The sequence below is a fragment of the Podarcis cretensis genome (assembly GCF_951804945.1).
Source record: "Podarcis cretensis genome assembly, chromosome: 1".
NCBI classification, from domain to species: domain Eukaryota; kingdom Metazoa; phylum Chordata; class Lepidosauria; order Squamata; family Lacertidae; genus Podarcis; species Podarcis cretensis.
Window position 1 is genome coordinate 91,728,366 of NC_137170.1, and position 72,089 is coordinate 91,800,454.

Here is a 72,089-nt window from a genome sequence, read left to right on the forward strand (position 1 = left end):
ATTGGTTGAGCAACACTTGCTTAGCTTACAAAGCCAGGATTAAGGCAAAAATGGGTCAAGGTCTTTGATATGGTAGGGGTCTGGAAGGGTGTGTGACAACACACCACAAGAAAGTGTATTTATGCTTACAGGACTAAGGGCACCTATGGCATTGTAGTGATGACAAAGCAAAAGTAAGTGAAGTGGTTATGGGTATACAAAATGTCTTTTGTTCTTCTTTGTCTTAATAAAAATCATTTTAGAAAATGAATTCCAGGTACCAAGGTCAAGAATCAAAGAGAGGAAAAGATGGCAACAAGAACTAGGATGCTGACAAATTTTCACCAGTGTATTGTATTGTATTGTTTAACTGATTATTTTGTGCTTTTACCCTGTATTTTTATGTTGTGAACCACCCTGAGATCTTTGGATGAAGGGCGGCATATAATTTTAATATAGCAATAGCAACTATAACTACAACCTATCTCTATTCTCACCAAGTGAGCTTGAAAAAAAGCCAGAGGAGAGTGATCTTCATGGAGACTGCTTATTCCCTTCCCACATATACTATCCATGGAAATAATTCCCATGCTGCAATTAGGCTTTTAAAATAGCCTCCTCCTAGTTCCTCACCTCTGGCTTGATATGCTGTATATTTGTGTCTACTTCTAACACCATGCTTTGGACCATGGTTACTGAATTTAGGCTACCCACAGCTACTGATAGTTTATTAACTGGTTCTGTACAAGCCATGGCAGGGGCCTTAATGCATGCCAGGGTGTTGTTTTTGTCGTTTTTGGTCAATGGAATGGAGAAATGTTGGATGCTGAATTATAAGCTTGACTGAACTTATGGGTACAGCACAGATTTAATTAGCTGAATGCAACACAATTTCTACATTATTAAGATGTGATCTGACCCAGGCAACGTGACTAATTAATTTATCTCAGAAAGCTGGAAAATTCACCTTTACTTTCTCAAATATTAAAGATATATTTAACTCTTCTCCTCTGCGCCATCTTTAATAAGGTAAAAATAGTTCTCCTAGATTGTACCGCTCCCTGAGGCCTTCTGAATACCATTTTTTTAAAAAAAACAACAACAACAACCCACCTTCTCATTTGACAGAGTAACTAGTTTTGCGGCTATATACCAGGGAAGACACATCAGTTAGCTTGTCCTAGTCACTACAGATTTACTTGAATACACTCAACTTAATTAAGAGTTCTCTGCTCCTGTGAAGAAGAAAGGAAAATCTATCTACAATCTCTGTTGAAAATTTGGCTTTAAAGGGTTTGGGGGAAATCATCATGTACTGGGGAGGTTTCTCATTTCTAATCTGGGTATAATGTTTGTTTCAGTCTCAGCTACTGGTGTTGTTGGTATATCGTTTTTAAGCAAGTCTTTAAAATATTTTAAATTGTAAAGATTGTGTTTTATGCTGCTCACAATCCTGGACTCTCATAGAAGAAAGGCTGATGTAAAAATGAAAATAATGATAATAGCAGCAGGAGCAGCAGCAACAACAGCTGAAAGATCCGTGGCTGGAAAAGGAATCTTAGCTTGGCCAGATAGCATAAACTTTAGTTTGGTCAGTCAGAGCTTGGAGAAAACTCTTAACAAATGCATAGGCCTAAAGGCTAAGGTTGATACTTTAAAGAAGATACATGCATGTCTATCTTGGTACTTTCCCCCTTTATCTAAGACTGTTTACAAGTAATGTCACTTTTCAGTTGCCTTCAGACCAATCTACTTTGCTCTTCTCTGTGTTTTTTAAGACTTCCAGCTCCTGACCCCACTCCCACCCCACAATCAGATAAAAATAGCAACTACAAGATTGCACAGCTCTTCTAGGCCTGCTGAATATCTAAATACCGCTTTCCCTTTGGTTATTAATGAAGTAAGTTCATACGTTGCTTCCCCCATTATCCCATGTAGACGATGTGCTCAGCTGCCAAGATTGCAAGGGATAATAGGCAGTGACAGGCAAGCGTAGGCAAAAACGGCCCATTTCAGCTGTCATTTTGTTGTACTTGAAAACCAATGAACATCGTGATAATATAGCTGTCCCTTAGACACATACCACTGAAATTGAGGGTAGTGTTTAGCCAAGCACCAGTCCATGTACTGGACTCTAGTCAGGCTGAAAATTTAGCCCATCCTGGGAAAAGAAGACCTCTTGGTATTTAGACATGCATGGCATTCCCCTCATGTATAAAATGTACTATCCTTTTAGGGCAGGCTTCCTCAACCTCAGTCCTCGGGATGTTTTGAGACTACAATTCCCAGCATCCCTGACCACTGGTTCTGCTAGCTAGGGATCATGGGAGTTGTAGGTCAAAAACATCTGGAGGGCCAAGGTTGAGGAAGCCTGTTTTAGGGCTTATTTCTTTCCTTCACCACTAGTGCCATTTCAATTTTACTTGCAGATGTTTGTGATTCTTGGGCTTCACTTCCATATGTCCGTAAAAGCTGGAAGGTGGAAGAATGTGTTGACCTGGAAATCTAACCAGTGCATGCTTGGCTTAGGGGCAGGGTGAGGATTGTCAAGTCAGTTTTGCATTTTCTTATGACTTGTATTCAACCACTGATGAATCTGAAAAGAAGGTGATATAGTAGGATGGTCCATCTTTTACAGAAAAAGGAAATGGGTTAATCTACTTTATATATATATATATATATATATATATATATATATATATATATATTACTTTTAAAGCTTACAAAAAAGAAAAGGAAGAAAGAAGACAAAAGAACAAAAAAGAACAAAAAAGAGAAAAAACAATACAATACATAAACAATACAAAACACAACCTTAACACATTAAACTAAACCAAACCAAACAAAAACAATTTAAAAACATACATCATACCTTTTCCATATTCTATCTTTCATTCCCTTGTATCATCGACCTCCTCTCACCTCCCTCTTTGTATTCCACTTCCATTAATTGTTTCAGCAATTCCTTTCCATCTTTCTCTATTTTCTATCATATAAATGTCTTAACATATTTTTAATCTTATTTCCATTAAAATTAGTATACTTATTTAAGCTTAACTCCTTATAGCATTTCAGCTAAAGCCATAAAATTTCCTTCCAACATTTTTCTATCACTCATTAATTTTACAATATTTCTATATATAGACTTTAAATTTCCAATCTTCTTCCACCATCTCCTCTCCCTGGTCTCAGACTCTACCAGCCACTTCCGTCAACTCCATACAGTCCATCAACCTGGAGATATTATGTCCGAGGCTCTTAACTCTTTTCCACGTCCCTTCGCCAGTCTTCTTCATATTCTTTGATGCTGAAGAGCAGATCTCGGGGAAACTCCAATCCAACGATACTTTTATTCCTTCTTGACAGGTCAGCCAGATTTCCATAATTAAAACTAGGATCCATAAAGTATTTCTGGGCATGTTTCAAAATTCCTCCAAATCCAAAGGCCCCCAGAACTCCAATCTCCTCCTTACCCAAGTCCATATTCCAAAAGTCAGTTAATCCCTGCATAGAGGGATCTTTCCAACTTTCCTTTTCTAGTCCAGGCCAGGCTCTGATCTTCAAAATCTGACTTTTTCTAGTCTCAGTCATAAAGGGCCTCAACTTGTAATCCTCAATTTGCCTCTGTAAGGCTAAGACTCCCCCTTGTATTACTTTAGGTTCGAGAACAGCAACTTTCTCCTTCTCCTTTTCAGCAATTTGTCCTGTTGAAATAGATTCCTGTGCCAAATCCTGAATAATTTCTGTATTGGTGCTCACTTTTGGTTCCAAAATGTCAATTTTAGTAGTCATAGCATCCATCTTTTTATGAAGCTGTTCCAACAAGTGGCTTATCTTAGAAAATGCAGTCCATAAGGCTTCTCCTGTCGACATTCTTGAATATCCAAGGTCAATCTCTAGTTCTCACAGTTCTTATCAAGCAGCTGGAGATTTCCCAGCTCCACTCTTGTAACAGTTTCAAAAGCTCCCTCTAGAGGGGAACCGTCTCCACTTGTATCAATCTTTTCCAACACAGATCAAAAAGTAAAAATAGTTTCAATTTTCAGATAGTTTCCCTCCCTTTTAAATGCAGAAGCGGACAATGGAAACAATATATTTCTCTTATTTAACTGACTGTCAACATCCGTTCTCTTCGCTGTCAATGAACTCTCCTGAAACGTCAATCACTGGGAGCCCGTTCCCAGGTTCAGAGCAGTGGTAATTTAATTTTAATCACTCTCTCCTGCAGGATACACAGTCCAAAATTTCCCCCCTCTTCTCCTGCTTCCAAGGGGGGTCTAATAATTTCAATCGATGGAAGTTTAATCCTTTACATAAGGCTTTCCGAGACCTTAACTTGTAAGCTCTTTGCTTCAGTCTATTTACAAAAGGGGAAGGCGGACTTCCTGTTTTGAACCTTCCCCGTTCGATGCCAAATTAAGATATTTAAAGATCCAATTTTCCGTTTTACTCACGGGTTGTTGTTTAAAATCCAATTGTCCACAAGAAAAAGTCAGCGCTCTCCAGCAACAGCAATGTGGCTTCACTCCGTGAAAGAAGCGGTCGATTCAAAGCACCGTGCCGCTCACCCCACGTCGCTCCGGATCCCCAAAACAGGGTTTCCCCGTGAGTAGGGGAGGCGCAAAAGGTGCCAGCCGAATCCCAGGTTCACAAGCTTCTTCCGCCTGTGATTTCAATGGGTCTCCTCCTTCGCCGTGGCGGTTCAGACCCAACTTTCCACGGAAATGGGTTAATCTACTGAGTGTGCTTATTCCCGTGAGCATGTGAGTGTAATAGCAGCCAAAGTTTAGACAGAAATATCCATGTTTTCTAAGCAGGCTATAGACAGCACAGCAGTCTTCAAACCCTCTCTCAAATATTCTGTTGCACACAGACAAACTGAATGGCTCAGCAGGGACTGAAAGGTTTCTCGTCAATGGTGCATGATGTCAATACTAACAGCATGCTCTAGGACATAGTCTAATTCATAATTTACTTGCACTCTTGATTGATATTCATGATGTCCAGTGGACATCTGGAAAATTAATCTGGTCTATCGAAATTAATTGGAAATTGGAACAGGCCAGTCCTATCCATCCTTACACAGAGCTACCCGAACCATTCAACAGTTACATTTATGGTAGGGAAGCATAATGTAGCATGCAGCACATCTTATCATTGGTGACATATCCAAAACAATAACTCAAAGGTTGGGTGCAGTTCTGCAATTCACCCTGTGAAGAACTCAGCCTCAATATTCATATTACTTTCTGAATACTTCCCTTATTTCAAATTCACCCTTACTCAGGGTGTAAATCAGTGTCACCATAATAGATTTTAGAAGATAGCTATACTATTCTGCACCAGAAGGGTTTTTCTCCTGTTATTTATCACTACATGGTTTCCAATCAGCTGACCTCCTCACAAACTATATAATAAATACAAAGGAATATGGAGCCAGATGTTACACCAGAATATACATACATACTCAGATTGTAGTTAGATTTTAAACCAGATGTTTCCCAGTACCCATCAAATCATAAAGCATGGAAGAGAGAGTTAGGAAAGTGCTAGTTTTAACTTTTAAAGCCCTTTGTTGTTTGGGAATAGAGTCCCTAAAGCATGAGTGGGGAACCTTTTTGAACTACAGCTTCTATCATTCCTGAGCATTGGCTAGTGCCAATTTGATGCCATTCCAATACCAAGGAAAGGACTTCTGCAATCTTTTTGTGTTGTTTTTTAAAACGATGATGGTGGTGATGATAATGATAATGATGATGATTATATTTATACTCCACCCAGCTGGGTTGCCGGATATTTATGATATTTTAAGTTGTGAACTGCCTTTATATTTTATGTAAGTGCTGTATAACAGCAATATCAGAAATATATAAATACTTTTGTAAAAATAAATGAATGAATATCTTTAAAAACAACAACTCAGCAGGCATCTTAAGTAGGTTTTCTGATTGGTGATTAACTTTAACTGATTTTTATCTGTACTGAATTGTTTTAATCTGACTGTACCTCATTCACACACCATGCTTTTATGTGGTATATAGATAGTTGAATAAATAATAAAATAGCCAACTTGAAGAAAAGTTGTTGAGATTTATTTATTTATTTATTTATTTAGCAAAGTTGTTGAGCTGCCGACTGCAGTATTCTGGTTATGTCTGGGAAATTCCAGACTTTTGGCAACCCTACACATTGTGAGCAATCCTAGCATGTTCCATGCTACTGTTCAGGACTTGGATGTGGCAGAACCCTCTGCTGGTACCCGGGTGGGGTTGGGTGTTCACTGCTATGGAAGCCCCTTCTGTGCCTATGAAAATTGTGGTGTCTCTTTCAAGTGGTGTTCTTGCCAGTCAAAAGCAACCAACACATGACCCTGAAATGGAGTACTATGTCAGTGGGGCAAAGGAAGGTCACCAAGGGACCTGCTGGCTCCAAAGCTGGCCCATTTCAAGGCCAGAGGCCCAATAAAAGCCCAGAGCTGGTGCAGTGCACTACGTGCTCTGGCCAGTGCAAGCCCAGGGCTTTGGAGTATGTGTCTGGGTGTGGTGGTAGGCTCCAATGCTCCATTCTGGTCCATTGCTTCCCAGCCAGTGATAGAATTGCTCTCTCATGGCATCAAGTCTGAAGCCTAAGCATTGAGTTCCTTTCATGATTCGGCTTATCATTTACATTATGTTAGCTTCCTTTACACATGATTTCTTGCCTCCAGAAAGAGTGAAAGGAATTACTGCACATTGTGTAACTAAAGATTTGGAATTGCAACAATTTGAATGCTTTCAACTGGTGATTAATTGAGGGGGTGATGGGGATGCAAATAATTCACTCACACTTAAGGGTTACGATTTTTCAGCATATGTTCATAATTTGTACAGCAAATTCACTGGGATTTATAGAAACACCCAACATCTGGAAATGCTAAGCTTTCCCCCCTTTTCCTTTTTTGCACCCATCCCTTGTTCAGAACTTCAAAAGAGCAATGTGGATGTTTCAAGCCTAATAATAAACACTGACAATTCTGATTTTGATATTGACGGTTCTTTAATATTGCCGATGCCATTATTTGAGGCTGACTGAATTCATGGGACCGCTTGATTAATGGCATAGGCCAGCTGTATACAAAGTGACATATTTCAGCAATGTTTTAAAAGCTAAAAAAGAAAGCTAAAATAATTTTCAGAATTGTTCAAGCTCAGTTAAGGAGTCTTACAAAGAGAGATTCAAAGAGTGGTTTAAAAGGGGGGGGGTGCATAGCCCAAGAAAGTGCGAGAGAGAGAGAGAGAGAGAGAGAAACTTGCAGGTGGATGATGAGTTTACCCAAAGTTGTTAAATCATAATGATAAATATTTAAAATATTTTGGATAGAAGAGTGGGATGAGCATAGAGGGGTGGGACATATTAAAAATGAAACATCAGAATTGTGACCCATAGGAAAAGCTGTAGCTCAGCAGTAGAGCATATGCTTGGCATTCAAGTGTCAGATTTAGCCACCAACATCTTCAGGTTGGGCTTGAAGACCCCTACCTTAAATCATGGAGAGCTCCTGCCATTTGTGTAGTCCTAAGCTAGATGGACCAATGTCTTCAATCAACAGAAGGCAGCTTTCTATGTTCCTGATGCAGGTCTACAATGGAGGTGGTAGATACCTAGGGAAATGAATGAGGGCCGACAGCTCAAGAGCCTATAAAGCAAGTCAATGAATAGGATGGGATAGGAGAGGCAAGAGCCCACAACTAGTCAGGATCAGGATATGGGGCAGGAGATTGCAAACAGGAAAGTGTTGTTGTGTTCATGCCCTGCTTGTGAGCCTCCCCGAGAACAGACTGATAGACTGAATAGGTCTTTGGTCTGATTGAGCAGGGTGCAGCTTATATTAAATTTTGGCTGGCTTTTACAGGCCTGCTCCTTCCTCCACATAGGAGAAATTGAACATTGTATTCAATGTTGCACCGAGCTTTGCACAAGGCAACTTTGAAGGGGAGCACAAGGTTAGGACAAATTCTTTGCCCTCTCCACAGTTCTTCCTCTATCTTAGTGCAATGAAGACTTCAGGCATGTTCAGATGGGGACTCCATGATAGGGCTTGGGGGAACTGTGCCTTTTTGGTCTCCTTAATCAAAGAGCAGGACCAGTGCCAGGGATTGTTGGGAACCATCTGCAGCCCACACCCAAGCAGGGGGCCTGTTGCAGCTATCTAGGTGCCTTCTCTCTTCCTTCTTGCAGTTTGTGCCTGTTTGCTGGTCCTCTCTGATCACGCAACCTGTGGGAAGATAGGGAAGATGCCTCCACTTCTGGACAGTTCTACGGACTGTAAGTACTGTAAGTAATTAAATTGCATTTATTTGTTATTCAATTTATTTCAAGGTGACACACATGGTTCTTTCCCTCCCCAATTTATCCTCACAGGTTTGCAGGTAGATTAGGTTGAGAGACTGTGGTGCGTATTCTCTCTCCTCTCTCTCTCTTTCTCTCCAATGCAGTCTTCAAGAATGCTCAGAAGCCTTCATTACAGAGAGTGAGGAACAGCTTAGAAAATAACCCCCAGTCTCTTTGGTTGCTGTTTTACCTTCCCCTACTCAGCTTGGTAAGTTTGAGGAAATGTGAGAAAGTAGCTGAGAATGGAAATGGTCAAATTAGTGGAGTAGTGCTGAGCCATTATGAGCTAAACTGCAACTGAGAAGAAGAGCTCAGCTGATAAAGTCTCGGGGATTTCCGAACCATTTCCTATAATTATTGTCCATCATAAAGGAGGAGAGCGAAACTGCCAGTAATAGAATAACCATCACTCTGGAGTTAGGGCTTTCTCTCTCTTTTTTAAAAGTTATGATGGACCTCGTTTCAAAGGTATACACTTCTCAAGAATCAATTATCTTTTTTCACTTTTCGTTTCTTGAACATTAGAGGCAAAAAAGGCAACTGTTAAAAGAAGGGGCTGATACAAAGACTTCATGAACACTATGCAGAGCTATCTTTATAACCTCTCACTCGTTTTTTAATAACTGGTCCCCCCCCCCATTCATGCTTTAACCAGGTGTCATGTTATGCTTTTATTATTGTTGTTGTTGTTGTTGTTGTTGTTGTTATTACTTTGGCTTAACTTGGCAGTTTGGAAAGCTCCTGTCTCACTTGTACAGGTGAATCCAAATTGGTTTGTAATGTTTAACTGAGAGATCCTAACAATGATAGGGAGATATTTTTCAAACCCAATTTATTCTACCATGTTGCTGAAAGGGGGGAGAGAGAGAACGCAACAGTTGATGCTATATTGTGAAAATATTTCAGTGTCCATTAAAATGTGTCAGACTGGAAGAACAAAACTATGTGAGTTTCCTGTGGCATCTTACTGCATTACAGCTCTTCCCTGATCATAGCTTGATATATGTGGAATACTGGCTGGGCCCTTATTTCACTTTAGCTCGCCAGGTGTGCTATCAGCTCAGAGTTCATTATTCCTGTCTTGTGGACTCAGCAGGTTAGGAGCTTCTGCCCAAGCTTCCTCAGGACCAGTTTGTTTTATTCAGCTGCAGTCTGGTTGGGTTTATGCATCGAACTTGTAATGGAAGCGATTACATTGTCTCCCCATGCTTCCTTCCCTTGCCAGCAATTGCCTATCATCACCATCATTACCCATGTATATCTCACTTAATGCCCATATAGGCTTCTAAGCAGTTTACAAGAATAAAACCAACACCACCACAAACATTATCATATTTAATGAAAATACATAATGAAACAATCCCATGAATCCCTGTTGTTCCCAGGGGCTGCCAAAGAAAGCAGTGATGCAGAGCTGCTACTTTTCCTGGTTGCCCCACGTAGCACCTAGTCCTGGCCTCCTCTCCAAACACCCGGATACACTTTAAGCAAGTGGCAAGAGCAAACACTGCAGGTGTGCAAAAATGTGCCTCATTCCCTGTGCCTGCTTCGGGATATTTATTTTTTTTATGATATATAACATATATAATGTGTGTGCCTCCATGCAATTACTATTTTCTAGGAGAGATTCAATAACATGCCAGAGATTTAGGTTTCTGCAATTGGTGGATTAAAGTGTTGCTTGCTGGGTGGGAGAGGACGGACAAGGGAGTGGGGAGGTCGAAATGGCGGAAACAGACTGGCAGGAGCACCAAATCAGTTATGCTGGTGTATTTGTACCAGCTAACCTTCCCACTGTCTCATTGCTTTCCATCCTGGTAAGCAACCACAACCCACCCACTGGCAAACTAATGTTGCAGCTCTGCGCTACCTATCAAATTGCCTGCGTGTGTGTGTGCGTGCGTGCGTGTGTTTTCCACAACAGAAACAGAATCCAGTCTTCAGGGTTTTGTTTTTCCCCCCTGAAAAGCAAGATGAATGTATGCATGTGAGAAACTGCACAAAGATGAAGAGATTCAGTAATGCTGAAGAAGAATAATAATTTATTATTTATACCCCGCCCATCTGGCTGGACTTCCCCAGCCACTCTGGGCGGCTTCCAACAAAATATTAAAATACAGTAATGCATCAAACATTAAAAGCTTCCCTAAACAGGGCTGCCTTCAGATGTCTTCTAAAAGAAGAAGATAAAACAAGAATGAAGATCTTTAATAATCAACCTTATCTACTACTTTAAAAAGTGATTCTTTCTCATAACCTCTTACCCTTATTTGCAGAGGCTGAAACGATAGGAAGCAAAAGGAAGCTAACAATCACTAAATACTTATTTTATTTTTTGCTTTTGCAGATTTAGCTTTGATGCAATAAAGCAGACTTATGTGGAAAAGGGCACAGCAGGCTGTCAATTTATAGGCAAGTATATATCAGCTGTAGCCGAGAGCATTATACATTTTGCTAACCTGTTTAGATTGTTTTGTGTCTGGCATATGAGATGTGGTTCAGTTTTTGAAATTATATTTATGGTTGTATTGCAAAGATAAAGACTGCTTCCTTTACACAGTCAGACTGCTTAAAGCTTACTGAAGTCAATTGGATTTAAGCTGCCTAACTGCACAGGAAGACAGCTAAAGCTTTAAAGCCTGATCACTTCAACTGGCTGTAGTTACTTTAGCATTAATTGCAGTTAGCTGTGTGGATGTTTCAAAACAAGCATTGTGCTGCAAATTGGTGTGTTAAAACTCAGTGTGTATTAAAACAATGATTAGCACTATACTGGTATCCTAGTAAAAATCCCTTTATACTATGTTTAGGGCAGGGCCTCTGTAAGCTCTAGCTAGAGATGAGGGATATATTGGATTCAATTTGCATTACATGATTCACACTTTCTGAAAAAATACAGAAACCAAAACATGGCCGTCCTTCACACTTCTCTGAATTTTGAAATGCAGTTCTACAGCCAAGCAAAGTGTACAAAAACACATGATGGGGTGAAGTGTATATATAAGTGCATTGTTCAGTGAAAATAATATACAGAGTTTCATATTAAGGAAAAAGTGCTTGAAAAATGATATATTAGCCAAAACCACACACATGTCATCATCATCATCTGGATGACTTCCAACAAAATATTTTAAAAAGTGAGAGAAACACTTATATGGAGAAATGTACACTAAAATGCTGATAATTTTTCATGAGGATGTTTTATAAAATCATCACCATTTTCACAAAGTGATGTGCTAATGTGAAAAACAGAATAGAATTTTGGAAAACGGAGAAACAGAGAAAAATGAAAATGGATGGATTTACCCAATGAGTGCAGCAACCCCGGAGTAGTCCGCAACTGGACCTAACAGTCAGGGGTCCCTTTACCTTTATCCCTGGCACAGTATATGTCCTACCCCATAGAATGGTTTCAGAAGATTGCTTTTGACTCATCAGTATGATGAAAAATGAACAACAGTGTGAAACTGGGATGCAGGATGTATTTCACAAGTGTCCTGTGGACCTTTCTTCTCATCCAGTGCTCCAGACAGCTCTCCCCCTTCGCTGTTGACGTCTGGCCAACAAATTCCCACACTCCATTCCCACGAGCCACAATGAAAATTGCTGACATTTCTCAGACAGACACTCCAATTAAAATCAATGTACTAGATTCGCATCTTGTGTAAATAATGTGTGTCATTGAAGTCACTGATTGGCCATTCACCAAGCATGAAATCAAATCCATAAGGCTGAGCAAGAGCAGGATCTGGCCACAAGCCATGCAACTGATTGCTTCTCTGGATGCTGGAGAGCCACAAAATTAAAACTGAGTTACAGTATTAATTGATTCAGGATGGTTCTTTCCCAGTAATTATAGCCGAGGGGGCTCTGTCAATACAATTTGCTCTCAGGTGTCAGTACTTTGTCAAGTAGAATGGGTTCAGGTGCACATAGCATAATGAGCGGCTTGCATGAATAAATCAGCCTTTGTCCCCCCCAAAAGAAAGAGAAACTCCCCAGACATAGAATCTGAAGGAAAATAATCAATGAAATATTTGATTTGCTATTTTATTGTGTTATAATGGTTTGGCATTTTGCACAATCTATGGCATGTTAGTTAACTGAGTGATATGTGAGAAGTTTGCCTCCCATTAATATGTGTTGGTTTATACCAAGTGAAAGCTCCTTAAATGATACCTGGTAGGTGATAGCCATTTTACAAAACCAAAGACGATCTCTTGTGTCAGAGTCTTCACCCCAGTGGCTTTAAAATCATTCCACTTACCTCAGTAAGGCCACATACAAATAAACGGCTTGGCTGGGTCATTTCTCTGTTCATTACAATATCAGTAACCATTCTGATTTTTTTCACACTATCCATCATTCATCAGTTAATGCTATGATCTGCCCTGTGATTTTCAGATGAAGGGCAGTATACAAATCAATCAATCAATAATCAATCAATCAATCAGTAAGTCAATAATCAGGTTGAGTGGGAAGCTAGGAGAAACCAATTATTTCAGTCATGGAAATAACCAGTGCTATTTTTCTGGGGATACGCAGGGGTACGCATGCCCCTAAACATTTTGTGAATCTAAGTTTGGCCTCATTGAGGGGCAGTAATTCAATATGAGGAGGAAAATGAGAGTACCCCTCAATATTTTTTTTTAGAAAAAAAAGCACTGCAATTAACATCGAATCACTAAAACCACATTTTCCTTCTGGTACAGCTGCTCTGCTTTTGGCAATTGTGTGTCAAGCAGATATGAATATGGCAACTTAAAAAAAAGAAGAAGAGATGCAGGGAAATTAGAGCCATACCGAAGCCATCCCAAATAGGTGGTTTGAGTAATGGCAAGAGTAATAGATGGGCTTCCCCAGTGTACCAACATAGTCCTAACCCTGTCGCCATCCTGCCCTAACCAGGACCTTTTGAGGTGAGCTGCAGTGATGTCATTGTTGGTGGAGGCAACTCAGATGTTGTTGGACTCTAACTCTCATCAGCCCCAGTTGGCATAGCTAATAGTCAAAGGATGATGCGAGTTGTAGTAAAAAGACATCTGGAAGGCCAAAGGTTAGCCACTTATTTTCTACACACACTATTTATCTATCTTTTGCTGAGGCAAATTTCTGTCCACACCTGAAACCATTATTTGTTGTAATGTACTATGTGGGAGGCAGGATAGGGAATGAAGGGGGGGGGCACATGCAATGAGTGATTTCAGCCATAATTGCCAGTTCCATTTTGCAGACTATAATTCACACACCTGTTAATTTGCTGAGACTGGTCGTTCTATTTCCAGTCTCCATCTTGCCCTTCTTCAATTCCCCTTGCATCTCTTATGTCCTCCCCTTAACTTTTAAATTATGTTGATGCTACTGGTTTGTATTTTGACTTCACGTTTCACTGAAAGGGGCATGGATTTCTGCTCTCCGCAGTTAGCTAAGGTATTTTGCAGCTTGGTATCTAGGAATGAAACCACACTTAAAAGAATCTTGTGGTGGAATCCTTTCATTTAAAGAAAACAAGCCCATGCCAGTTGTTCAATTCACATATTGAAAGCTCAAGCGGAAAGGGGTGCTTCCTTGCTCTCTTTTTCCTGTAGCAAAGAGTGCAAAAAGCTTCATTCTGCAACACACATGTACACCCCACTCCTGCTGAAACTTGGCTAATTGCTGTGGAAATTTATCCAAGAGTTACAGAGCCAAACAGGTGCTTTGCTCAATTTAAATGTGTGTAATCTACTATGGCTCTCATGTGGTGATCACACTGTCAACAAATGATGTTCTTTTAAGACAGGAACTGTGTTCTAATGTGACTTTTTATATGGAAAACCTAGCTACTGTATTCCACATGCAATTTATATTCCACACACAACAGTCACATTTGCCTTAGCTGTGAGAGCAGGATGTTGGAATAGATGGCCAACTGGCCTGATCCAACAGGGTTTTTTTTTAGAATCTTATTTTGCCAGGCTCTCTGATCACAGTGCTTTATGCACATTGAGGTAATATATCTCCTTGTTGGGTTCTGTTCTCTGCTTCTTCTGCTACTGGTGTTTGCTTGGGCAATGCTGAACCTCTGAGTCCTTCTGCCTCTGTACCACAGGCCAACACACCCACTCCTGTCAAATCAGCTCTGCAGTTAATTTTTGTGACTTTTGGTGCCAGTTGAGAGAACACATGCCTGAAGCTGACCCCTGCCCAATGCAATTCATTCATCATTCCTTAGCTCCAGCACCTACCCTTCTGAAATTTTGCAGGTTGCTTTTATAGGGGCGCCTGTATGATGTCTGCAGTTTTTATATTTTTAGTTGTTGTTCACAAAATCCTGGAAATGGAAGAGGAGCAAATTTCTTTTAGTTTCTTCTCTCCCAGTTCAGGTTTAAGGTTTCCAAGCAAAGAAATCCTGCATCTAACCTTCTGAGGTTTCGCAGATATCTTATCTAGGGGCACCTCTATCTGCAATGTATGTGATATTTTCATACATGTTGTCTAGAAAACAATATGGGAAATTAAGTGAAGCCTTTTTTTTTTTTTTTTTAGCACTCCATCCACAAGAAAAAACCACACCATGTAAGATCTCCCTTTGCAGGAAAACCACTGTAGCTATCCTTCTGACCCTTAGGTGTATTCCACTGATCAGAAGGGGGGGGGGGACTACACTCAGTTCAGCCCCCAATAATCAACAAGTTAGCACAGTACCTTTACAAAAACACTTAAAGATGTGCATTGCTATCAAAAAACAAACACTTGGGACTGAGCTGCTTTGAGGAATGTGAAAAATATTAAAAGTACCTACATTGGCTCCCAGTACATTTCTGAGTGCAATTCAAAGTGTTGGTGCTGACCTTTAAAGCCCTAAACGGCCTCAGCCCAGTACACCTGAAGGAGTGTCTCCATCCCCATCGTTCAGCCCGGTCACTGAGGTCCAGCTCCGAGGGCCTTCTGGTGATTCCCTCACTCCGATAAGTGAGGTTATAGGGAACTAGGCAGAGGGCCTTCTCGGTAGTGGTGCCTGCCCTGTGGAACGCCCTCCCATCAGATGTCAAGCAAATAAACAACTATCTGACTTTTAGAAGACATCTGAAGGCAGCCCTGTTTAGGGAAGTTTTTAATGTTTGAAGTTTTATTCTGTTTTCTGTTGGGAGCCGCCAAGAGTGGCTGGGGAAACCCAGCCAGATGGGTGGGGGAAGAAGAAGAAGAAGAAGAAGAAGAAGAAGAAGAAGAAGAAGGAGAAGAAGAAAAAGATAATTTCCCTCAGATGTAGGCTATGAGAACATACTGCAGTTTCTATTTTTGTTTCTACACCTTTCTATTTATATGACACAAATTTACCCAAGTTATACACTATCAGGTCTATCTTTATAGGTGCCCATCAGAAACGCCCCCAGTCCTATATTTTGTAATTGGTATAAACTAAGTCAGACTTTTTCCTGATGCATCAAACTGGAGTCCAGACAAAATACTGTGCTTAGTGCACCCTCCCTCATCTGAAGTAGTATGCATATTATATCCAAATTGCCTCTTTTTTGGGGGGTGCTGTTGCTGAAGGAAACTAAGGTGCTTCAAATTTAAACTCTTCCTTCAGCCTTCAGTGAATTATATTGCTGAAGAAATGTTTAAAAATTCCCTCTTTTTTTTACATAATCATGCTATATTGGGCTCCGCTGCACCTTTGCATTCTCAAATGAATTCAGGACACTAGGCATGAGATCTAAGCCACAGTTTACCAAGCACTGTTTTCTTGTAACTCATTGTATTTTAGCTAAGATGCATCCATCGAAAAGACAGAATTAACAGACCAACTTGACTCCCACTGAGGAAACATCTACTTTCTTTATACTCTAAATTCCTCCACCTCTTAGAATTCAAGTAAAGGTGGTTGTTCTGATTTTATCACATCTCTGTACTCCCTGTCTTTGGCATTGACCTTCTAAAGAACAGATGTTTTTGTTTTTATAATTAAGATAATGATCACCTAATAATTAAGAAACCGTTAAGATAATATTAGCTCATCAAGGGTGTAGCAGGCTTTCTATTTCAGTAATGGGTATGGAATAAACTATTTTCCTGGGGGTGGGAACTGAAAAGTAGTTCAGTTTTCAATCCTGTGCACACATTAAACTCAGTGGAGTTTGCTTTCAAATTATAATAATAATAAGGATTAGGCCACTCCAATTTTGCCACGCCCAGTTTTGAATCAAGTTAAGGAGAGGTTATCCTTCACTGATCCTCCTACCTCTCTCCTTTCCAGAACACCCTGGGCTCTGCAATTCCTTGAAGATTTTCTAATTCCTGCCAAAATACTACCACCTTCAGGCAAAAATGGCACCCACATTAATCAGATCCTGAGGAGGAAACCGTTTTGAGCTATATTTCATCTGCATAATATTCTTAAATGCTCTCCTTTTTTAGTTAAAAAAGAGACTGCTTTTTACTTCTCTCAAAAAATGCCATACTATTGTTCAATTTTAACTTAACATTCAAATGTATTTTCCACTGAAGCACAAAAGAACACAGTGGTACAAGCTTAGTTTTCATTAATTCTGGGTTTTTTCATAATAGAAAGTAAGCCTTTGTAATCATGCTTCTTTGAAATTATTTCTTCAAAGGGTGCATGAGATCTAATAAACTCTTTTTTTTCAGACCTTGTAGGAGGCCTTATACATTGTACTTTTGTTGCCATTGTGTGTTTTACAGACAATAAAAGAGACCATTGAATATTAATTTCTTTAACAGCTGGACCCTGCACTTTGACTGTGAAACAGGTCCCCTTGTGATATTCATCTGTGTCCTCCTTCTTCATCTTTTGAAACCACTTGAAAAAACTTGTTATTCTTTCAATACTTGCTGAAGACCTACTAGCGGTTACTCTTGGTGTATAATTCTCATTGTGACTATTATTTTCTTTGTTCATCTTGTTATTCGTGGTCCTCGCTCCGACAGGTTCTGAAATTTCAAGCATCTTTCTATAAGGTGGCATAAATGATTGGTTAGGAAGGATAGGAATTTCCTGGCTTGTGGTATCCCTTTCAAATGACACCTTATTGCATTTTATGGTAGAAGAGAATGTCAAATTTCGATTATTGCAATGTGTTGTATGTGAGACTTGAAGGTAGTTTAGCAACTATAGTTAATACTGTATGGCAGCTACAGTGCTAACAGGCCCAGACATATGAAACACATCTGGGTTTTTAAAAAGCTACACTCTCCCCAGTCCACTTCTGAACCCAATAAATATACTGGTGCTAACTGTTGCAGTTTAGGACTAGGTTACCTGGTAGGACTATTTTCTCCTACATGAGTCTGTCTCCAGAACTTAGGCCAGTTTAAGTTTTAATTTGTCATGCCCCCTCTTTAGAACTATTTTCTGAGGGAAGCCTACCTGGAGCCATACAGTTAAAGACTTTCAATATTTGCTGAGGCTTTTTAGTTTCTGTGTTTTTAACTGGTATTTGTAGCAAAGATGCCAGTGAAGTGCTCAGAATCAAACTTTTCAATTTGCAAAAGACCACCTCAAAGGAAATACAAGCTTTTCAGTCTCTCAGTTTATTCTCTGGCTCATTCAAACCCAACAGTACAAGAAGTGCCGGCTTATCTTCACCTCCAGGAGGGTCTTATCACCAAAGCACCAGTAGGTGTTCTCTCTCTCTCTCTCTCTCTCTCTCTCTCTCTCTCACACACACACACACACACACACACATTAAAAAAAACAGACGTTCCAGATTTTTGTGTTCAAAGTGAACTCAGAAGTGAGCTGAGATGAATTTCTCTAGAAGGTTCTCATCTGAAAACTGAACATTCCACAGGTCATCGTGCCATTTTGTTTGTAATTTAAAATACATTTTTATATTTTAAAAATGGTTTAACCATTGCATATGACTAAGCCATGCTCAGAGCAGATCCACTGAAAGCAATAGAGTCAACAAATCCATTTATTTCAGTAGGTCTACTCAGAGAATGACTTAGCTGAATACAATCCATACAGGGAATTCTCTATGCAGAAACCAGTATCATTTTTAATAGCCTCATCTTGTTTCTACTGATAGGCAGTTGACTACCCAAGTTTGCTATTAGTGAGAATGATAGCCTTTCATGGAGACATTTAGATAATGCATTCTGAACTTTGTAAGGAATGTGCAGGTTAATATATCAATTTCATTCAAATTAGCAAGTCTACTAGTTACATATACCCATTGAGTAAATTAGTGTTGGGACTGTGCAGGTGTTAATAGCATTTGTTTTATTCTCAGCTGTAAACTAAGTTTTCAATATTTCAAAGAGTCTCTGCCTATAGAGATTGCTAGTAAGAGGATTTTAAAACTTGAGTGGCCTATCCAGTTGTTCTGACTGATCCCAAGATATTTATAGGTAGAATTACTATGAAGTGTATATGACATATTAGTGGTTACCAGGTGCTGCTGATTTGCAGGATCTTTACTTTTGTCTTTAATTATATGAAGACTTTTGCATTTTTCAAGTGAAATGACATTTTTATATGTTCTCTGAATTTTTTGTGGCTGTTATGAGGCTGATGAGTCTACTTGGAGATTCAGCGAATAATTTTATGTTATCCATATAAAAAGGGCTCTTTCCTGCCTTTTCTAATCAGTCGGTACTCAGAGCCAGATACTTTTAACAGAGCTAAGTGTGGCGCAAGAGCCAGACAGAACTATACTGGGAGTTCGCCTGAGAAATGCCCATTTAAATCTGAATACTAGGAGAAGGGAGATAACTGTTAGAAGGTGCCTGCTTTGCATGCAGAACATCCCAGGTTCCATCCCTGGCATGTCTAGGTAGGGATAGGAATGTCTCCTGCCTTAAACCCTGGAGGTCTACAGCCAATCAGAAAAGACAGAAAAGACTCCAAGTCCACCATTCCCTGCCCATCAGCCTTGCTGGCTGGGGCTGATGGGAACTGGAGTCCAACCACAACTGGAGAACACCACCTTGGCTACCCCTGGACCATTGATCTGACGCAGTATTAGGTAGCTTCCTAGGTTCCTATTATCTATCTCCATGTTGTCCACTTCTATATTAATTAACCTGCAGCACTATAACAGTAGGATTCAATTTATACATCTTAGTGCTTGAAGCAGCCAGATGTGTAACACAGCACCAAAGGCCTAGCAGCAATCAATGTAAACTGCAGACAGATTATATGTTTGGGAGTGGATTCTTGATCATTGTTTATACCATGAAACAATTAATCCACATTATGCACCACCCTCTGGTGGTAAAGGAAAGGATCTCCCCCCCACTCTTCCTATTTAGTTGGGTTCTCACAAGGTCATATCTAACTAGTTATTTTAAATAAATTAAAAAGACAGCTTTCATTTACCGGTGACGATGTTGTTATTGTTAAGTTTTCCCCCTGTTGCCTGTGGATTGTCTCACTTCGTGCGTTATGTGAAATGATATGCTAAGTTTTCTGAACAGTACATGTTCTGTATATTCTTTTAAAAATACAAATATGCAAGGTAATGCTTGGTTTAGTTCTTGCTGATAGTAAAATGTTGAGTGTTTTACATCCAATTTATTTATTTATTGACTGGCTCATCTTAAGGTCATGTGCATTCTTGTTGACATTTGTGCTGGTGTGAGAAAGGTGGTAAAAAATCCCTGAGCTCAGCTCTGAGGCCTTCATGTGAAATTTCATTTTCTGTCTCTCCACCATTTTAAGTTAATTTCACACATTTATACATCTAGTGCAAATATCTGTACAGAGGAGGCCTTCATGCATGTAGCTGTATACCCAAATGTGCCCATGAAACCTCAAAATATGCATGGCTGGATATCCAGGTCACACTGAACTTGGGTGAACAAAGATGTATGTGTTAAGGATACCCACCTCATAGATGTCTGTGGACCAACGCTAGTCGGGTGGATTTTCCAAGCATTTGATGTGAGAGTGGAGCTACACAGTGCATCCTCATTCCCCCACATACATGTTGATTTTGCATGTGAAAAATGCTTGCAATATACAGAGAACCAATGCACATGCGTAGTATTCTAAAGGTTTTTAGGAGCCAATCATATGCAGGGCCAAAGTTTTCCTTCTTTAGGATGAATCTAGGGAATCACCCTTTTATCATTAAGATGCCTCTAGGCCAGTGTTTCCCAACCTTTGGTCTCCAGCTGTTTTTGGACTACAATTCCCATCATCCCTGACCACTGGTCTTGCTAGCTAGGGATGATAGGAGTTGTAGTCCAAAAACAGCTGGAGACCAAAGGTTGGTAAACACTGCTCTAGGCATTCATCAGTGGCTGATCTAATCTTCACATTGCTCTACAGGTGTGACTGACAAAGAGCAAATCTACACCATACATTTTAATCCTATTCTGAGGCATCTAATCATAAGCCTGCATTTTTATCAAGCTTATATTTTGATCAGGGCCTGTATCTTAAAATGAGCTTAAAGATCTTCAAATGTTTCATGCCAGGCAGAAGAGCAGCTGCCTAAGAACCTTGGCAAAATGTTTTTCCTCCTAGACAAGGGGGCCCCCTGATTTATAGCAGAAAACAATTCTCAAAGTCGTAAAAAGGGAATTACAGGCTGACAGCCAAGGTTACACTGACCCTACATATTTCAGAAGATAAAAAAAGAGATAAAACATAATTAAGAGTGGGTAAATAGTAAAATAAAACCATGTGCCTCCCATTAAACTTGAGCCATATTTTCCTAAGGTTGAAAGGTCAAGAGCAATGGAAAAGCATCTAGCTGGCAGAAAGGAAGAGAGTATTTTGGGAAGTCTTTTTCTAAAGTTGTTTCTTTCTTAAACTGAGATCCTTTTAAGATTTCTTTTCTTTTTAAAAAGGTTATTTATGTTATGTATTAAATATATTGGCTTAAATGTAATTATGCAAAGGAATTAGAAGCTAAGAAATGTTAAATCCTTATGCTAGATTCTTATTTCATATAGTTGGAAGAGATCACAGGGGCCATCAGCCACCAGCCCAGCCCCCCTTGCCAAGCAGGAAACATCATTAGAGCATTTGTCAAGCTTTTGTTTAGAGACCTCCAAAGGAAGGAGATCTTTCAATGATGATCCTTGACATCTGTTTAAGATAAAAATTTAAGATTAACCATCTGTTTTGGAGGGCAATAGGGCGAGGTGAGCTGGTAATTAAGGTTCCTTGTTGAGACACATGTAAGATATATTACTACTTATTTGTCATTTATAGATAGAAGAATATATAGCTTTTTGTTTCCCATAAAAGGGCATGAGGAAATGGGTGTATCTTTTGTGATTGGTTCTAGCAAACAGCCAATAGGAATTTCAACCAGGCTGATTGGACAGAGGCAGCCACAGGAGGAGCAAGGGGGCTGGATTAAGGAAATATAAGTGCTGGCCAGAATGGCAGGAGGCCAGGCCAGAGCTTGGTAACCATATACCACTGTGCCTCATATTTATTTGTCTGACAAATAAATTATTATTTTAATTTCTCTATTGCTGCGTTGAATATTTCATTCCAGCTAAGCGTTAACCACAAGCAGGGTGCTACAATTCAACACACATTTAAAGCACCTAGCTTCCCCCCAAAGAATCCTGGGAACTGTAATGTGTGAAAGGTAGCTGTGTGAGGGTGAAAGGACAGTTCCTAGGGTTCTTTAGGGGTAGACATGTGCTTTAAATGCGTGCTGAATGGGATTAAAATGCATTGCCCAATTGGTACTTAAGGGAATTTTCCACACACACACCCCAGGCCAATAGCAAGTGTGGTGGATTTTCATTAGTATTACACATAGTTTGGCCATTAGGCTTAATCCCAAAGACCAGTGTTTCCCAACCTTGGGCCTCCAGCTGTTTTTGAACTACAATTCCCATCATCCCTGACCACTGGTCTTGCTAGCTAGGGATGATGGGAGTTGTAGTCCAAAAAACAGCTGGAGGCCCAAAGTTGGGAAACACTGCCAAAGACTACAAAGAATGTGTGGAATCCCTGGAACTCTTGTGACAACCAGTTTTGCTTAGCTGTTGGGGAACGTTGAGTTTTACCTTACACCTGTCTGTTCCAAAGGAATTGACTCAATAAATGTATTATCAGATTTCACTGTCTCTCTTTGCTCCTTTTGTTCCTCAGGCTATAGACAATGTGTAATATTGATCTCTGTACTTATGGCATCTAAAAATAGTCATGTGTAGGCTATTTCCTTTGGCAACACAGCTGCCCGCTACAAGCATCCTATTGCTGAAATGACCATTTATTTTTAGTTTTCATTCTTGTTTCAATTTTCAGAGTTGTTGGAGGCCAATTTTCTTTCTATTGTAATTTCCCCTTCCTTTTTTGCCCTGTTTCTTCCCTTCTGTCAGTCACAAATCTTTTTTAAAGTTTAAAATACAGCGACTTGACTTCAAATGAAAAAACAAAAAAATCCATCAACTGACATTTCCATGTCCATGCACATCAATTTTATTTGGGCTTCAGTTTGAGAGTAGTGTCTTGCGTTCACTGTCAGTACCTCTCAGAAGATAGTTTTGTACTGTACTTAAGTTATGGTATCTGAAAACAAAACACATATACATTGTGCAAGTTATGATTTACAGCATAGTTGAATCATATCTTCCCCTTTACCTTCTGTGGCAGCTTCATTAGCTGTTGTATAGTCGTATGGGGTATAGTGTGGAGAAAATTGGGGGGAGTTGGAGTTTGGGGATTGTAAATTTAATCAAGAGTACGCCTAGTTTTCTTCCATAATGTGCATGTATTTTGTTCTCAGATATCACAAACAAAAAACAAAATGTCTCATTAGCTTTGACTTTCAAATACATACACTGTCACATTTATCTCAGCTATTTGTTCGCATCAGGGCCTGAATTAAGGATGTCCTTGGCATGCTCTTGCACAGCACTGATGTCATTTGGCAGGTCCAATGCTGTTGCTGATCAGCTATGTCTTCCTGCAAAAATGCCCCCAGCCCCCTGCCCCATTCTTCAGTTTTACCCAGCAGTACCAGCATGGAGGTTAGCAATTATTATTATTTTTTTCCCCACAAAGCACTGCCACATACAGCTTGACTGCATTATGTGCTGTGAAAGTGCTTCTTTAAATGCCTTAGCAATTTGCCCCCATCGCTTAAATTAATGCCGACTTTGGTTTCATCGTGCCATGCCCTTAGTAATGGATTCCCTCTCTTTTGTTCCCCACAATAATGTGTATAGTGAGATTGATGAATTTTTAAACACACTTTGAGCTAACATTAAGAAGAGAGGATCTGACTCCAAAATGGCGGGTCTTGTTGATCGACACTCAGTTTTGTGTATTAATGACATAGAAGAGGTGCTTCAAGTTTCCCTTGGCACTCTCTTTTATTATTACTCAGCAAGCCTTCTTAACAGGGGAGCCATTTTGTCTGTTGTGGTTAGTAACATTATTTCACTCTTCTTACTAAGTGGACTGGATGCCCTTTTTACTGACATCTGGAAAGATATCAGATGCCAGTGAGGATGCATTACCAACATACTCCAAGAGAATCTTTGAGCAGAAAACTTTCTTAACAGAAAAGAAAGACGAAGAGAGTTGTAGGAAAGCTTTAAAAAAAATCAATCAGGGATGTCCACCATTTCAGGGTTAAAAATCTCAGGGCTCCTTGCATTTCCTACACTTATTTTAAGGATGGACATTCTAGTCTTCTGTCAATGGCCTATGGATTGAGAATGTATTTTACCACAGAAAACATAGCAAGACAAAATAGACTTTTTATAAAGTTTTCTTTGTGCATTTTCCTATGTTAATGTTTAGTGGACTGAACATCCTCTGAAATGAATACATGCATGCAAATAATGCTTGCACCACCTAGCTGGAAGGGTTTCATAACTATGAAGCATATATATTTGGAAATAGCCCAGATACTGCATTCAAAACCTAAAGATTGATACTGTATGTTAAAGTATAATTTCTATGGGCAGTATCCTGCTAAATAAGTGCCTGAGCAGAATGACTTTTGCTTGTGTGTCTCATCCACCTGTTTGTGTATTTCACCATCCACAAATCTGATCCAGGGGGTTGGGGGGAATCCCCATTTTAGGAGTCATGCATGGGAAAGAAGAGAGGAAAGTCCTGATGTGCAAGAGGAAGTTGTTCAACTTTCGATATCATTTTTGATATCCTAGAATCACAGACATAGAGGAGACAAACTCCTGATAGATCTCTGTTAGGGGATTGCTCTGTGAATCAATTCAGAATCAATCAATTAAAAGTTGTCTCATTAACTATGCAATATCAGTGGCATTTCAGAGAGCTTTCCCCAAGATTGCAGCAATATATAATCATGCAAATGCTTATACAGTAACTGTAGTGCCAATAAACTTTATTCAGAATTCCCCTGCTCAAGCATCCTGTGAATCAGACTAAAGCATTCCAGTAAATCATGCTACAATAATAATAATATGATGATGATGATGATGAATATTTTCCTGCTTGCTAACTTAAGAGGGAAGAAATCTATGAAGAAAGTTACATTTGATACAATTAGCAAAACCCACTGAGCCTAGAACATGGAGTTTTGTTGTTGTTATTGTGGTTTTTGTCATAAATGAGACTAGGTGACTGCTGCTGAGCGATTAATTTGCTGGGCAATGATTAAAGTATTTTATATTTCTGTCTCCCTGGCCATATGCAAGCACATCTGTAAGAAAGTAATAGCAGGTGTTTTGTTTTTTATGGCTTCCTTCTGTTTGTTTTTGACAAGTCCATTTGTTATTGTATAGGAAAATGAATAATCTCGGTGCACATTTGATTGGAATGGAGTACCTTGTCTATTTAATATCATTAGTATTCTCCCTGCACTTATATGGGCATTGCATTGCTGGAAACGTTTAGCTGCTGAGAATAAAAGTGTTGTGTATACCCTATTTGACTTGATCCACAGAAGATGAAACATATTAGCTGTGTTTCCCACCATGTTATAATTCTTCATGCAGCCTGCTTTAAGTCCTATCTTCTCATTTATTTAATTTCTGATTTTGCCATGTTGCCTTTCAATCTTAACTTTTCTCAAAGCAGTCAAAATAAATAACAAAAATTAAAAATTGCCCAGTAGCACCTTAGAGACCAACTAAATTTGTTTTGGGTATAAGCTTTCATGTGCATGCACAGTTCTTCAGATACCTGAAGTGTTACCTTTTCGTATGCATACGAAAGCTTATACCCAGAACAAATTTAGTTGGTCCTAAGGTGCTACTGGACAATTTTTAAAATTTAAAATTTATTTCGACTGCGTCAGATCAACATGGCTACCTACCTGAATCTCCTTCTCAAAGCAGTATTTGACCTCTACCACATGCCTTGCATGGTATGAGAATTGATATTTTGCAAAGTCATTTGGTAGCCTTTACACAACATTTAGTCTGACCTCAGAGTATGCATAGCCTCTCAGGTAGCCTGCTAGGTGTATGCTGACACTTGGGTTAGATGTTATGTCTCAGAATACGCAGAAGTCTAATGAGGGAAGAAATCTATGAAGAAAGTTACATTTGATACAATTAGCAAAACCCACTGAGCCTAGAACATGGAGTTTTGTTGTTGTTATTGTGGTTTTTGTCATAAATGAGACTAGGTGACTGCTGCTGAGCGATTAATTTGCTGGGCAATGATTAAAGTATTTTATATTTCTGTCTCCCTGGCCATATGCAAGCACATCTGTAAGAAAGTAATAGCAGGTGTTTTGTTTTTTATGGCTTCCTTCTGTTTGTCTAATGAGGAATTGTGCTAGTCTTCAGCTTCTCTATAGTACCCATTTCAACATGAAGCCATTATATTTTATAGCATGGTTCATCAGGTAAATCGTCCCCATTATATCAGAAATCTTCATATGCCTGGTTCCATGTAGGCTCTTCAGGTAACGGGAAGTGGAAATCCATGTAGGCAGCTCTACAACTGCCACACAGAAGAAATAGTAAGTGGAAGCTGTTTTAAACAGCTTCCAAGCAGAACTTGTAATATGTCTGCCCACACTAAGTCAGGGAATTAAGTAGATTAATATTTGATGCTTCTTCTATATGCCAAATTGTTTGATTGTTTGCCTCTGGCTTCTCAGAAACTTTGGCCAAACCACAAAGTCTTTCTTTGAACCATTTTTGATTTAGCATAATTCAAAGGAGAATGAGCAGTGGGTTGAGAAATGGGAAGTGATCACTGCTTCAGTGAAAGTGTTACCTAACACCCACACACCACACACCACAACTCATTTCTATATCTAAACTATGAATTCCTAGCACACCTCACTAGATAAAATGTGTTCAGTGATACAGACCAATGTCTTGAACATTGTGGGGAAAGTCCTTTCACAGAATTTTAAAAACACACATCAATGGGTAATATCCAATGTTAGTTGTAGTCAGAGTAGACTGGCTTCGGCTGGGGAGGGCGGGATATAAATAAAATAAAATTATATTATTATTATTATTATTATTATTATTATTATTATATTAATAGATTACTCAACTTCATTGACAAGTACTTTCGGTGGAAATCAAGGTGTAAGAAGTCAAAGATTTATTGCTTTTTGATATATTGTGGAACAGCAATTACTCTTAATTTAACATTTGAGTTTACCATATATTTGTCCCAGTGTTCAAAACACTGAACACAATGAGTTGACCTTTAAAAAATAAAAATAAAAATAATATTGCTGAAAATTCAATTAAAAATCATGAATATATTGCCTTTGCCTACAGCCAATCACCATTGATTTAATGGTGATTAAGATATGAATTTTGGCAATTCTTGTACATTAAAATGCTGTTAAACCTTAATTTTGCTCCTTTTACACTTAATGGAGGAACAGTTCCACTTTTATCATTCTGTCTTGCTTAATCAGTCACAAAATAACCAATCATGGTCTTCATCAGCTTGGACAGTATCACTGGCAAATATTGCTTTGATGATACTACTTACCTGTTGGCAACCAACAATTTGGTTTGAACCTTCTTTAAGCTGAATGGTCAACCAGTAGCCGAGATGCCACTGGTGATTTATATTTCTACAGGCAATTTCCATTTAATTTTAAATAGTGTATTAGAAGTAAAACTCTCCAAAGGAAAACAGACTTGGTAGATCCAATTATCTATTATCATGCTCAGATAGTCTAAGTGTGATGTACCTCTCATTGGAAAAGTATTTGGATTGGCAATAGGAGTCAATGAAACAAATTAAGCTCCAGTTCCTTATTTGTATTTGAAGGTCAGTTTTCCTGTAACAAAATCTTAGGCACAGTCAATGAGTTATTCATATTCAGCTGGACTTCTGATTTTTCTGTTTTAAGTATCTTTTTGCAAACCAGTTTGTAGATGTAGGTCTAACCTTCGACAATATGCAGAGAATGGGCATTGTTGTGAAGAAGTGACCATATTCTCTAGTAGGTTATAGGATCTCAAGACATGTCCAAGTTCATTTTCTTGCCTGCATTCAATTCAGAGCTGCAGCCAAAAGAGTATGCATTATGGTGGACTGAACTATGTAAAATTAAAAGCTAAGGGAAAGAAAGCAGCCCAGTGAGGACTGAAGATGCTCACTGACCATGGAATGTTGATGTACTGTTGGGATGAAATGGAAAACTGGTTGGAAAGTGAACAGAATTAGGAACTGTGAAGGAAGACATGGCTGACAGAAGCACATCACACTGTGACATTTTGTTGTAGGTCCCTCCCAAACCTCAACTTATGAGCTCTCTAAATGCAATAATTAGAAAACCTAAGATTGGCACTTACAATGGTAGCAGCTGCATCAGAACAAAGGCTAGTGTGCAGAAAGAACCTTTTCTGTTGTTGTTGCTCACATTTCCTCTGTATAGAGGATCTCATTGCATTTTAATACAAACTGGTTTGTAGGCTTCGTGTATGAAAATATATTACTTTTTTGTAACTGACAACACTTTATTGAAGTTGAGATGGAAAATCATGCATTAAAAGTCTCAAAGAATGAGAGAGAAACTTCTTAGTAGGACTTGACTGAAACCACCAATGCACTGCCTTAGAGATCTGCATTGTAAAAGGTAAAGGGACCCCTGACCATTAGGTCCAGTCGCGGATGACTCTGGGATTGTGGCGCTCATCTCACTTTACTGGCCGAGGGAGCCATCTTTTGGGTCATGTGGCCAGCATGACAAAGCTGCTTCTGGTGAACCAGAGCAGTGCACAGAACTGCTGTTTACCTTTCCGCCGGAGCGGTACCTGTTTATCTACTTGCACTTTGTGCTTTCGAACTGCTAGGTTGGCAGGAACAGGGACCGAACAACTTAGCGATATTTTTATCCTCTGGGGACAATACATCTTTCCTGACGGGCTCTCAGAAAATATTTCAGGGGAAAGGGGAAAATCCCTGGACTCTATTTTTATTCTCTCATTTTCCACTTCATCGTGGATATGACATGGGGTTAAGGTTATGATGCAGAACTGGGTGATAGCTGGCAGCTTGTTTCTTGTCGCATCCTGGCACCTTCATTAGGAGAAGAGAATGCTGGGAACCAACAATGAACAGCAAACAACCGCCTTCAGCTTGTCTGTGTTACTTATAGTCCACATGAATCCAGGTATTTGGAGTATTTAAGGAAACAATTTAGAAGGACTAAAATAAAATCCCCTTAATGACTTTTGTCCCAGGAGAATGGCAGCCATGCATTCACTGGAGTAACAGAAGGTTGACTCATCTTAAAGTAATGAGCAAGCCACAGGAAGACAGCCAGCCATGTGGTTGGCAGAACCTGCTGGAGGCAGGGATCCTATAGCTCATTTATGCTTCAGCAGGGAGAATTTTCTGACAGCAGATTATTTATTCTTACAGAATATATACTTTCCCTGTGTTTTGAGGCCAACAACTGCTGAGGAAATTAAAAAGGCACACCAGGAGGAAACTTGCAGGGCACACACTGTTGTTTTGAAGACTGAAACAGGGTAGTGTGGAGGATCTGTAGCCATTTGGTGTGTGTCTCTCCCCCCCCCCTTCCACCACCTCAAATTAATTCCTCTCTGATTTTGGAGAAATCGTTGAGGACTTGGAATGGAAGGATCTATAAATTTTAGTTCCCTCAGTTTCACATTTTTCCAATCTTAAATTTGGTTCTTTGCATTTTGAAGCAATTTGTGATTTATTTTTAAATTCTCACAAAAAATCATCAGGATTTTAGTATGAATTTCTCTGAATAAACACATTTTTGCAAGCACTTTCCAGTATTATACTGCATCTTTGTGTGCTATTTTCACTAATCTATTAATTTTTATGTGTTACCGGCGACATATGCATGCTTTCCAACAATACATCAGAACTACATTGCAAAATTCAGATATGTGTGAATTTCAAAGGATAGCTGTGCTTCTATTTGCATATTATTTTTGGAAAGTGCAAATTTGATAGAATGGATAGATTTGGCTTTAAATGCGTACTGAATTGAATTGCTCCTCCATCCCTAGAGAGGACTTGCAGAGATGGAACAGAATCAATACACAATTGGGACTACTATCATCTGTGAACTAGTATGATAATAAATTAATAATAATATTTTTTTTATTTATACCCCACCCTTCCCGGTTCAGAAAACTGGGCTCAGGGTGGCTAACAACAAGTTTAAAACACTTAATTGTAATACAACATAGAAGCAGCATAAAATATAGTATAAAAACATGAATAACAATAAAATTCAAAGTTCAAAAATCAGTTTGTGGGAAATCCATCCAATGAACATTAGATAGTCACCAGGGCTAGCTGGCTGAATTAGTCCTACTTGGGCCAGCAAGGAGGCCAGGGGAGAATTAGCTGTGGGGTCCCAAAGTGGGTAATCTTCATAAAAGGGAAGAGGGAGGGAAGAGAAGGGAAATAAAAGATCAGGCTGAATTCAAATTAATGGCCAGATGGAATAGCTTTGTCTTACAGGCCTGGCGAAAGGAGGTTAAATCCTGTAGGGCCCTTTTCTCATGGGACAGAGCATTCCACCAGGTTGGAGCCATCATTGAAAAGGCCCTGGCCCTGGTGGAGGATAGTCTGACTTCTTTAGGGCCCGGGACCTCTAAACTATGGTTATTCATAGACCTTAAGGTCCTTTGCGGGGCATACCAGGGGAGGCGGTCCCGTAAATATGAGGACCCTAAGCCAGATCAATACCAGCATCTAACAACAACGATATTGAAAAGCAAAAAAAAATCAAACTTAAAAATGTATCACTTACAATGTTTCAAATATTATTTTGAACTTCAATTCTCATTTTTGGGTGGCCAGATCTGGTTTCCGATTATATGCTATGTAAAATACCGTATTTTTTGCTCTATAAGACTCACTTTTTCCCTCCTAAAAAGTAAGGGGAAATGTGTGTGTGTCTTATGGAGTGAATGCAGGCTGCGCAGCTATCCCAGAAGCCAGAACAGCAAGAGGGATCACTGCTTTCGCTGCACAGCAAGCCCTCTTGCTCTTCTGGCTTCTGAGATTCAGAATATTTTTTTTCTTGTTTTCCTCCTCCAAAAACTAGGTGCGTCTTGTGGTCTGGTGCGTCTTATAGAGCGAAAAATACGGTATGTTGATGATCTCTTATGTCTTATTTTTCTGCCCAGTCAATAGGAAATCTTAATGTATTTCCAGTCGTCCCCATTCTGGTGCTCTTCAGATGTTTTGAACTACAAATCCCATCAACCTCAGCCAGTACAGCTGATGTATTCCATCTCAACCCTGCTTGACTGCTTCATAAGTGATCAAGACTGGACACTGTAGTTTTCTCTGGCTGTGCATACAGTACCATGGCTAAAGAAGAATCCCTGGTGTTCAAAAGCTTCCAAGAAAACATGTAAATCCCATTATTCTGGAGGTATGCTCTTTGTACAGTTTTAGCCATCACATATTCAGGTGAACATCAGTGTGCACCAATAGGACCTTTTTTTCCAAGGGTGGATACTCGATGCAAGTGTGGCAGCAGGAAAAGGTTAAACCTCTCCTCTCTGCATGCTGCCTTCTTGATGAACATTGTCCCACCCTTCATTAAATCAAGAAGGGGATAATGAACTGAACTGATTGAAAGCAATGCAATTAGCATCCTGTGTAGTTAGACCCTCAAACACACCTTTAAAAAAATCACTTGGTTTGCTTAAACAGAATTAGTCATGTTTACTCCATGGTCTTCCCATGCTAACCCCCAACCCAACCCCCAAAATACATTTTGCAATAGCAGGAATGTTGACAGGAAGCAACATAAACATCTCTGCTGGGATGGCAAACCCCACAGTCTCTGGCTGTTTGCAGAGGTGATATCTGAGTGCTAATTTGATTCTGACAAGCTGTGCCTGTTTCAAATTGGGGCACCCTGTTTCAAAATAAAATCCTGTATAATTCTTGCTTTGTGGGGAAGTTCAGAGGTTTGGGACTCTAATCTGAATTGATACAATTGGGATCTTAACAAAAGTTCTGTTCTCACCCTACTAGCCCCTGGCTAAAATTTGTACCGTTTGTCTCAGGCCTAAAGCTTGTTGTATCTTGAGACTCTATCCATGGCCTCACTGGCTCCTGTTTTTCAATTTCTGATATATTGTGTAAGAAGATGGAAAAACTCAACCAAAGTAGTCAGTAGTTCCAAAATGAGAGAGTTCACTTTCCTTACTATGGCAACTCCTAGTGTCTCTCCTTCAGGTCAAGAGCTTAGATTAAAAATTTACGTGTTCCCACTTCCTTGTTTTTCCACTGCATTTAACTTCAACAGAATGATTTTCTATTTGGCTGACAAAGAACAACAGTGAGGTAAATTGACCGGTTCATTTTTTGAATAGCAGAGATGTACAGTGTTAACACTTGACTTGCTGCAATCCATTTGTCAACAAATAGGCCATGATTCTTAGCAAGAAGTGTCACCTCCTCCTTCTCAATAACACTTTAAGGAGTGTCGCCCTTTGTTTAGCAGCAGGGGCATGGGCACACAGTAGACTTCTCCATCAGAGTTCAAAATGGTCACTCCTTTAGTTTCTATGAGGAGCCATTTTTGCCAGTAAGGAACTGTGCTTCACCCTTCATCCTCTCTACTGTGGCAAGCTACCCATCCAACCTGACACAGCTGTATGGTGTTAGCTATTAATACAAGCTGGTGCTGAGTAGGAATGTTTTGCCCATATTTGGCATACAGGAACCCCCTTTTTTGCTTTCTCCACACCTTTAATCCAGGGACATGGTATTCTTTCAGTCTGGATTGCAAGGTGCAAATCCACTTTGCTCACTTTGCTCACAACACATAGGGTTCTGTGAGCAGAGAGCAATCTTAAAATTGGCAGCTCTGAAACATTCTGATGGTGAAGGGTAGAGGGGCTGTGGAAAGGATTATAGATTATACCTGAAAAGCAGCATGAGCAGACACATAGGTCACAGTCTTCCCTGTTAGGGTGAGATGTATTGCATTTCTATTATTGTGTTTAAATTATAGTGAGTATTTCTAAATTTGCATATTCATGTGTGTGTGTGTGTGTGTGTGTGTGTGTGTATCTACAGACAGAGAGAAATCTACAGTGGTACCTCTGGTTACGTACTTAATTCGTTCTGGAGGTCCGTTCTTAACCTGAAACTGTTCTTAACCTGAAGCACCATTTTAGCTAATGGGGCCTCCCGCTGCTGCCGCGCTGCTGCCACATGATTTCTGTTCTCATCCTGAAGCAAAGCTCTTAACCCGAGGTCGTATTTCTGGGTTAGCGGTGTCTGTAACCTGAAGCGTATGTAACCTGAAGTGTATGCAACCCGAGGTACCACTGTATGTCCTTTTCTGTGGCAATCTATAAGTGGCCACAGTGGACTCCATGGAGTGCCATGACAATTTGAAAATCTAACTTCAAGTATCCTCCCAAACACATCAAAGTTTTGCTTTGCAGCCAAATCATTTAAAGACAAGAAGCCTCAATTAAACATCCAACCCAGTGAGGGAGGCATGGGTTTAAAAACAATACTTCACTCTCTGCTGGATTGCATTATTTATTAATTTTTATTTTATTGTAGTATATGGGACATTTTAGATTTTTTGGAACCATAGACTAGCTTTTTACTCTTCCTGAGGATTTATTCCTAGTGTTGCTATCTCAGTGTGTGTGTGTGTGTGTGTGTGTGAGAGAGAGAGAGAGAGAGAGAGAGAGAGAGAGAGAGAGAGAAGTTATTGTTTCTTTGCACATGGTATTTATTTGCACATGATAATTGACTTCTTGTATGTAATCATTGTGTTTGCCCATTTATGAACATTGAAACATGATAGAAATGAAATGCAGGGTGTCAAACAAATGAAAAACAACCCTTGCCAAGCTAGTTCAAGATTGGACAGATGGCAATTCTATCTGCATCAATATTAGCTGCAAATGAGAATGACTGACAGTCCAACTCTGGAAGGTCCAATTAGATTTCAGATTCCCACTGAGAAGAATTTTGGGGGGAAAGTCTTCAGTAGTATAGCAAGTTATTAGTTTAGTCCCAAAGGAAACTAGCTTGGCCAGCTTGAAGGGAAAACGCAATTTCATTCCATTTATACAGCAAGCATTGGAAATTGCCAGATGTTTCAAGATGCAAGGAAAACAACACACACACACACACACACACACACACACACACACCTTCCTTTCCACCAGTCTTGGCATCTGACATCTTCCATGTCATACTGTTTGTGCTGCTTCTTCCCTTTCAGGAACCATTTCAAGCAGTCTTTCTAAGACATATTGATAAAAGAGATTTACTGCAATTATTTTTAGCTGGCCCGACCTGGCACTTTGACCTGGTCAACACTTACTTCTTTAGGCTGGTGAATGTTCATGGTGCTTTGCTCTGCAGCATAGCTGAGTGTTCAGCTGCATGCATTTTTTTTATCTAGCCACCAGCCAGGTGGGAACTGCAATTAGCATCTCACCCAGTCTCACCTAAGGCTCTTACCTGAGGCAACAGTCAAAGGGTAGCTCAGAATTTTACTGTTCTACAGGCCCAGAGGCTGAGTGAGGTAATAGCCATCATATATATATATATATATATATATATATATATATATATATATGCACGCATGCTCTCACACATTCTTGCATGTTGGGTTTAAGAGGATATAATATGAGGAACAGTTTCAGGTTTGCTTCTCCTTGTCTTACAAACCAACCTAGTTCGCCCCTAGATCATTAGGATTTGTACACAGCTCCGTGTACTTCTTCAGCATCCTGGGTTGTTTTCAGACATCGAGAAATTTCCAGCTCCCAGTCATTGCTCTTTTGCTTTAAGCTGTAAGTAGAACAGCAGCTCTGCTTCCACACGTATGGAAACCAAGTAGCATTCTGCAATGCAAATGTTCCGGGTATATGTGTAACTAAACAAACACTGCTTTCCCCATTGTTTGTACTTGTTGCACATAATTCTTGTCCCTCAGCTGCCATTTAGCAGAAAGAAAATAAACAGATACAAAGGAAAGGAATGGGTTAAAAGTAGAGGGCTGATTCCTGGAAAAGAGAGACAGACTACAGACAAGGATTTGGGTTGAACCATCTATGCAGCAAGTTGGAATAGCTTTGTGATAGGCCATCTGTTGTTGTTTAATCGTTTAGTTGTGTCTGACTCTTTGTGACCCCATGGACCAGAGCACGCCACACCTGGGCAAATTGGGTCCTCCCTTAAAGAGGACACATATTGCAGTGAGACCTGGAAACCAACACCCTGTGTTGTGGGTGGGTACAATTGGTCAGCCACAGCACCCGATTGGTAGGTCCCTCATAGGTGGGTGCAATCTGGCCAATGGGACGCAGTCCAAATGGTTTGAAGGGCCTATTTATACCCATGCACGTGACCCAGAGCTCCCTCTTTTGGTGCATGCATTTGGGCCATCCACCCACCTGTCCCTACTTTTAGGGTTGACAGTATGACCTTGCTATACTGCCATGCGTCATCTGTCATTGGGACAGGGGCACGGCAGGAATTTTCCCCACTTGGCTGATTGGCTGTTGCCATTTGGGTTTTCTCCTGTCCCGTAGCAAATTGTCACAACTTGTAAGGTTGTGGATAGGCTCTGGTTCAGGTGATAGGGATGGGAGAACACTCTCGCCATCCCTATGTGAAGGGTATTCCGTTAAAGGAATCCAGGGACTCAATGGTTTGGTCAACCCCAGAGAGGGGGTTGTGCCCATGCCTGAGTCCAGGGGGACATTTGGGTGGCAGAGATAGCCTGTTCCTGGCTTTCCTCTTATCCAGGTGTTCACCCTCGGCTAACCTATGCTGGAACCCTGGGTCAGCGCTACCTGCATGGCAGGGAGCATGGCAGGGAGCTGGCAGGGAGCTGGTCAAACCAGAGCCTATGCAACCAGTCACTTTCTGTAATCAATAAAGTTGTGGCCTAAATTCTGCCAAAAACCAAAACCAAAATTTGAGTCAAGTGTGAATTTATTTAGGGGGGAGGTTTCTGGGTCTGAACAAGCAAATAGTATGCTTGTTCCATTGTGTTAAAAATGTATTCCTGTCATGGACTGGCTGGATGCAGAGCAGTGGTGGGAGACACCAGCTGGGGAACCCCCAAGGGAACCCCCAGCGCTCAGAGCCAGGGGACTGGTGGTGGGATGGTGATGAGTGGTCAGAGGGAGAAGAAGGAAAACACTGAATAGCCCCGCCCCCTGAGGAGAGTAAACGTCGATTGTTATGGAGCCTTTGAATACAGCTGCATATATGAAGGCTCCATCATTATAGAATATAGACCGTGCTCTTTATGCAGATGCCAGGGGATGGGGCTACTTGGCATGACCCAGCTCTCATGTGGAACAACAATGGAGCTATAATGCTTGAAGAGAGCTTATGATATAAAGCAAAGCTGTTGCATAAACTAAACTCAAGTTTCACTGATATCATTGAACTGCACTTCCAGGGACACATGCTTCAAGCTGTAAATATGGGGCAATGAATAATATAGTAAATCTGAGGGTCAAAGATCTGCTTGAATTTCAGACCATCTTGACAAACTGGGATTTGGTTTGTGGATTTGATGTGTGATATTTATTTTTTGCTGTTTTATTTGCATGCTCCTGCTCCTGCAAAGCAGCATCAAGTGGTGATCATCTTGTGTGAGTGTGCCATCACAGAGCTAAAACCACAGGTGAAAATTCTATATGTCTTTATGTCATCTCAAACATGGCACTCTCCAGTGGAGACAGTTCACATAATCAGCTGTCTTGAGACCTCAAGTGAAGTGAAATCGAGCGATGAATATTCATGTGTGAACTTAGTCACAGCCCTTAGTGATGCAGCTGAAGAGAACTTGAAGAAGAGATTGGAAAGCAGAAGATACAGCCACTGCGGGAATTTTACCCAGGGCACTGTGCTCTTAAGTGTGCTGCTAAATAGCAGGAGAAAAGAGCAGCTAACGCACACCCATGTAAGCAATTTTCAAAAGCATCCCCCCCCCAATAAAATGTCTCACACTGTGTGAAAAGCACAGTTAGGAATAATTGCTAGACTTTTAAAAAAGAAAAAGAGGAAGAAAAGGAGACCGTTTTTAACTTACCTGAGCACAAATAAAGAATGTGAAATATTTCTTTGCCAGCAGAGAACACTTGTTTTTATTTCCTAGCCTTCATTCTCTCATAAAATGCCCAAATGGGAGTTTATGAAGCTTTCCAAAAAATTTCTCACCCTTGGGTTGAAAACAAGCATGAGAAATTTCAGTCCAGAGGGTAATTATTTTACAAAGAGTTCAAACCAGGGAAATGTAATGGGGGTGCTTCATCAACCATAACTATAGCTGTATTGCTGTAATGCCCTGCGCACGGCAGCAAGAGTGGAGAATCACTCCTGTTTGTCATGGAGATAGCTTTTATGGAGGGTCTGAAGAGAAGGTACCATGCAGAGGGGCAAGGGAAGCAACACTGAAAAGATACTCCTGGGTGCTGTCTAGACTGGTCACTTGCGCATAGTTTAAAAGGAAGATATGGAGCTGCATATACATTTGCATAAGCCAATCTATTTTCATCAATGCAAATTAAGAAATAATTACTCTCATTTAAATATAAATATATCTTACTATGCTGGATAGGCCTGTGGTCAGGTAACCAGTGTGCCTGCTCTATCAGCTTCCAGGTACCCGTGGTGGATGGGCAGTTTCAAGGCTTCTGGTCTCCTTCCTGAAGTTTCTTTATCCTTAGATGAGACTTAGACCAGGAAGCCCTTCACACAGAGGAAGCCTTGAGATAAAAGACTGTCAATTAGAGGACTCTTTTGTAAACATGGCCGCTGTATCCCTGCCTTGGAGCATTTGCAGTTGGACTCTACATAGCATGGTGCATTTTCCATTTGTAGTCCTGCAGTCAGCTGGATTGCTTGAGGATGTGGAATTAAAGCATGTCCATCTTTCTGGTACCAACTGACTGACATTTAAATGAGTGTTATGCTGCTTTAAGAAACATGGCTTCCCTCAAAGAATCCTGGGAACTGTAGTTTGTTAAGAGTGCTGAGGGTTGTTAAGAGACTCCTGTTCCCCTCAAAAAGCTTACAATTCTCCATGTTTCCTGGGAAAGGGAAGCAATTGTTAAGGAAGTAATTGTTAGCTTTCTGAGGGGACCAGGGCTCTTAGCCTGGATCCAGCCAGATATCATCAATTTACAAAAAGCTACAATAAAAGGAAGGCAGAGGTAGTTTTAGCTGTCATTTCTAGCATATCACAAAAAGAATCTGTTGGAGCTAGGGAGGGTAACCTGTGGCCATCTAGATTACTTTTTCCTTTGGGCTTCCTTCTGTCCCAGCTGACATGGTCAGATAAGGGCTGTTGTCCAACATCTGGAAGGATGCAGGTTCCCGATCCCTGCAAAGAGCTTAATGTGACTGACGGCAGCCTCACCACATAGACCAGTCGCTGTGGAAGCATCATATGCTAGCTGAAAGATGCAAAATAAATTCCCCACAACAAAATCCTTATATTGACGTCTAGCAACAATGAAGTAACAATTATGTAGTTCAATTGTTTTCCTTATTATAACAACAACAACACTTCCAGTAATTTAGGAACAATTTGAAGGAGCCAGTGGCTTTCACCTTGACTTCTGTTTTCCTATCCCCTCACTAAAACTGGTAAATGATACATGTGGGAAGGGTGGAAATTGCCAGATTAGCCCCAAGCTATTACAAATTGAGGTGGAATTCAGAGAAGGCAGGGTGGTCTCAGGTCATAGTGACTTGGAACATTTCTGAACAGAAGGAGTTAATTTCTGTACTCCTGTCCCAAATGAACTTCTCTGTTTCTACCCTTGAACTATGCTGCATGTTTTGTGTGTGTGTGTGTGTTTTGGTGCTAGATAACTCCAGATCCTATGCTTTCTCCAGACCTTGCACAATGCCTCAGGGGACTTTAAGTTTGGCCAGAATAGGCCATGCTGGTAACAAGCTGTGAACATGGAGGGTCAATGCAGTGTCACTACAGAGTCTTTCTGTTCTGTAGAGTTGCTGTTTTTTACATACAAGGTATCTCACAGTCTCTATTATGGGTTGCTGATGTGTGTTGAAAGTGGTGCAATTGTGGGAGGGAGCAGACTTTCTCTCCTCAGGATTGCCAAAGTGCTCTGCTGTCTAATGAGCCGGTGTCTCTAATATTAATGTGACAAATCTGAAATGTTTTGCATCCTTTCTAGTCTGATATTCCTCTGCTTTTGTCTCCAGTTCTACAAGCAGAAATAATTTGAGGGGAAATGGATGCTTTAGATGCCGTCCAACATAGATGAGAGTTAAGGAGATCAAACACAATTCTCTCAGTAAGTGTGTATTTCTGATTCAATTTGCCACTCCACTTTAAATTGCCTCCTGTGATACATGTGTTTGCCTGCCTCTAATGAGATATTATAGTTCTGCCACAAACTTTGTTCTCTGCGTTTATTTAAGGTGTCATTTATAATACAACACAGATCTGCTGGTATGCAAACAACTTGGATGCTTAGAAGGAGAGTATAGCAACATCTCCCTTCTACAGGATCTAGCTCCAGAGAACTAGCACGGATAGAAGCTGAAAATAAAAACAGAAGGTGAAAATTACAATGAATTTTGCAGCTCAGCATGAAGCAATGATAAACAAAGAGGCTTTTTTTACAAAGTAAATGGACTGTGTTTTACACAAATGATTTTAATTCCGACTACCAGATCCAGGCACTCTCAGGAAACTGATATTCTAGATCCATTTTAATTGGGGTTAAGTTCCTGTTTTGGCACAGAAACTGCTTTGGTCACCTTGTATGATGACCTCTGTTGGGAGAGAGACAGGGGAAATATGTCCCTGTTAATTTTTCTTGACGACTCAATGGCTTTCAATACCATCAGTTGTGGTATTCTTCTGCAGCTGCTGTCCCAGTTGGGGATGGGTGGCACCATTTTTCAGTGGTTCCAGTCATTCTTGGATGGTCATTTCCAGAGAGTGATGCTTGGGGAGTGCACTTAGGCCCTGTGGAATCTTCAAATGAGGTTCCTCAAGGTTCAGTTTTATCCCCCATGTTTAACATCTACATGAAACTACATGAAACTGGTAGGAGGTGTCATCTGGAGTTTTGGAGTATGTTCTCAGCAATATTCTGATGACACCCAGCTGTAATTCTCCTTTACATCTGCAGGTGTAGCAGTAGATGTGCTGGACTATTTTCTTCACTTAGTAATGGACTGGATGAGAGCCAATAAACAGAAGCTCAATCCAGATAAGGCTGAGGCACTGGAAGGCCTAGACTGGAAGGCTAGGAGGTTGCCTGCTCTTGATGGGGTTATACTCACTCTGAAGGAGAGGGTATACAGCTTGGAGGTCCATGTAGATCCATTACTGTCACTTGGGGCTCAGGTGGCCTCAGTGGTACAGAATGTTTTCCATGAGCTTTGGCTGGTGGTCCAGCTGTACCTCTATCTGGAGAGGGGTAGCCTAGCTTCTGTCACCTCTGCTCTCATAACCTGTATGTTAAATTACTGCAACACATTATATGTGGGGCTATCTCTGAATATGGTTCAGGAACTTCATATGAAGCAGAATTTAGTGGCCAGGTTGCTCACTGAGGCAAGATGGTTTGAGCATGTAACTGGCCTGACTGCACTAGCTGCCAATTTGTTTCCAGTCCCAATTCAAATGACTGGTTTTAACCTATAAATCCTTAAATGGCTCAGGACCACAATACCGCAATGACCACCTCTCCCCATATGAACCAACCGAGACCTTGTAATCATCACCTTAGGCCCTGTTTTGTGGCAACCTTTTGGAGGGTGGCAACATGAGAACGGGCCTTTTCTGTGGTGACTCACAGGTTGTGGAGTGCTCTCCCCAGGGAAGCTCAACTGACACTGTCATTAGATATCTTTTGGTGCCAGATGAAAATGTTTCTCTTTAACTGAGCCTTTGGGTGAATAACATTCTTTGTACTTTTAAATATGGTTTTGGGATGTGGGGGGTTATTGGTTTGTTTTTGTTCTTATACTTTTTGAACAGGTACTTTGTGTTCTCATCTTGTATTTTTATGTTGCGAACCACCCTGTGATCTTCAAATGAAGGATGGTATGCAGATTTTAATAATACTAATAAATACTATACCTACTGGCATAGCACTGGGACAGATGTTGTTGCTTCTTCTCTCATCAGGAGAAAACAATAAACACAGAGTGGGACAGCTCCCTCCAGAAATACAGGTATGCAAAAGTCCTAAGTGTATAGAATTTTTTTTCTCCTTGTTTCTTGCACACTTTATTTAGCCTATATAAATAGGCTTTGCAGATCATTTATAAGCTGCCTTGCAGGGGAATTGAAACAAAAGTTAAAATTTTAATTTAGAATCACTTTTACAGCTACCACTGATGTAGATAAAAATTTATGGTCACACAGCTGTGGAGTTCTTAGATTTAATTAGAGGAACTGTTTCCTCACTATGCACAACTTTTGCATTAGCAGGGGCTATGCTGATTGGAAGCCATGTGCTTTAAATACAGTGGTGCCTCGCAAGACGAAAAGAATCCATTCCACGATTCTCTTCGTCTAGCGGTTTTTTCGTCTTGCGAAGCAAGCCCATTGACGGCTTAGCGGATTAGCGCTATTAGCGGCTTAGCGGCTTTTAGCGGCTTTTAGCGGCTTATCAGCTTAGCGGATCAGCTGATAAGCGGCTTAGCGGCTTAGAAAAAGGGGAAAAGGGGGGGGGAGTCGGAAAAACTCGAAAGACATTTCGTCTTGCGAAGCAAGCCCATAGAGAAATTCGTTTTGCGAAGCACCTCCAAAACGGAAAACCCTTTCGTCTAGCGGGTTTTTCGTCTTGCGAGGCGTTCGTCTTGCGGGGCACCACTGTACTTTGTACTTGGTTTCCTGGTGTGTACTACTACTATAAAGTGAATTTGTAATGCAAATATTTCCCCTTGACTTTCCATTTATCTGAAATCTAGATATTTTGATCCATCTAGAGCAGGGTCGGGGGACCAGATGTTGCTGGGCTCCATCTCCCATTTCCCCTGACCACTGACCATGCTGGCTGGGGATGATGGGAGCTGCAGCTTGACAACATCTGGAGGGCAACAGATTCCACACCAAGGATGTAGATTTCCCTCCACAAATTCCCCAGGGCTTTTTATTTTCTGTGTAAAATAAAATAAATGAACAGGAGTGCAAATATTCCATTGGTTATCTGACCTAAGTTTCAATTCCTGCCCCTAACCAGCTAGTAGAGATTTGGCAGGTGAAGAACACAGAAAACTCTTGTTTGTCCACCAGTTTATCTATTTACCCAATATTAATATCTGCTCTGACCATCAGCAGCTCTCTGGGGTCTCAAGCATACCAAACATGTGCTGGATTTCTAAGGTATGGTTCCACCTCAGAATTATCAGAGGTACCACTGTCTCCACACCAGCCCTGATTAGATAATAATATGAATGCTTGAAAATTTGTCTTGCTAAGATAAGCTCCCCATGCCACCATGTTCTAAGTGCCATGAGTTGAATGCAAAGTCGTTACTCCATTTGACTGCTGTGCTTCAACATGGTATACACTGGTGGAGGAACGGGGGGGGGACGGAGGGAGCGGATTGCCCCTGGCTCCACTATTCCAGTAGGGTGCCATCGTGACAGCCCCCCCCCCCGGACACACATCGTGCATCCCCCCCACGTGCCGGGCACCATGCCCCCACAGGCAGCATGTCACGCCCTCGCGGGTGGCACGTCATGCCCCCGGGATGCGTGCCATGCCCCTGGGGGGGGTGCCAGCCACGCTCCCCCCCAGTAGCAGAGCATGCAGCTTCGCCACTGATGGTATAGAGATGCAGGTGGTGCTGTGGTCTAAAGCACTGAGCCTCTTAGGCTTGCCAATCAGAAGGTCAGCAGTTTGAATCCGCGCAATGGGGTGAGCTCCTGTTGCTCTGTTCCTGCTTCTGCCAACCTAGCAGTTCACCAGTGCAAGTAGATAAATAGGTACTGCTGTGGCGGAAAGGTAAATGGCATTTCTGTGTGCTCCGGCTTCCATCACAGTGTTCCGTTGCACCAGAAGCAGTTTAATCATGCTGGCCACATGACTCGGAAAGCTGGCTGCAGACAAACAACAGCTCCCTTAGCCTGAAGCGAGATGAACACTGCACCCAATAGTTGCCTTTGACTGGACTCAACCATCCAGGGATCATTTATCTTTTTAGCTTTTCAACATGGTGAAGACAAAATCATTATGTTATAATATGTTTTTATGATGATTTATAATGTACTGGGAGAAAGAGAAGGAACTGGTGGCAAATTTTACTGAATATGATCCAGACTGCAAAGTCCCATTGATTTCTAGAAGAAAATCAAACATGTGCATAAATATCTTCACTTTATTATATTTATCTATCCAATTGAAATGTAACTTAAAAGCACTACCCCTTGATGGGGTCATTTCCTATAACTGTCATCATCACACCAAGCCCTTAGTCACTATATTGCTTGGACAATTCACCGTGCATTTACTTTTATATCCTGGTCTCTGAAGTTTATTACTCATTTAAAATATTTATATTGCATGGTTTGAGTGAGAGATAATATGCTGCCCTTTACTTTAGTATCATGTTGTACAATATTATAATAGGAATAAATTGAATTTAAATCAGCAAAATATAGGAATATCCTACAGATAAAAACATGAATAAAGGCACTGGAAGGCATTTTAAAATTATCTCATCAACATGTATTTTAAAATGACTAGCAATTAATCCTAGCCAAGCTCATTTCCCAAAAAATTATAGGCTTATATCCAATTGTGCATCTCCACCAGCACAAAACACTTCCATTTACACAACGGGATTTCTGCTTTCCCTCCAGTCCCACCACCACCAATATGTGCTCCCCAAATCCCCCTGGGAGAAGACGAGGGGAGCATGGGGCTTCAGTAGGGAGATGAGGAAAGAGAAGCCCTGTTGTGTGCCCTGAAGTCTATTTAAATGAAGTTGGATTTCATTCTTTACATGCCATGCTGGAATAATCTCAGCTTCCCTTATCATTAGTCTTTTGCCTGACTTACAAACATAGAATTCTTCCTGAAACTTAATCTAGTTCTTGCAGCTCTTTCTTCTGTATCACAAGATGCTTTATTAACTCAGACATGGCAACAAATTGGCTCAAGGAGGATTATCTCAATACCTATTAATTGCAAAGGATTTACATCTCCATCCAGAGCTGTTCACAAGTTTGAATAAGGAGTCATGGCCTGGCCTGAGCCTGATGAGAGAAAGAGAGAAAGAGAGAGAGAGAGAGAGAGAGAGAGAGAGAGAGAGAGAGAGATCAGAATCCAGTTCAACACCAACCAAAAAAAAGAAAGTGTTTTCGGACATTGATCTCTACCTCAGTTGGTTTAGAAGTCCTGCTGGGCTGTGAAACTAAGGTAGGAGTAAATAACAGCGGTAGATTTGTCAGGATACATAACTAGCTTCACTATCTGTCCTGAGGTTGATTGTCCCAGCAGTACTAATACCATTTTCTGTTTGTTTGTTTGCTTGCTTGGTTGCTTGCTTGCTTGTTAATTTTCCCCCCTGATGCTCCAGAAAGTAAAAATGGGGGATAAATTCACAGGGTGGTGGAGAGCTGTGCACCATCAGCTGTTGTGAGAATCCAGTATAGGCTTCAGAAAGATAAAATGGCAGAGAAGAGGAGGAATAGAGTTTGAGAGAGAAATGGCCAGCGGCATACATTAATATGGTTACAAATTGTGCTACCCCTAACTTACCCAGTGGTGGAGGAAGAGGGGGGCAGGGGGGCGGAGTGCCCTGGGTACCATCTTTGAGGGGGTGACAAGAAGGCACCCTGTGGGAGGCTCGCCCCGCCACCATTGCGCCACCCCAGCCATGTGCGGAGGATCCTCCACTCACAACTGCACCCTCCGCCGCCACCTTTACCAAAAATTAATGAGCTAAGCAAACAGGGCTGGGCTAGTCCAGTTTGTTTTGATGAAATTAGTGTTTGTAAGTAACTTTGGGTCATGTGAGGAAAATGAATAATAATCATCGTCATCTCCATATGAAAATTTCCTCCTCTTCCTTCTTCAGCATTAGGCATTAGCATGAACAATACAATACCCTGGACCTACTTAGACTTGATAAGGAAAACAGTTAAGTTCTTACAACCAGCTACAATAAGCAAGTAAGGAGGCAGGCAGGTTAAAGGTTGACTTGGGATGGTAGAGCGATGCCCCATTTGCCCTAATGGATCAGGGCTCCACCCTTTGAAAGTCAAGTGCAGGGAGGAGCCTCTAATCGAGCAAATGGAATATTATTTCCTAATGGAGGGCCCGATCTAAATGGAGACTCCAGCAACGAGCAAAGAGTTAAAGTTATCTACCTTCCATACCAGGATTTCAATCTAGACTGACTACTCCATTCTGGCAATTTGTGAAAGAAATAAAGCTTCCACTCAAGGGAAGACTGCCTGATAAATGCCACATGAGCTTTGTCCCTTAGTCTGCATCAAGATTCTTATTTCCAAGAGTCCTATGCTTTCTTATCATTGTGTCACTGTCACCTCATGTGTCAATATTTCTGTTTCATTTTTCAAGAACTCTTATCCCACATTTTTGAGAGGGATGTGGGTGGCGCTGTGGGTTAAATCACAGAGCCTAGGACTTGCCGATCAGAAGGTTGGTGGTTTGAATCCCCACAAGGAGGGGATGAGCTCCCGTTGCTCAGTCCCTGTTCCTGCCAACCTAGCAGTTCGAAAGCACGTCAAAGTGCAAGTAGATAAATAGGTACCGCTCCGGCGGGAAGGTAAACGGCATTTCCGTGTGCTGCTCTGGTTTGCCAGAAGTGGCTTAGTCATGCTGGCCACATGACCTGGAAGCTGTACACTGGCTCCCTCGGCGAATAAAGCGGGATGACTGCCGCAACCCTAGAGTCAGTCACGACTGGACCTAATAGTCAGGGGTCCCTTTACCTTTATCCCACATTTTTAGCCACCCCAAAAGTTTGAAATGCCCCCAAAGTCACATGCAATATAGTAACAACCACACACCATTTAAGTATTAGAACAGATGCAAAATGACAGTAGCAACACAAAAAATAGACTTGTACTGAAATGTGCAAATAGACTCTGAAAGTGAGCATGACCTATTAAGAGAGGCCACCACTCTAGATGTTTAGCTAACACAGCCTTGAGCACACCATTAAAAGGTGGCAGAATAACATTAGGTAGACATTATGGGCAAAAGCAGAACGCATAAAAGTGCAAAGCTAAATGCATTTTTACAACTATTAAGGTAACAAGCACCAGAGATGCCATCTCATCTTTCCTAATTAGATCTGAATGCAGTGAGGTGTAATTTGTCCTCAAGTTTCTTTTTACCTTCTGTTTTTCACTAATATAATTAAAAAAAAAACCTCAAGAAAGCTTCACAGCAAAGCACTCCACCGACTGAGGACTGACATCTTTGCACGCACAGAAGCTCCAAAACAAAACAGAAACAAAAAGGCAGGGTTCCAGAGCCCTGCATGTAGCTTTATGAGATAATAGGATTCTGCAATGCAGTGCTATGCTTCCAGTCCACTGAACTGTAAAATCCACTTTAGAGTTTTATGTGACTTCAGTCCAATGAACAAAATAATCCACTCCAGAATTTATATGACTCTAGGCCAGTGAACGGCATAATCTAGACTTTGATTAGAAATTCTGGGTAGAGTGTGAGTGTGTTGTGGGTAAATGGTTATCAAGGTGTCTATTCGGTCAGAGAAAGGAGTTATCTTGTAGGCAGCTAACAAATGAAAGTTCAGGTTAGTGTTCAAAGGAGCTTATTTGCTCGTTGCAGCAGAGCAGTATCCCTAGCTACTGAGACTGTCTCCTCTTGCTTTGTTTTTGATTCAGGTTTACCGGGAGCAACTTGGCAGCTCCTATTGTCTTTATTCTCCCCGTTTTTTAAGGGTTCTCAACAGACAGGGGGCTGAGTAAAATGAGCCCTGCATGGATTTTAAGATCTTAGATAGTTATTTAACAATGTTTATATACTGTTCAATGAAAAACAAGCTCTGAACAATTTACACCAAATAGCAATAAAACAGTACACATAATAAAAATAACCAAGTATAGGTAAAGTCAACATTTTATAGGAGAAAAAATGAATGCAATAAAAGTATATGTCTGGGTTGACTTGCCTAAACAAAACTGTTTTTAGCAGGCAGCTAAAAATTAAGCTTAATGGGGGGCAGAAGGGCAGGAGATGCCAAATATCTGGGACAGGGGCCCCTTAGATCACCTCTTAACAATGCCCCTGGTGATTTGTGGGTAATATCTGTCAATAATTCATGTGGACACCTAGGTCGGAAATGAGAATCCTCATTAACGAGGTAAAAAAACTAGTGTTTCCCACCTATGATGATTTAAGAATAACAGAGCAATCCTTAAGTTAAATAAATGTAAATTACCCCATTTTAAATTCTAGCCAAGAGAGGGGCTACTGCTGGCTGAGATGGCCCAAGCCTGGCAGAGGGGAAAGAAGCCTTGAAGAGTTTGACTTGTACCACGCTTTTTGCTGGCCTAAATTCCACCAGGTTGCTTAGCAACAGGGCTGAGCTGAAAGAGGTTTTTAGCTGGCGTTGAGTCTCTTGTTGCCTTATCCCATCCCCAGACCCCACTTTTTCAGATTTACACCTGCGTAAATTCCACCAACTTAAGTTATACTGGGTGAGCCCCAGCTGAGCCAGCATAGCTGCAGCTCAGCCTTAATTGTGGGAGTTCGCTGGTGTATCCCTGGGTGAGTCAGGATGCAGGAGTTACCGTGACCTATCTGCAGCTGAGCCACAACTCAGCCAGGACAGCAAGTTCCACCTAGTCCAAACTCACTCATCCTGGCAGGATGCAAATGACACATTAGAAAAGCAGAAACTTGATTTTCATCACAAAGTTAACTCTAAAAGTACAAGAGTCAAGAGTACCTTTTAAATCTTCTGGATTACACACACTCATACTCATAATAGATTAGTACAGCTAGCTGAAGTTCTCATCTACTTTAAAGTTTGTCCGTTATAACCCCCATTTCATGCATACCACATACACAAAAATATATTAACCACAATCAAGATCACCCATGCAGAATTCAGAGGGTACCTATTTCTCATCTTATTTCCTGTATCTCCTGGAAATTTTAAAATAGTGTAAAAATGTCTCCCAGAGTTTATTGATCTTTTGCAGGGTAATAATAACTTAATAAAGTGGGATATTATTACACTGAAATGGATCAATAAACTCAGCAGAGATGCATTTGTTTCACTATATGTTTTTTTGCAGCAGGTTTGCAGCATGGAAAAGAATTACAAGGCAGAATCTAGAAATGCTGCACTTTTCAACTCCAAATTATCTTAAATGTGGGGTGGGAGGACATCTTCCCCAAAAGTTTGACATTAGCCAGAGGGCCTTTTCTCCACTCTCAACTGTCCACAGAGCTTCAGTTACTGAGACAAAAGGTTAATTTGTTAGCAATTCACCATAATATGGAACACTTAGGGGGGAAAACGGAGGCAAATTGAAGACCACATTGGATTCCCTTAGGTTAGAGGTCATCTAAAAGCCAGAACTAAATTTTATGCACTGGTTTTTGTATTATTGGTTTTTTTATTTTAAAAAACTAATTTAGCACCTGTATTCATAATCTCACAAAGGAGCCCTGGGCAAATTGAGACATGCCAGCAAAAGGCCACTGAATGAGGTTCCTATCTGAGTGAGGATTTGAACCTCTCTTACATCAAAGTCTGATGGTCAAACTTGGCATTATGATGGCAGCACATAGTTCCCAACTCCATTTCCCCTTATTATGACAACATAGGGAAGCATATGATAGAGGGATATAATTGGTGGTGTACATAATAACATCAGTAGCTCAGGACTGCAAAAGTCTATTTAGGCATTTTCACACATGTGATTCCAATTGTCTGAGAGGGGAGTGGATACCCCTGGGCTCCACTTGTTTTGTTGAATTGTTGTTGCCACACCTGTAATCCTCCATACAGTGGTACCTTGGTTTACAACCATAATCTGTTAAATTGTGGGTGAACATATCAGGCGACACAGTGATTCTTCAAACAGCTCTTGTTTATTCACAGGCCAGAAGAGAACTGAACTGAAGGGTTCAGCCAGCCTGCTTATATAGAGCTCTACTAGAACGCAACAGTAACCATTTTCTGTAACTATCCAATCGCTGAACGTCACTTTCAATCCCTTATTTGCATATGTGGACCTGAGTGAAAACTATCTACAGTATCCCCCTGCTGGCCCAGGAGGAGAACTTCAGTACATAACATAGTCTATTCCGGAGGTCCGTTTGTAAACCCAAGGCGCGCTTTCACCAATGGGGCCTCCCCCCAAGAATTGTTTGTCATCCCCCCAAAATGGGTTGTAATCCAAAAGAAGGGTTTGATGTGTTTGTTATCCAAGACATATGCAAACCAAGGTACCACTGTATATTGGAGCTGAACTAGATTATATTCATGGATATTGGAGCATGTATCATCACTCTGTGCATGAAAGACATTGTAGTCTCCCTGCATGGTTTGGAACTGTGATCTTCCAGGGTTCTAAATCAGGAAGCCTCTATGAGTAAGAACAACTTGCCATGGTAGAAGTTCATCCCTCAGCATGTGACATGGCAGGGAGTAGTGTGTTTTCCTTAAAGGATTGAAATCAGGTGTGTGGGGATGTCTGTATAGGACTCCATTGTTATGTAAATAAACACAAAGACAAGGTTTTGACCCTAAATGGCTTACAAGAGAAGGAAGAGTAGAAATGTGAGGATTTAGGCTTCTTATGTTGAAGCAACCTTGAAAGACAAATGGGAAGGTTTATTCTTGGACAAAGCTTCCAGGAAAAAATGGGGAAAGCATAGCGTTTCAACAGTATATTTTCTGGTGTTGGTGGTGATGATGATGGAGCGCTCTCTTTCTTCCTCTCTCTTTCTCTCTCTCCACTCCTTCCACTTATACCTTGCACACAAAAACTAAACAAGGGAAATTGTACATCATGTTCAAACAGCCCATAAACATGCAGTTATTATTCTGTTCTGATTGCAGTTGCCTGCTTCTACCTTTGTTACCTTTGTTACGGGAAAACTGTTTTAGTTATATGATCAGTATCTTACACTTAACACTGCCTATTTATGGACATACGCTATGACTAAATCACAGGAGGAGTCATGCAGTCATTAATAACATGCCCTTGACTTGAAATGTTAATAAGAAAACTGTATGAGGCTACTGATGTATTGCAATGGAAAATGGTTACAGGGAGGGAAATAATTTTCTTACTTCATTCTAGTAATCAGCTTATTCTTAAAGTGTTGCTCTGCATTATCAGCATCATTTAATATATGTAAAGAGTCTAAGGTGCAATAGCTCTTTAATAATCACTACAGTTTAAAAATCAATTGTAGAATAATAATGCCAGTTGCCAGTCTTCTATTGTTGATTGTTGATTTTCAATATGATTGTATATTATATGTTCTATTTTAATAACAGACCACCCATGGAATATTGATTGATTGATAGCCATATACACATAAAATGTTTCTTTTGAGACTTCCCTAGATCACACAGCTAGAGTTTCGGCTATTAGGGAGGTGGTGACTGACAACAGCCAGAAAGCTGTAGCCAGATGTGATGGAAGCAGGCAGTGCCCTCTGCTCATGGCAGAGTCAGACTTGGGCTTAGCTAAGCAAGTTGGAGAATGTTGCAAGCTGGCTCCTGCTTTAGGTCCCTGTCCAAATTCCTGATCCATCATGCTGGCCGGCGGGGGGGGGAGGGGGGGTAGAGGACTGAAACACCTCCACCAGCCCCCATCCATAGAGAGTAACTGAATTCTCCACCAATGCAGAGCTCCCCATTCTGCCTTCCAAAACTGCAGAAGGGCAGAAGTACTGCTGGCAGACCCTCCAAGTTTCCCTATTTTCCAGGGACAGCCCTGGATTTACAGAAGCTGTCCCAGTTTCTGACTTGATCATGGAATGTCCCACTTTTACTTAGGATGTCCCTATTTTTATTGGAGAAATGTTGGAGGGTATGGAGCTATGCAACCTCCAAGCCAAGGAAATAAATAACTATTTAGAAGACATCTTTAGAAGACATCTGAAGGAGACATCTTTAGAAGACATCTGAAGGAGGCCCTGTATAGGGAAGTTTTATTATGTTTTTATATATGTTGGAAGCTGCCCAGAGTGGCTGGGGAAACCCAGTCAGAAGGGCAGGGTGTAAATAATATAATTATGACTATTATGGAGTAGGATGTCCCTATTTTCATCAGAGAAATGTTGGAGGGTATGAGCTGGTGGAATTCCTAGCAGCAGTAGCCCATGGAAAAACTTCAAACTCTATCCCAAGCCACCCCCTTTGCTGATCCTGGCCTGATTCCTATGCCAGCTCCGAACTAACACAGCATGGTGCACCATTTCCCCAGTCTCCACCCGCCTTATACCTCGGTTGATGTGAGTGGCAGTGCTGTAGATATGCCGTGGCTGCTCTGATCTGTCACACCTTACTGCTGCCTGTCCAGGTTTAGGATTGCCTTGTTAGCCGCTTTCCACATAGTATGCAGTATTCATTGCAGCTCTTTGTTATACATTAAGAAAGTTGTGGTTCTAGGTAAGCTAGCACATGCACAGTAAATTGTGCAAGGGGATTTTTTGTCATCAGTCACTCCATTAATAATAATATTTACTTTTCAGTTGTGGGCACATCACTTTCATAAAGTTAAAATTCCCATAATTCTTGTTGGCATCCGTCTGTCTCAAGAAACACCTCCAGGGGTGGCATCAACCTACTGTGTTAGCAGCACTGAAGTGATCTCTTCAGGGCACAAGCCTCAGGAGTGTGTAGAAGGGTTCTGGGCTGCCCAGACAACAGACCTCTTGGCTGATGTGCCCCCAAAGCAGAGTAATGCGTTTGGCTGCAGGAGTTACCAAAAGGATGGTGATCCAACGGTCTTAGGGACCCCACTCCGGATTTGTGTAGGGTTTCCTCCTTAGCCTTTTCTTCTCCCAAAGGTGTTCCAGAAGGCAGCAGAGGTTTAGGATCAGAGGTTTCCTTCTCCTATATGGGCTGCCTTCCCAGGTTGATGAGCCCCATCTGCCCCTCACTTCCCTCTGTAGCACATGTAGAAACTGCCTTCTTGACCATTGGACCCACTATTCGGCTCATCTGCCCAACACACTGGAGCCTGTCTTTGCATGCAGGGGGTGTTCCTACCTCACCAAGGGTTTGAGACCCATCACCTGGTTTATCTGGCCAGTCAAAGCCTTTCCCGGGGTGTGACCGCTGTCGCATGCTGACAGCTTCTAGGAGCCACAGGTTAGAGTTGAATGCAGAGTAGGAACCAAAAGTGTACAAACTAGCTCAGAAGGAGCACAACGTGCCCCTCACCAGAGGCACTACCCCTCCCCTTATACCCCATTTAGATTGTGACTATAGGCTTGCAAAAAGAAGAGACATGAAGCATTCTGAGACTGCAATCCTATACCAACTTACATGGGACTAGGCCCCCTTGAACTCAATGGGACTGATTTTTTAATAGACGTGCATAGGTCTGTTAATATATGCATGCCCTCATGGCCTTCCCACATTGCCTACACTCCTATCTCCATGCTCATTCCCCCCAAATCTCTTTCTTGCTGGCAATGTTTTTTAAAGAAAGGGACTTGACACCTGTTTGACATGGCCAACAGAAATGACAACAGAAACCAAGTAAACAGGGCTAATGAGAGATCCAAGAAGAAAGAGACGGAATATAATAAATTACCAAGTGGGTTTGCACGCCCTCACCCCGCCCCCCAATATCCACAGGATATAGCATACTGGAATTCTTGGGAAAGGTTTGCATTTCTGGCCCACTCTATGTCCTTAAGACAGGGGTGAAGACCCCATTGCTGGACTCCCTCAGCCTCCACTAGGAGGTCAGTCTTGTTGGACTCCATTTCCCACAATCCCCATCCTGCAGGGCTGGTGGGGGGGGCAATGGGTGCTGGAATGCAACAACATCTGGAGGGCCACAGGCTCCTAATGCCTGCCTTAAGATATAATTAAGATAATGAAGACAATACTGGCAACAGACCTTCTCCTGGAATGCACTTAACTAAGATGATAACTCATGTCTTGGGTTAATACAGATTTCAGGTAATTCAGAATATAATGAGATGTTTAGATTTAGTATAAAAGATAAAGCTTGCCAGAAAAATCAGACTGACACCCAATTTATTGATGCTAAAATTATCCCAAGCCAAGAGACCATAAATTAAATCTTTTTATGGTTTGTTGAAACTACTGTGTACAGTAACTGAATTGTAGCGGGCAGAGAAGGGGGGCAGCAGGCCCCGTGTTAATTGGAATGGAGTTTTTTCAGAATAGGTGAAATGAATAATGATGTGCTTCATTTAAATGACTTGTTAATATTTACTCTACAAATACCCAGGGGGAAACTTGGCTAAGCTAAAATAGCCTTTAATTTGCATTTCTGTCAAGCATTACATCATTCCCAACTAGGAATAGTGCTCTCTCCTTTATTATTCTGCTTATCTCACATGTGTACTGCATTCTAGCAGATTAAAAGGCTATGAAAGTCTAAGTTTTGTAAAATGTTTCTCATATTTGTGAGGAACTAACCAGGCTGGCAATTGAGATGCCACTAAGCAAACCCGAGATCTTGCCTGAAGATCTGAAATGGTGTGTGGAGTTCACTTTTATTCCTCATGTTAATATGATATGAAAAATGCCTAGGGATTCTGGTATGTTGAGAAATGTTCTTTAAAAAATAGTTATGGGGAATCTCAATATCCAGAGAAAATAAGTCAATAATGACCTCTGGCTTTATTTGCACATCTGCACCTCAACATCAGCTGGAATTTATTATTCTTCAGGTGCCTTCAGACTGTAAAATTTAGAGCTGGCTTGCATAGCGTCTCATATTTTATGAAATTGTTTACTAGATAGGCTATTTGCAGTGTTCACACTTAGGAACTAGATTACTTTTCCACAAGTGCAATGAATGTCTGCCTTTGCATCACTGCCTTTGCTCCATGGGTCTCCTCCCTCTGGCTGAACTAAAATACATAGGCTGAACTAAAATGTTTGTTTGTTTCAGCTTAAAAATGAAAAATAAAATATCAATAGGGAAAAAGAACCCCAATATTTTTTTCAGGAACCAAGAGAGATTCTTACATTTCTCAGCCCCCTAGAGGAGGCTTTCCTTAACAAGTTTTGGAGAAACGTGTCCGTGCTCTTCCTGTAACAAACTGGTCTGCTGCAACTTAGGGTGATGCTACATCCTGACAATGTGTTTTATTTTATTTTTTGCATTTTTATCTTGTAAACTGCCTCTCATCTTCAGTTGAAGTGCGGTATAGAAATTTAATAAATAATAATAATAGGTAGGCAGATCATCACATCTGGGGCAGATGGAGGTGTTTAAAAGGCCATAGGTAAAGGTAAAGGGACACCTGACCATTAGGTCCAGTCGTGGCCGACTCTGGGGTTGCAGCGCTCATCTCGCTTTATTGGCCGAGGGAGCAGGTGTACAGCTTCCCGGTCATGTGGCTAGCATGACTAAGCCACTTCTGGCAATCAAGAGCAGCACATGGAAACACCGTTTACCTTCCCACCGGAGCGGTACCTATTTATCTACTTGCACTTTGATGTGCTTTCGAACTGCTAGGTTGGCAGGAGCAGGGACCGAGCAACGGGAGCTCACCCCATCACGGGGATTCGAACCACCAACCTTCTGATCAGCAAGTCCTAGGCTCTGTGGTTTAACCCACAGCGCCACCCACATCCCTTAAAAGGCCATAAGTTGTTTAATTATCTGAAGGCCTGAGAGAAGAAGGATGTTTGCCTAGTGCCTAAAAATATGTAACAAAAACACCAGGGAGAGCATTTCACAAGCAAGGAGCTACCGCAGAAAAGGCCTGTTCTTGTGTTGCTACCATCCAGACCTCTTATGGAGGCCACTTGAGCCCCAAGCAACAGCAAAGGATCCAGGAGTACCCCCAGGCTACATACCGACTTCTTTGGAGGGAGTGCAACCCCATTAACAGCAGGCAACCTCCCATCCATCTGGTCTAGGGAACCACCCACTAACAGTGCCTCGGCATTATCTGGATTGAGCTTCAGTTTATTGGCTCCCATCTCATCCATCACCAAGGCAAGACACCAATCCAGCTCATTCGCTGCTGCACCTGCAGATGTAAAGGAGAAGTAGAGCTTTGTGTCACCAGCATATTGCTGACAATGTACTCCAAAACTCCAGATGACGCCACTCAGTGGTTTCATGTAGATGTTAAACAGCATGGAGGATAAAACTGAACCCGGAGGAACCCTACACTGAAGGCTCCATGAGGCCAAAGAGCACTCCCCAATCTTCACCCTCTGGAAACAACCATCCAAGTAGAGTCAGAAGTACTGCAAAGCATTGCCACCTACTCGTAACTCGGACAACCGCTGCAAAAGGATACCATAGTCAATGGTCTCAACAGCCACTGAGAGGTCAAGGAGAATTTACAAGGACACATTTCTCCCGGCACTCTCCGGACAGAGTTTATCATACAGGGTGACCAGAGCAGTTTCTGTGCCAAAACCAGGCCTGATTGAAATGGATCTAGAAAATAAGTTTTCCCCAAGAGCGCCTGGATTTGGTTCGCAACCACCTGAGAAGAGGAGATTGGTAAGTGGCTGGTAATTACTTAGATTTTCCCAATACAGGGAGGGTTTATTGGTGCAGAAACCACCTAGCTTGACTTAATAGTGAAATGGGGGGCAGGGGAATCTGAAACCTAAGTTGTGGAATAGCATCCCAAGACAGGTTTATTTCGCCAACATTTTCCCCACTTTGAAGTGGGCTCTTATGACATTTTTATCCCAGCACCCTTTTTTTTTTTAGTTCGAGCCAAGTGTTTGTGCTATTGCTGACACATTTTTTTTTAAAAAAATTGTTCTCTTATTACTGCTCTAAGTTGGGATGATTTTTTAAAAAATGATTTTGGTATGGTTTATAGTATTATTTGCCCAGAAATTCAGGGAATACATGCTAAAACAGCACACAATACACAACATTTTAAAAGAGGAGTCTGGCGAAAAGATATCCACCATTTGATTTGATTTCTGCTGGGATTCAGTGCTGACATGTTGCACACCTAAAATGGATTTCACAGATCACACTGCTATATTCCCATTTTACCGAAAGATGTTGGACAGTGGGCATGCTGTAGTGCTAACTAATAAATCAACAGCTAAAGCCTAAAGAGGATGCAACAAAGATTTGTGTCCTGGGACCCTGCTGTTAAACATCTGCTCTATATAGCACATCAACCCTGACACTGCTCATTTGTCAAGTGTTATAGGGTTGTGGTTGTATGTCCCCTCCACACACACCTTCTTAACTTTCTGCATATGTCCATGATTCACTATGCAAAACTACCAAACAAGGTCTCTTAGATTCCTCCCCCTGCCTGCAGCCCACATTTTCATCCCATGCAAAGAGACTGTGTGAATAACAACAGGATTCTAGGCATGTCTACTCAGAAGTAGGGATGGGGAGAAATTTGGTTCAGTTTGCATTTGAAAGTAAACCTACTTTATTTGCAATTTCCAAAAGAAAGCACAAACAAAAACATCTTGATCATTTGAAATGCACACTTCTCATAATTTTTGCAGTGCAGTTCTCCAGCCAAGTAATGTGTATAAAAATGTGCTTGCTAGAATGTGCATAAAAGGCATATTTTTGTGAAAATAATATACAAAACATTTTACAAAAATGTGTATAATGAGCAAAATTGCATACAAAAATGTATATTAGGTGAAAATTGCATTAAATTGCTAATGGCTATTTATGATGATTCCTTCAAACAAGAATTCATAAATCCCTACTCAGAAGTAAGTCTCATTGAGTTTTGCACTTACTTTCAGGTATTTCTATAACCCAGCAAATTGAAATCTTCAGGCCAAATGCCATGCTGCAGACCCAGTTCAGTGCCGCAGTAACTGGAAGCCTGTGTGATTTCAAACATACACAGTTGAAGGCAGGCTCATTGAAACTGAGCAAGTTAAATCCAAGCAAAGTGCAGAGTGTAGAATCTCCTTTTGCACTGATTCTGCTTGGGCTTTTTTTATGGTTACCAGATTATTTTCAATGAATCTGGGGACACTTTTCAACTTCCTACTAAATAGGTGGAGCTTGTCAGGGGACTGATTTGTAAATCCGGAGACTGTCCCTGGGAAACCTTAGCTTATCTGGCCAGAAAAGAGCTTTGAAGCTCTCTGCCTTGCTTGGTGGAAAAGACTCACTCAGTGTACTGGCTCTGGGCTGCTCTCGCGAGATCTCATGGGACAATCCGAGTTCCCATGAGATCTAGTGTAGTAAGCATGACTAGGCTTCCAGAGTCAGTGTGCCGAGAGGACCTTGCCTGACAAGCAAGGCACAGAGAGAGCTTAAAACCCCTTTTGTGCCAAGTAACCCAAGGTGTGTGTATAGGGCCTCATACACACAAATGCTGAATGTGTGGCTACTGGTGGGTATGGCCAACCAGCATTTTCTGCATGGTGTGTGTGTTGTGACTTCTGCAGAACCCTAAAGGACTTGAACATAGAACCTTATAGCCTGAAGTTGCGATCCTGCCTATTGAATGCACAATATGTGCTCAAGCATTTGGTGTTCAGGCACCAAACAAAATAGAAGCATGCAACATTAATTAGTTATTATTCATAGAAGGAGCCTGCTTTCCTCTACCTTCTGCTTGCTGCATTTAAAACTCCAGCTTAAACCACTAACCCCAAGAACCCAGAGTGGAGAACACACCCTCCAGGCTCAAATTCAGATGGAGCTTCCTCCCGGCCTTGCCCTGACAGACTGTGATTTAAGAGAATACAGATTGTTCCCTAATGCTGAGGCTTGAAAGAGCCCTATTGTTCGTAGGCACTCCTGTCACTCTGGAGCTTGTTCAGCAATCTACTATTGTAACTGAACAGCAGTTGTAGTTTCACCCAAAGTCATCTATTCTCCATAAAGAGGAGGAATAGCATCTCCTCTGTGAATGCATTTGTCATCATCCTTCCTGCCGCCATAGTCAGTTCCATCTGCCGAGAGATAAAGTACAGGAGGAGAGGTGCAATCTGTAAGGTTTCTAGTTTCATATTTCAAATGCAGAGAAGAAGGCAGCTGTGCCCAGATGAGACAGGGTTCCTCTTTCCTTTCTCCTCTTTAAGCGTTTCCCACTGGATCATGCTGTGATGCAAAGCAGGAAATCTTATTTAACTCAAAAGAATTGCCTAAAACTGAGGGAGAGAATGCACATGGTTATAACTTTATTTTGAGTAAAAAAAAAAAAAAATGATTTGATGATGTAACTTGATAGTCTTGCTGATTGATGCCATTAACAGTGGCTTTGGTCCTATAGAACTGAACTATACTTGGGCTTCTAACTTTGATTGTTTGGGAATGAAATGCGCCCCTTAAAGGAAATACTATCAGAGAAAATATTAGAATCCACTGATCTATGATGCTTTTGTACAACCTCATACATGAGAGGAGAACTTGAAAGCATAAATGTGTGGGTGAATCATCACCAGGCAAATGAAATATAAATGGTACAGTGGAAATGAATAGCATATTGTGAAATATTTAAACTTTGTCACAAAGAGGTAGTTCCTGAGTTGTTTTTTTCAGAGACATTCTCCCTATTTTACCAACTTTAGATCTCATGGGGGTGGACACAGAAAATTATTACATTAAGAACAGTGTTTCCCTTGAACCCCCTGGATGCTCCAGGTTCTTGTCTAACTTAGTGAATGCACTTAGTGATGGATTCCTCCAATATATCAAGAGTGATGAACTGTAGCCTCCATGACCCATGCATGACTACAGTGGAAAGCCCAGAGGAAACAGCACAATGACTGACATGATAAAAGAGATAAAAGGACTGAGTCACATGGGATTTGGCAAAATTGTTCATGTTGTGTGATAGAAGAAATGAACTTTCTAAGTTAAAGGGGCAGGAAAGAAGGCTATTTGATTCAAAGCAAAACATGATGGCCAGTCAGCTACTCTTGCTGAGCAAGGTTCTTCTAGTTTAGCGATGTTCAACTGAAAAACTAGAACCTGGACTTGACATTTCAGTCCATGAAATGTCACCTCAAGGATTTGCATTTGCACAAAATCAAACCTGTTTTAGACCCCTACCACCATTTATATGACTGAAGTTACCTGGGACCTTCATAGTTTTAATTTTCTCGCTACTGTTCTGTTCCATGTTGAAGGAAGGCATGAGATCTATGAAGAAATCAAGAATTGTCTAGTCCAACCTCATGAGATGTAAAAGAACATGTTGCAAAAACCTGGAAGCATCATCGTCCTAGCACATCTGAAGATTTCAAAGCTCCTCACATGAACTATTTCAGTAGTCCTGAAGGACTGCCTGCAACCATATGGCTCAAAAGCCCTGTACTCTCACCCACCTCTAAAGTCAATCAGGTTAGTGGGTACCAGGCACAGGATCTTTTCATTGGTGTCCCAATATTTATGGAATTCCTTCTCCACAGAACCCTAGTTGCCCCAGTCTCTTGTGGCATTTAACTGGTCTCTTCTTTTTATTCTGCCATGCTGCTTGCCTGATGTTCTAGAGATGCTTTTAAGCTAATGTTATTTATGAGTGTACAATTGCTTTGGGTTTTCAGAATTTTTATTGTTGCCTTGTGAGAGCTTGCCCTACAAGCCAAGATGAAGACTTCGACTGGTATTCAACTAAGTTTTGAAATTAATGAACACAACTAAGTTAGGCCCATTCATTTCAGTGAGTCTACTGTGAATACCCCCACTATTAAATAAACAGTGCCAATATTTCTGAGGTTCTAGCAGGTGTTACGTAGTCTATGCCCTCTCCCACTAGTATCCTCACACCCACTCATGTGCTTCAAGTTATAAAACAAGAGTCCAGCCATTTCCCCCGCAGCCCCAGGGAGGATGCTTTTGCATCTGGCCTCTGGAAAGATGCAAGAAAGGTGGGCCAGCTGCAAAACTTGAACACAGGATTAGTGCTGTGAGGTTGGCCAGTCAACCACCATAATATCATTTGCAACATTCCAGCCAAAATAAATATGGAAACAACTTACCTTCCATTCCTAACAACTTGCTGAAAGAGCCCTGCTGAATCAGACCAAAAACCTATCTAGTCCGTCATCCTGTTTCCCAGAGAGACCAAACAGATAGCTATTGGAATCTCATAGGCACATGATAGCTGTCTCCTGCTGTCACTCTCCAGCAACTGGTACTCACAGAAACATGCTGCCTCTGATTCTGGAAGTTGTAGGCATCGTGACCAGGTGGGCTAGCTTGTTTCCAAACTTGATGGGGCAGATACAAGCAGATGTCCTTTACGTGCTACTTCTGGGAGGACTTCCTTGTCTCATATGGAAAAGCACTTCTGCTATTTATTATAGAGGCTTATTAGCTATAAATACCTTTGCTAGGATGTGATTCTCCGACAAGAAAGGACCAGGCGTGGATGCATCTTTTCTTTAGAATCCATTCCTGTTTTGGCATTCATGAGCAGTCTCCACTTGCTGTTTATTTGAGAAGGTTTGATTCCAGAAGAGTTGACAGCTTTTTGACATCCCTAAAATTATTGTTAAAATAACTGCAACAGTGACAGTGTCATTTAGGAATCTAATACATCCCCAATCCAAACAAAGTTACAGATCTACTGTAAGTAATAAAATAATGGGAAAGCAAATTACTTAGCTGAGAGAGTCGAAATTAGATTGTACCATAGTACCAGGAGAGAATACAGAAATGTAACTTGTACTATATCCTTTATTGGTTTAGTATCTTTGACTCACCTGTAATGCTTATGACCCATCTATCAAATGTCTTTCTCTAGTGCATCTTTTCTCTGACAGCAGCCCATAGTTGATCAGCTAGAAGGTTGACCAGGGTTTGTCTGGAGCATCCTTCTTTTGAACAAAGCAAATTGCCTCACTGCTAGTCCTATCACTGACACTATCCCTATCACCTCATGTACTCTGTTTCCTAGAAATTAAGTTCCATTCACCTAGGTTTCTTGATGATGCCATCAACACCAAGTGCATATGCAAAAAAAAGCAGCCATCACAGATCAAGCCCACAGGCCGAGTTTTCATACAACGTTACATGGATTCAAAACCACAGCTTTTAAAGAATGGATTTTTGTTTATTATTATTTTTATATATAAATATTTTATTAAATTTTCAAAATACATAATACAAAATCCCTACACCAAAAAACCAAAACAAATAAAAAACAGATACAAAGATATAACTAACTGGACTTCCTCGCATCTCCTTACCCTGCATTATTTATAATCAGAATGTCAGCAAATTATTACCTTATTTCATACCTTATTTTGTACTTTCCAAATATTATACTTCTAAATTTAAAATAATTTTTGCCAATTACTCATACCTTAAAATTAAACAAAATATTGCCTTAAATTTTGACCTTTTCTTACTTATAACTTAGTTTTCTATTTTACAAAGCCTATTCGCTGGAGCTGGTATTTTCTAAATCGTGCAAATACTTAACATTCATACAACTTATAATATTTTTGTAGATAATCCTTAAACTTCTTCCAGTCCTCTTCCATTGTTTCTTCTCCCAAGTCTCGGATTCTGCCAGTCATTTCAGCCAGTTCCATATAGTCTATCAATTGCGTCTGCCACTCTTCCAGTGTGGGCAAGTCTTGTGTCTTCCAGTACTTTGCAATGAGTATTCTTGCTGCTGTTGTCGCGTACATAAAAAAGCTTCTGTCCTTCTTTAACACTTTCTGGCCGACAATGCCCAAAAGGAAGGCCTCCGGTTTCTTAACAAAGGTATATTTAAATACCTTTTTTAGTTCATTATAGATCATTTCCCAGAAGGCTTTCACTTTAGGGCATGTCCACCAGAGGTGAAAGAATGTCCCCTCAGCCTCTCTACATTTCCAACATTTATTATCAGACAGGTGATATATTTTTGCAAGCTTGACTGGGGTCATGTACCACCTATATATCATTTTCATAATATTCTCCTTCAAGGCATTACATGCCGTGAATTTTATTCCGGTGGTCCATAACCTTTCCCAGTCCTCAAACATAATGTTATACCCTATATCCTGAGTCCATTTAATCATGGCTGATTTAACAGTCTCATCCTGTGTATTCCATTTAAGCAGCAAGTTATACATTCTCGACAATACCTTGGTCTTTGGTTCCAACAGTTCTGTCTCTAATTTCGACTTCTCCACCTGGAATCCTATCTTTTTGTCCAATTTAAAAACCTCTTGAATTTGGGCATAATGTAACCAATCTTGCACCTTATTCTTTAATTTCTCCATGCTCTGCAACCTCCATTTGTCTCCAATTTTTTCTATTAATTCCCAATATTTCAGCCTGGATTTTTGTTTATTAGATTCAATTTCTGAAACGCTTCCCATTAAGTATCTCAAAATAACTTCCCAATAAAAACATGAACAATAAAAGCATTTAGAGACAATCCCATATACTGTATTAAAAGTTCCATGCATACAGTTCAAAACAATTCCATTCTTCTTCTGTGTGCAGAGTAAAAATAAAAACGATTTCACGTATAAAAGCAATTTCAAATCCAGTAGAAATACAGACTGGGATAAAGATCTCCACCTTCGAGGCTAGTTGAAAAGGGAAAGTCTTCAGATAGTTGCTTAAAAGACAATACAGGTAGTGCCTTTGTGATGTGTAATGGAAGGGAATTCCAAAGTGTAGGTGCCACCACACATAAAGCTTGATGCCTATTTGTACAAAATGGACCTTCTGATGACACAGTATCTCCTGCAGAACGCAGTGATCCCATGGAAACAAAGTTTTCATTTTGGAAAGATATGGCATAACCATTCACTTCCTATTCCTCAGAAGCTTGCTTGTATTTGAAACAGCCTTTTCAAAGGTGTGTTTAAGAAGCATAGCCTCAGTGTGGGATTATCTGGAACATTTTTCTGACATTTAGCAAAGCATGAAGTCGCCTCATCCACGAATCACTCAATGGAAGCATCTAAGCCTGTTACATTTTCTTCTCTGGCAAGATTGTGATATAAATAATAATGATTTACTGTATTCCTGAATTAGATAATGATCTAGCTATGATGCATCACTGGCACAGCTGAAAGCACCGACAAAGCATAAACTTCCATAAATAAATGCGCAGCTGTTCTATTTGCCTCCTATGTAACTATTCCCATTTAAGTAACATATGAGCTCCACTCACACTTTCAATTAAAAATAGTATAAGGGCTGGATCTCAAATGTAAGTATATCACTTAGGGCTGGTTCACACATGGTTATTTATTACTTAATAACTACAATATTAAAGCCCTATTCCTTCCTTCCTTCCTTCCTTGGTTAGTACAAATGTGTCTGTTGGTAGCTGATTTTGTGCATGAAATGTTTACGTAGCACTGCACTATATGAAACCCAAAACAATTAAAACACTTAAAAGGACAATTAAAAAAATCAGAAAGGGCAAATTCAGGGGAAAGACATATCTAAAATACGTGTGTCTTCAAGAGCTGTTGGAATGCCAACACTGATGAGGTCTCCCATATTTCAGCAGGGAAAGCATTCTGCAATGCTGGCTGCAACAACTTCCATGCTGCCACAAGCCAATAATCATCAGACCATGGTAAAACCTATTGGCTTCCACTTACAATCCCATTTTGTAAACTGTTATGTGACCCACTGGTGAAAACTAATATGTGAACAAGAACAAACGGATGAACAAATGAACAAATAAAGAAATAACTAGTCTTTGGTCCAGAATATCTGAGGAATCACCTCCTTCCTGCCTGCTCCCTAAGACCAGAATGAGAGACACTTCTCTGTGACCCACCTAGACTGAAGGCATGGTTGATGGCAACAAGAGATAAGGTCTCCTCAGTGGCTGCACCAGTGCTATAGAGAACTTTGAGTATGCTGTATTTTTTATTTGTGTGTGTGTTGTGAATGCTATATTTTTAATGCATTTTATTGTTGTGTTTTGTTTTATGATTTCATGATTTGATTTTTTTGTAACCTGCCAGAATGGTGCATAGGCTCCAGAAGGGTAAGACAGACAATTTCTATATAAATAAAGAAATAAATGAATAATGGGGTCAGATTGTGCAAAATGGGAACTTAGCAAGATTAGTACTGACCATGAGTCCTCTAGGAGACCACATCACATACTTCAAGCCTCGGACACAGTGGGTGCCCCAGACATGATTTGAACAGGGAAGGCAACATCTAGAGTGGCACTGGCATCATTTGGCTTGCTGTGGGAACTTACTTTGCATGTTAAGAACCTCCATCTTGGAAAATAGGGGGTGAAAATAATGTCCACTGGTTGTGCCAGTCAAAATTGGGGCATCTGAATGCAACGTTCTAGAAAGGCCTGTTGGAAATATCTTAACTACTCTAGGAGGCTACATTGCATTCTGCAAACTTCCTGTATGGCCATCTTCCTGCACATCACTCTTGGCCATGCCAAAAGCAGTTAGAGCATCTGGAAACCAGGCTAGAATACACGGCTAAGGTACTAAATCCTGGTTTCATTCCAAAACTCTTTACTGCCTTAGTGTGTAAGTAGACTTTATTTCTCAATTCTTACTGGGACAAAAGGAAGGAGCATCTGTACCTGAGAACCGCATATGCATACAGATGCAGGAACAAACCCTTAATTGCTGGAAACACCTCCCAAAGCCCTGTTTGGTTTCCTAGACTTCTTCACACAGTGTTACAAAAAGCAGTGTTCTCTCCTGCTTTCAAGTGATCTGATCAATCTGGATTAAGGATTTTAGAGGCAGGAAGGAACGGAAGCAATTCCTTTTCCATTGGGCAATAGTTGACTGTCGGATAGTTCGTGGTCACTCACCCTTAAAAAAGCTTCATTTTCTTCCCTTAATAGGGAGGTCAATAAAAACGAAGAACTGGGAAGTCTGAGTAAACACCTCTGACCCAATGACAGCCTCTGAAATCCCTCTGGTTCTAGAAGTGATATTGCTTTAGCAAAGAGGAAGGTAAAGAGGGGGAGAACAGGTGAGTACTCCAATTATTAATGCAGCACATCTGACCTTACCTGTCAACATTCCAATCTCATACATTGTTGCAGAAGAGAGAAAAGTAGAACTTGCAAGGGGTGGTGGTGTGGATTTGCAAGGGGTGGTGGTGTGGAGAGGAATAGGTGGATGGAAAGTTGCATGAGGTCTTGGCATGACATGGCTAAATGTGGGCAGGAGCCAGGAGTTCACCAGGAGCAGGTCTTTGTGGAAAAGAAGAGGAGGAAATCAAGTGTGAAAAGACACAACAAGAGCCCCTTTCCACATCTTCTAGTAATAATAACACTCCCAAATTTATCAAACTTGTCCTGGAAATGCCTGAGCTACCCAGGAAACATGGTGCACATGTAGGAGCCTGAAAGCTTAGGGCAAGGGGACAGAAATTGCAGTCTTTCTTGCTCCTGGCAAAAGGAAATGGTCACAGCAGGACAACATTGCTGCTAACCTTTTCAAAATTATTTCCGTTTCCTTCAAAACCCTGACATATGTATTCTTTTGCCCAGGGAGCCTTCTTCAAATTCATGAAACAGAAATTCCCTGATGTTGACGTTTGTATGTCTAGGAGGCAGAAGCAACTATAGAAGAATGAATGCAGCTGTTATTAAAGAATGGTGTCCCTAAAGTGGCCTGAGAGAGGTCAAGGGAAAATGATGAAGCTTGTATTAAATTTGTGGCTTAGGGAATATTCTGCAAGTAAATCCTATCTGGAAATGTTAGGAGACATCCCCACCATCACCTGGCCTTATGTGAAGAATGGCTACAGCTGTATAGCATTTCACCACACAGATAGAGTGGAATTCAATGTTGGACTGCTACAAAAAATTCAGTTTGCTGGATGGAACAGTGGAATTGAAGAGGTACATGAAAAGAGTTAAGTTTTGTGACAGGTGTAGCAATTTGAGACCAGCAATCCTCTTGGATTAAAATGTGTTTACATCCAAGGTGATTAAGAAGAGGAGACCATGGAAGTGTCATTTTGCTACACCCAGACTGTCCTTCTGTATTTTATGGTGCACATTTAATTCTATTGCCAGTGGCACTAGAAACCTAAAGGACAAGGCAGAGAGGTAATTACACAGACTAAATGTTGTCAAAACTGAAATAATGTAATGTCCCTGAGGATCAAAGTGATCACATGTGTTGGGAAGAAGCAGCAGCTCTGTGATAAGCTTTGTCATCACACAGATAAAACTTTTCACTGAGTTTTGCTTCCACATTTTGAAGTAACCCTATTTGGGGTATGAAGGCAATTTTTGCCTTTTATATCTCCTAAGATCTTGGCCAACTGGTGTTCATTTGTTTGTTTGCTTGCTTGCTTTTGCCATCTTTGACCCATATTTCAGTGCTACATAATTTCCTAACAGGCCGACCATAACTGCAGCTACTTAGATTCACAGGAGCCAAATAGGTAGAGGTGTTTCAAGAGTCTGAAAATGGGGAGATTGGGAATAGATGTGAATGTTCCATGTACTCTACCCCCTGGAATTATGTTCAGTTCAGTGCACTTCCACCAGTCAATGCCCATTGCCTGCAGGAGGCAGAACAGTTGGCTTAAATTGTCCAAAAGCACTCTCAGCCACATTAGAGCCAGGCTGGGACCATCCAAACAAGGCTAGAGACAGGATATACTATTTTCCCAGCTTTCACTCCAGCAGCAGGTGTACCTTCATTGACTGGGGGAGAAGTCAAAGAAAGTATAAAGTTTAGAGCGTAAGATGAACCTGCTGCATCAGGCCAATGGCCCATCTACTCCAGCATTGTGTTCTCACAGTGGCCAGCCAGTTGCCTGGTTAGACCCAAGCTAGACCCAAGCAGAACAGCCCACCTGCTGACCTGTGAGATTCCCAATAACTGGTATTCAGAGGCATAATGCATCTCACAGAGGAGGTAGAACATAGCCACCATGACTGGGAGCTGGTGGCAGCCTTATTTAATTTGTTTATTTGGAAATCTTTCTAAACAACTAAACATGGGTGTATCACGGGGGGGGGGGCAGCTGCCCCCCATAGATCAAGTAAAACATTAGAAATACTTAACTAACTAACTTAACTAACTTAACCAATCACGTCAGTTCTGCCCCCCTAACAAAAGTCCTTCCCTCTCCCTCCAACAAAAATCCTGGCTACATCAATACAACTAAATAGCAGTATACAGGAACACAACATCATAGAAACAAAGATATACAACATAAAAAACCTAGTAAAATAGTATTATAAAAGATGAATTCAGCAATAAGAGGGTCCAATCTTATGGGTCACTCAGGGAAACCCTGGGTAAAGAGGTCTGTCTTTATAAGGCATCTGAAGCTGCTAAGTTAATGTAAGGCAAAGCCTGACAATAGACACACTTCCTCACAAGTAACTGCCTTTCAGTTCAACGGGGCTTACCCCTAGGTAAGTGTGCATAGGACCACATCCTTCATAAAGTTGTTGTGGCCCTTAGTTCAGTTCATATAATGTGTCTTGTGTCGGCAGTCTGTGCACACATGACATTGTTTTCCAAAAGAAAAAGAAAAAAGGGGGGAAATGCAGACTGTTGCTAAGCCACATTGAGTTTCTTGTTTTGTTTTTAGACACACACAAAAAGAACATTAAAGTGGTGCGCTACATTTTCTTTCAATTACAGACCACTGTTAAACCCAATCACCCACCAAGAGTCCATTTCCCCCTTCAGCAATTCTCTCAGAGCAGGTAGAATACAGTGGTCTAATGCTAGGTGTGCTCACCAGGACTAAGAATTTAACTACACATTGTACATAACAGCACACACAATATTTCTTAGGTAAGAAGTAGCATGTGGAGATTTCTAAGACATTAGAGCCTACGGAATGCTAATAGGCCACTTTGCTTTCAGTAACAAATCACATAGTAAATTGGAAGCTTTGTTTTGTTTTCCTGCAGTTGCTATTGTGTGGGTGGTGAAAGAAGACAATCTCCCTGGTCAACTTTTCCTACAATGAGAGACAGGGCATACGTTTACAAGCTATTGAGGGGAAAAACTTCATTTCATGCCCTATTATATAGCCTCTATTGTTCTTTAATTAGCAAATCTGATTAAAACTGGAGTCCTATACTTGACTTTTCAGAAGTAACTTCCACTGAGTTCAATGGGGCTGAATCCCAAGTGAATGGTTATGGGATTGCAGCCTAAGAAACTATGCTAGGAAAATAGCTCAGGAAGCCAGCCTCCAGTGCAAACATCAGCCCAGCCTAATTGTATTAAAAATGAGAGATGTTAGGTCAGTCAAGTACCTCCACACTGATCCTTCTAGGATGTGCATGAGTCTCTGGAAAAGGCCCAAACATACCTGACTACCACGTTGCTTCAGGCATCAAATCTGAAAGCTGAAAGCTGCTATGTAGTGAAACCTGGGATGTATAATGTGAGGGACTTCACTGTCTCAACTCATCCAATAAGTTACATCTTTACATACTGAAGCCACATTTTATTTATTCATACAATTATCTCCTAACTTTCCTCCAAGGCACTCAAGGTGGTGTACATCGTTCTCCCCACTCCCTATTCTATCCTCACAACTCTGTGAGGAGGTGAGAGATGGTGACTGGTCCAAGGTTACTCAGTAAGTGTCATGGCTGATGGAAATTTACAACCTGGCCTACCAGGTCTGAGTGCAACATTCTGACCACTACGCAAAACTTCTCTTGTCTCTGCTCAACTATAAAGTCAATTGAACTAAAGCCTGATCAAGCTTGTCAGCCTGAATCAAGGGTGAAGAACTTGTAGCCCTCCAGATATTGTGGGACTTCAGCTCCCATCAACCCCAGACAGTATGACCAATGGTCAGGGATGATGAAAGATGTAGTCCAACAACATTTGGAGGGTCACACGTTCCCCACCCCCTGACCTAAATGGATGTTCTGAGTTCTTTGGAGGAAAGTCGGATGCTAATGTAACCTACACATAGCAAGCAACCTCACAAGGTTGTTGAGGGGATAAATGAGATTCCTGGAAGGGATTTGCACACTAAAAAGGACATGATTGTATAAAAAATAAATAAGCTCTTGCTTTCCATGCTACAGAATACTATAAGATTCCACTATTCTTTCAAGATTTGTGCTCTCATTGAGTTATGATATTTTTCTCCTTAATGGGAAAATGCGTGCCTCTGCATATTAGTGTTGTCTTGAGGGCTTTTTAAACTGAAAGGCAGGATATACAGTGGTACCTCAGGTTACAAACACCTCGGGTAACAAACACTTCGGGTTACAGACTCCGCTAACCCGGAAATGGTACCTCGGGTTAAGAACTTTACCTCAGGATGAGAACAGAAATCGTGTGGCAGCAGCAAGGTGGTGGCAGTGGGAGGCCCGATTAGCTAAAGTGGTACCTCAGGTTAAGAACAGTTTCAGGTTAAGAACGAACCTCCAGAATGAATTAAGTTTGTAACCAGAGGTACGACTGTACATTTCTCTGATAAACAAATAAAGAAAATATTAAGGACCAGTTATACCACATTGGTCCTTGCTCCCCCCCCCTTTTGTTTTCTTTTGTTTTTGGAATTCCTGTCATCCTAGGTCAGGGCTGATTTGGAACTCTGTCAGCAACTCTGTCATGGAAACGTCACCAGGTGGCTCATTGTTCCTGCCCCCATGGAGATGCTGTGGACCACCTACAGCTTTGATTGCGGTTGGTAGCAGATTGAACTTCCTAGCTGATAATGGATGCTTTCATCAGTCAAATGATGTATAATTTCTAGTGCTGGCTTAGGTTCTGATTGTGTACTGTACAGTCAAGGATGACTCATAAATAGATGAATCAGATGCTCCAATAAACCTTGAAGAAGGACCTCACAGAAGACATACATTGCAACTGTCCAGTTCAGAAGCTGAAAGGTGTTCAGAAGCTTTGCGTCAAGACCAGAAAATCAAATTTCCTAGCAGCATGAGCAGTAATTAACTGACCTCAACTTTCAATTTACTAGCAATACGTCTTCTTCTTTGGTATTGCACGGACTTACCTGCTGTCATATTCTTTGTTAAAACTGTAGAATAAGGTAGCAAATGTGGTTTCCTCCAGATGTTGTTGTTGTTGTTTAGTCGTTTAGTCGTGTCCGACTCTTCGTGACCCCATGGACCAGAGCACGCCAGGCCCTCCTGTCTTCCACTGCCTCCCGCAGTTTGGTCAGACTCATGTTTGTAGCTTCGAAGACACTATCCAACCATCTCGTCCTCTGTCGTCCCCTTCTCCTTGTGCCCTCCATCTTTCCCAACATCAGGGTCTTTTCCAGGGAGTCTTCTCTTCTCATGAGGTGGCCAAAGTATTGGAGCCTCAGCTTCACGATCTGTCCTTCCAGTGAGCACTCAGGGCTGATTTCCTTAAGAATGGATCGGTTTGTTCTTCTTGCAGTCCATGGGACTCTCAAGAGTCTCCTCCAGCACCATAATTCAAAGGAATCAATTCTTCGGCGATCTGCCTTCTTTATGGTCCAGCTCTCGCTTCCATACATCACTACTGGGAAAACCATAGCTTTTACTATACGGACCTTTGTTGGCAAGGTGATGTCTCTACTTTTTAAGATGCTGTCTAGGTTTGTCATTGCTTTCCTCCCAAGAAGCAGGCGTCTCTTAATTTCGTGGCTGCTGTCACCATCTGCAGTGATCATGGAGCCCAAGAAAGTAAAATCTCTCACTGCCTCCATTTCTTCTCCTTCTATTTGCCAGGAGGTGATGGGACCAGTGGCCATGATCTTCGTTTTTTTGATGTTGAGCTTCAGACCATATTTTGCGCTCTCCTCTTTCACCCTCAATAAAAGCTTCTTTAATTCCTCCTCACTTTCTGCCATCAAGGTTGTGTCATCTGCATATCTGAGGTTGTTGATATTTCTTCCGGCAATCTTAATTCCGGCTTCGGATTCATCCAGCCCAGCCTTTCGCATGATGAATTCTGCATATAAGTTAAATAAGCAGGGAGACAATATACAGCCTTGTCGTACTCCTTTCCCAATTTTGAACCAATCAGTTGTTCCATATCCAGTTCTAACTGTAGCTTCTTGTCCCACATAGAGATTTCTCAGGAGACAGATGAGGTGATCAGGCACTCCCATTTCTTTAAGAGCTTGCCATAGTTTGCTGTGGTCGACACAGTCAAAGGCTTTTGCATAGTCAATGAAGCAGAAGTAGATGTCTTTCTGGAACTCTCTAGCTTTCTCCATAATCCAGCGCATGTTTGCAATTTGGTCTCTGGTTCCTCTGCCTCTTCTAAATCCAGCTTGCACTTCTGGGAGTTCTCGGTCCACATACTGCTTGAGCCTTCCTTGTAGAATTTTAAGCATAACCTTGCTAGCGTGTGAAATGAGTGAAATTGTGCGGTAGTTGGAGCATTCTTTGGCACTGCCCTTCTTTGGGATTGGGATGTAGACTGATCTTCTCCAATCCTCTGGCCACTGCTGAGTTTTCCAAACTTGCTGGCATATTGAGTGTAGCACCTTAACAGCATCATCTTTTAAAATTTTAAATAGTTCAGCTGGAATACCATCACTTCCACTGGCCTTGTTATTTGCAGTGCTTTCTAAGGCCCATTTAACTTCACTCTCCAGGATGTCTGGCTCAAGGTCAGCAACCCCACTACCTGGGGTGTACGAGACATCCATATCTTTCTGGTATAATTCCTCTGTGTATTCTTGCCACCTCTTCTTGATGTCTTCTGCTTCTGTTAGGTCCTTACCACTTTTGTCCTTTATTATGGTAATCTTTGAACGAAATGTTCCTTTCATATCTCCAATTTTCTTGAACAGATCTCTGGTTCTTCCCATTCTGTTGTTTTCCTCTATTTCTTTGCATTGCTCATTTAAGAAGGCCTTCTTATCTCTCCTTGCTATTTTTTGGAAATCTGCATTCAATTTCCTGTATCTTTCTCTATCTCCCTCGCATTTTGCTTGCTTTCTCTCCCCTGCTATTTGTAAGGCCTCGTTGGACAGCCACTTTGCTTTCTTGCATTTCCTTTTCATTGGGATGGTTTTCGTTGCTGCCTCCTGTATAATGTTGCGAGCCTCCATCCATAGTTCTTCAGGCACTCTGTCCAGCAGATCTAAATCCTTAAACCTGTTCCTCACTTCCACTGTGTATTCATAAGGGATTTGATTTAGATTGTATCTTACCGGCCCAGTGGTTTTTCCTACTTTCTTCAGTTTAAGCTTGAATTTTGCTATAAGAAGCTGATGATCTGAGCCACAGTCAGCTCCAAGTCTTGTTTTTGCTGACTGTATCGAGCTTCTCCATCTTTGGCTGCAGAGAATATAATCAATCTGATTT

At 41.0% G+C, this 72,089-nt stretch overlaps 1 long non-coding RNA gene across 2 annotated transcripts; it reads left to right on the forward strand.

Moving 5' to 3' along the window:
* Positions 1-8,454: 8,454 nt before the first annotated feature.
* Positions 8,455-39,008, forward strand: LOC307212481. 2 transcript variants are annotated; one of them, XR_013837010.1, is made up of 6 exons: positions 8,455-8,557; positions 10,697-10,761; positions 30,877-31,127; positions 34,452-34,607; positions 36,333-36,665; positions 38,939-39,008. It is a non-coding gene; the product is annotated as an uncharacterized lncRNA (long non-coding RNA). The 2 variants fall into 2 exon arrangements; XR_013837011.1 differs by lacking the exon at positions 38,939-39,008 and having other exon boundaries at positions 36,333-36,794.
* Positions 39,009-72,089: the final 33,081 nt, after the last annotated feature.